This window comes from Camellia sinensis, chromosome 4 (assembly GCF_055761805.1).
Source record: "Camellia sinensis isolate YWXY chromosome 4, ASM5576180v1, whole genome shotgun sequence".
NCBI classification, from domain to species: Eukaryota; Viridiplantae; Streptophyta; class Magnoliopsida; order Ericales; family Theaceae; genus Camellia; species Camellia sinensis.
Window position 1 is genome coordinate 49,745,293 of NC_138964.1, and position 72,089 is coordinate 49,817,381.

Consider the following 72,089-nt stretch of genomic DNA (forward strand, 5'->3'; position numbering starts at 1 on the left):
ACAAAACTATATAAAAAAAAGGGCCAAAAAATAAACTTTTAACCAATTTTCCAAATCACCCCTTAGTTAGGACTGCAAACAAATCGAACTATTCATAAACAGTTCGAACTTGGCTTGTTTGAGCACGGTTTATTTATAATAAAAGAGTTCGAGCTTAATTTTTAAACTCGTTTATTAATCAAGTTAAGCTTGAATGGCCTTAAATTTGGCTCGATAAGGCTTGTGAACATAAAGAAAATAAATTTGTATTTATTAGTAATAATATATCAGGTAAATTTTTATTAATTTATTTTATTTTTATATTTGTATTTGGTGTTTGTGTAATTTTATATATTTAATTGATGAAATTTATTATTAATATTCTTGTCTATTTTGCTTCTTTTTTTTTAATCTTATTAAGTAAATTGATAAGTTTAATTTTTTTTTTTCAAACTTAAGCTCGAGCTCAAACTCAGCTCATTTATATATTCTAGCTAGGTTGAGCCGAGCTTAAATTTCTCAAATATTTGACGAGCCGAACTCGAACTCCATTATTTAAGAGCATGAACACTCAAAAGTTCAACTCAATTTGGCTCATTTACAACTCTAAATTTAGTAGACCAGTTCAGGCTAGTGGAATGAGGTTTGATTTTTTAAGTTAAGTTGAGTTTAGTGGACCAGTTCAAGCTAGTGTATTAGTTCAACTCATAAGAATTATAAATTAGTAGAATGCCCTACATAGTTAAAAATCTTATTTATTTATTTATTTAAATTTTTTTTTGTTGTCTTTGAAAAGTGGACGTCAATTCTTCTGGTGAATTTCTTTCATAGGGGTAAGGTAATTATCTATAGTATTTTCTTATTTATTATCTACAATGGCTGCTTTCTTGCCATTATTTAGTATTATATGTCGGATTTCGTTTATAATTTCTAATTGATCGTCTTTAAAATCTTCGTTAAGTTATTTTTATAAATAAATTAATGTATTATTTTATTCTATTATTATTTGTAGGGAAATGTTATTATTTAAATATCTAATATTACCTATTCAGTTTATCTAATACTCGTATAATTTTATTGGCAATGTTAAGAAATCAGAACTCTACTGCTAATTTAAACATATAGTAAAATAAAACACCTTTTAAAAATAAAATAGAAATTTAGATTTTCTAGAATAAAATCTTTATGGAGAAATTACAAAAAATTTAAAAAATATATATCCGAGTTTAAACCTTATAACAAAATAAACTCTGAGTTTTTAATTTTGTCATTTAAACCCTAAACGTTTTATTTATTTTCAATCTAAACTATTTTCCTATTTCCATTAAGTAAAATTGATTAAAAAAAAGTATTTTAGTTATTAAACTCAATGAATATTTTAGATATTTTATGAATACCTACATTGAGTTTAATGATTAAACTACTATTTTTCTATCAATTTTACTTAATAAAAATAGACAAATAGTTTAAATTGAAAAGAAATTAAAAGATTAAGGTTTAACTTAATAAAATTAAAATTTTATTTTGTTTGAAGGCTTAAACCTTGAGTTTTTTTAGGTAATTGTCCCAATCTTTATTAGATAGTGTCTTTTATTAATTTATAATACTTATACTAATATTCTATTTTTGTGATTATTTAAGAGACTAAATAAGTTTGAATTTATTACTTTAGGAATTTAGTAGATTAATTGATAATTCAGAAAGTAAATAGACTTTGATTTATATATTGATAATTTAATTAAATAGATAATTTGATGATAGTTTAAACGTAGAAAGAGAAATAAACTCTAAAAACAAAAATAGAAGTGAAGTATAATTTAAAACAATTTTATTCTTCTCTCTTTCTCTCTGTCACAATTTTATTCTGATTGCTTTAATTACCCCTTCCTTTCTTTAAAGTCTCCCGGTTCAATTTCAAATTTTCAAACCCATTTCATTATATTCAGCTCCTTTCACAAACCCAACTATTTTCCCACACTTTCCAGGAGAAACAAATAATTTTCTCCACAAGTGGACTCTTCCTGTTTCTCTTAGCCTCTCGAGTTCAAATTCCCATCTTGATCTGCCTAACTTGTTGGCAATTGAGCCATGGGAATTCAAAAAGACACAGTCAAATTCAATGTTGGAGGCAAGATCTTTGAAACCACAGCAACAACACTTGCCAATGCCGGCCGAAATTCCCTCTTCGGCGCAATGTTCGACGAGAATTGGAACCTCCAAACCCACAATTTCGATGAATACTTCATCGATCGAAACCCGGATTGCTTTGCAGTCCTCCTAGACCAACTCAGAACAGGGGAGCTCTGTATCCCCTCCAACATCCCTGAAAAGCTCATCCACAGAGAAGCCCTGTTTTACGGCCTCCTTGACCATGTCCGGACTGCGAAATGGGGCCAATTCGATGGAAACAGGCTCTGGTTTTCGCAGTCTGTGACAGGCCAAGCACCTGGCGACGGCACCGCCATCCGGGCCGGCCCGGATGGCGGGTGCTGTGCAGAACATGGTAGTATGGTACATGTCTATGATTGGATGCTAGAAGAGCACCCCCCAATCAATCTTGACTACCAGAGAGTTAATGATGTTGGCTGGATCGATTCGGATACTGTCGTGGTCACCACGTGTGAGCGGTTAGGCCGCGGCGGTGGCGGGATGGGTCAATTTAGTGCAGGAACAGGGGAGCTCAGGCATAGATTTCAAGTCACTCATGATGATCAAGTGAAAAGCTACACAGCTGGTGCTTTGAGTTTTAGCTCAGATTACAAGGTTTTTAGTAGTTGTAAAGGTAGGAGCAATGAGTATGGGATTGGTGTTTGGGACCAAATCACTGGAAAACAGATTGATTTTTACTATGAGCCAATTGGGTGGTCACTTGGTGAGGCTGATAGGCTGCAATTTTTACATGGCACTAACTGTTTGTTAGTTGCAACTCTGTTTCCTAGGAAGGACAATTGTTACATTAGTCTGTTGGATTTTAGGGATAAAAGTATGGTTTGGTCTTGGTCTGATGTCGGAGCTCCGGCAACCGACGAGAGACGGGTCCGGGATGCCATAGCAATGGAGGAGACCGGGTCGATATGCGTGGTGAACGAGTACGAGGATTTGGGGTTCATGGACTTGAGGAGTAGTGGTGGAAGTGTGAGGTGGTGCTCGAGGAGCCGGTTGATGAAGGGTGTAAAATAAACTGATTAAAAATTGATGTATTATTGATTGATATATTGATATTCTGTGTCTTGATTTGTATGTTACAAGCTATTATATAGGAGAGGTGTGAGGTAAGTGAGTGGTGGTAGTGGATGGTAGTGGAGGTAGTGGGTGGTAGTGGAGATGGTAAGTGTGTTAGGTTTAGTGGAGTGGATGTAGTGGGTTAGGTTAGTGGGTTAGGTTTAGTGTACATTAACAGCCCCCCTCAAACTCAAGGAGGATAGGAACAACTTGAGTTTGAAGAGAGTAACAAAACAGAAAAGTAAACTGATAAATAAAATAAAACAGGATAGGAGACACGGTATGGTCGTGTCAGACCGTTGTAGCAGACAGTTTACGGGGTCATGTCGGACCGTTGAAGCAGACACTGTGTGGTCGTGTCAGATGTAGAAGACAGTTTACGGGGTCATGTCGGACCGTTGTAACAGGACAGTTTACGGGGTCATGTTGGACCGTTGTAGAAGACAGTCTACGGGGTCATGTCGGACCGATGTAGCAGGACAGTTTACGGGGTCATGTCGGACCGTTGTAGCAGACACTGTGTGGTCGTGTCAGACCGTTGTAGAAGACAGTTTATGGGGTCATGTCGGACCGATGTAGCAGGACAGTTTACGGGGTCATGTCGGACCGTTGTAGCAGACACTGTGTGGTCGTGTCAGACCGTTGTAGAAGACAGTTTATGGGGTCATGTCGGACCGTTGTAGCAGACAGTTTACGGGGTCATGTTGGACCGTTGTTGAAGACAGTTTACGGGGTCATGTCGGACCGTTGTAGAAGCTGTGGTGGTGCACCGAGGAGAAGACAGTTTATGGGGTCATGTCGGACCGTTGTAGAAGCTGTGGTGGTGCACCGAGGAGGCGACTTAGGGAGTGCGCCATGAGCGACTTATACATGATACTGGTATAACCCCCCCTCAAACTCAAATAGGTGTGAAGATAGAAACCTATTTGAGGTTGAAACAAAGGGATTGATAAAGCTGACCGGTGTAGAAGACACTGTATGAGTGTGTATATAGGCTGCCCAAAAAATATACATGGATGTAGATATCGAGCCCTCAAAAGTCGTGCCCTCAAAAGGTGTGCCCGCACCCTCAAAAGGCGTGCCATCAAAAGGCGTGCCCGAATGCATCAAAAGGCGTGCCATGAAAAGGCGTGCCAGTTTGTCGGCGAGAAGAGGCGCGCGATGCGCGTGGCTGCCTCGGCTATTTAACCAAGACGGAGCTGAGGCCGAGGCAGAGGCTCAGACAAGAAACTGAGAGAAACCTCTGAAGAAGTCTGCGTTGTGCTGAGAGAGAGAGGCTGTAACACTGTTGTGCTGAGAGAGAGAGTCTGTAACACTCTGTTGCGAGAGAAAATGGCTTCGTCGTCCCGTGGTCTACTTACTCTCTTTCCCGACCTCAACGAGTCCACAACTCAACCAAACACCACTGGGTTTGCTCCGTTGAACTTTCCGATGCAGTCGGTGGAGCAAAAAATGGCTGTGCAGTCGGATGTGGAGGCCAATCAGTATACTCTGAAGGTATGTGTGGAAAGCATGACGGCGGTCACAAACTTGTCGAACCGGCTGCAGAGTAGGACAAATGAGGTGCAGCATTTAAACTCCCAGCTGGCTCTGCTCCAACGCATGTATAAGGATGCGCGAGCAGAGATAAGTGTGCTAAAGACAGAAAACAAGGAGCTGAAGCGGAAGGCCACCGTGATGTTCCGATTTGGAGGTCCACCATATGCTTCAGTGGAGGAGTATGGGGGAGTGAACGTGCTCGGTGGCGTGGAAAACACGGAGGCAGCACCGTCAAGGGCCGCGCAGGACGTAGGCAAGAAGAAGAGACCGGCGGCAGAGTAGAGAAGAAAAATCTCACTGTTCCGATTTGTGTTGTGTTGGTTTTGTTTTGTTTTGTTTTGTTTTTTTTTTTTTTTTTTTTTTTTTTTTGTTTTTTTTTTTTTTTTTTTTTGTGTAAAATTGTGATCGGGGTTGATCCCTGAGATGAATAAAATATGATTTGGTGTTGTGCAAAGTTGTAAAATGTTTTTTTTTTTTTTTTTTTTTTTAAGAGGGGAACACGCCCATGTGATAATAATAAAAATAATAAGAATGAGAAGGAGAATTTGCTCATTGTCCAGCAAAGTGATGGGAGATAGGAGGAGAGAGAGTGTGTTGAGTAATAGATTATAATAAGAAAAAAAAATATATATATATATAGATATATGTGGGGCAGTGGAGAAGATGGGTTTGAAAATGATGATGATAAATAAGATAAAATAAGGCTTTGATGGGCGGTGGGATAATGTAGTGGATGTGAATATTAAAATAATGTAGTGGGTGTGAATATTAAAATAAAAAGAAAGGAAAGAAAGGGTTAAAAGTGAGAGAAAGAAAGCCACTGAGTAGTTGAATATTCAAACAATGCACACTGCACCAGGTGGGGTGGAGGAGGAATAGTAGTCTTGGGTGAAACTCTTTCAGTAGGTGTGTTCCAACAACCAATAGAATAGAAACCAGTACAATGGCCTCTGAATCCGTGTGTTCCAACATCCAATAGAATCCACATAAGTTACTGTCATAGCATTCCTTGACTTAAATCCATCCGAAGATCCAGAGACCCTCCACCGAGGACTCTCACTATATGCAACTAGATCAGACACTTCAGTAAACGGAACTGAACTCAGAGTCAGATACTTCACAAACAAATTGACAACCTCTCCCAACCCGGAAGTGGGCGGAATCTCGCCAAGAACCGAACGAAAAGGAAATGACCTCGGATGATGGCGGGGGTGGAGGGTGTGATCGGAAAGAAGGTGAAGACAACGAAGAGGGTGGAGGCCGGGAAGGAGACCAAGCTCCGTTGGGAGGTAGCCGGCGAGGAGACATGTGTAGGCCTGACGGAGACTTCGGGTCTCAAACTGAAGAGCCTTAAAGCAGATCTGAACAATGACAAAGTAAATGAAGATGGTCAACAATTGGAGTCGGCGTCCACCTACCACCACCAGATAAACGCGGAGGAGACATGTGTTACTAGGTTTGTTGCCTTCTGTATTTTGGTTTTGGGAAGGGGTAATGGTGATGCTGTGTAGGAGATGTTGAAAAAACTCCAGCGGGCAGCGAAGGCATGGTTGCCGGCCGGCTGCCCGCCGGAAAGAAAGGAATATAGGCCTAAATCTTATTGCTCTGATACCATGTTAAAATAAACTGATGTATATTATTGATTGATAAAGGGGAAGATGCCCGAGGAACCGTGTTACCCCAAACTCGCATTGCATGATGGGCAGCTTTTTTCGTCGATGAATGATAGTATTTCAGTGTTTTGTGGTCCGGATTGGGTGTTAACATCGAGGCTTCGCCAAAGTTATGGTGGTTCAATTTGTGATTTTTCTGTGGGTGGTGATAGGCTTTTTGCTCTTCATAGTGAGGAGAATGTGTTTGACATATGGGAGACGCCACCAGCGCCGATCACTTAATTGTGTGTTTTTTTATTTTGATCTTAATTGATTTTCTAGCCTTTTTTTTTCTTTAAATTTGTAGAAGATGGAGTTGAAGGTGATGCGTATAGGTTAGAAGTTTAGAGTATGTGCTGTGTGTAAATCACAAAGTAATGAAACTGATTGCTCAACCATCATAATTTGAAATCTTTGTTTCCCTCCGCAAATGCATTTACAGGTTAAGGATCTACTTGCACAGTTGCATTTATTGTCATGTATTTTTCTTCTTTATTTTGCTTTTTTTTGTTTTGTGTAGTACAAGGCACTCTCATTCTCTTTTGGACCTTATTTTCTTTTGACCCCTAGCTTTTACAAAGTTGATTCCTCTTCTTATTCCTCAGAGAGTGAGAGAGAGAGAGAGAGAGAGAGAGAGAGAGAGAGCAGTTCAACTGCTTGGGTGGTGAACAGATTTTGAGGTAGCTCACTTGGAAAAAAGTTGGTAGGGTTTGCTTTGCTTTCATTCCAGTTTGATGTGTCAGTTTGTGAACTATATGCAAGATCACATATACATTGAATCTTTCTCTTGAGCGTTTTGGGGGCACCAAATCTGCATATGATCACAACCACATTAACAAATCATGACTACTTTCTTTTTAATGTCTTTACCATTCAAGCATTCATCCTTTGTTCAACGGTCCCTTTGCTTTTGTCAATTTTTTATGACACTAAACTAAGAGGACTATCACTTATACTGCGTTTGGTTAGAGTATTTTGGGAGAGATTTGGAAAGGAAAATGGAAAAGATAGGTGAAATGTGAATAAAACATGTCTATATTTTATTTAGTTTCACACACCTTTTCTCTTTCCCTTTCCAAATCCCTCTCCAAATCCTCCAACAAAATACAGCATTAGGGTTGGCCTAGTGGATAAAACGCTCCCTTATGAGCTATGATGCTCATATTGGAGTTTGACCACATCACTAAGAGTTGACCTAATAGATGAAGTACTCTCTTATCAAGTGTGATGTCCAAATTTGAGTTTTACCATTACCTAAATTACTTAGTGCACGAGACTTGTACTATAGTGAGATTTGAGAAATATAATATGTACACAATGTTACTTCTAATTTTGGAGAAACTGTGTTATTTCTGTGACTCAAACTCACGTTATGAGTGACGTTAACAACAAGTCTTACTGCTAAGCCAAGCTATCCTTTTGTTATATTTAAAAATATAAAATAAAAGATTAAAACTAATAAGGCTCCCTCTATCCTTATGCAACTTTGAAATATTCATCAAACTGTAGTAGATTAAATTATGTTCGAACTCCTACAAAAGGAACAAATCCCAATTTAATCAGAGCCGCATGAAGATATATAAAACTCATTTTGTGTTGACTCTCTCAAAGACCAGCAGTTTTTCAACTAAACAATAGAAAAACAAGCCAACTCTAGTGAATTTTAAAAAATTTCTATCATTAATGTTGATAATAAATTATGCTAAAATATGATTGGCTTAGTTCAAGTCAAAAGATTTGTTAGCATTGCACCTATATACAATTCAATAGCATGAATATTTTAATAAAAAAAAACAACTCTGGAAGGAGAAATCATTGTCTCACAGCAAATGGTTCCAAACAATGTATCTTACATTTTGTATATATATATAAATTCATAAGTTGAAAGTTCTGACACCAGATCAATCTCTGTGAAAAACAATATTAAAATCCAGCATTTACCGATAATGTCACGAGAAAGTTTTGTTAATCCAACAAATAATCCACGCTCAATGGGTAAAATTTAGAAGTTGTGCCCGAATCACAACACAAAGCTTCCTACAGTGCTTTTTTTTTTTTTTTTGAAGCATGCAGTTAATTTGAACCAGAAAGGAGAAGAACAACAAATAAGAAAGAATGAATGGACAACATGAGGCACATCAACGAATCAAGCATAATCAAGCATTGCAATTTTGCTCAAAGGCAAGTTCGTTGAAAGGCGAAGTAATTTGCTCCTTGTTGTAAGCGTGGCATATTGTCAATATGGTCTTCATTAGACGCCAATTCCAAGTAGGCTCGTTCAGATATTGTTGGTGACAAGAAAAACCAGATAGATGAAAAGAACAAGTTTGTCATCATCATTAGGGAACTTATGGACACCATTGTGATTATTTGTAATTATTTATTTTTGTGTGCGCGCGCATTTGTGTATGGAGAAGGGAGTGCTTCATGATTCATTCAAAGGATGGAATGTGCTTTTTAATGTTAACAGAAATAAAAAGGAGCAAGTTCAAACATGAAATAAAGAAATGGAAATGGAACATAATATTCAGGCATAGTGCTATATTTTGAGAAAGAATTTCAAGAGATTCATTTCTGTTGAAATATCAAACAAATAAAAAATTTGACGAATTTAAAATTGACACAAATGCGTTTAGAAGCATTCAAAATAGACAAGGAAGTAGATTTTTACCCACCCAAAAGTGAAAACCCAACCATGACATTATCCAGAACTAGATTCATCCTATGATCCCCATCTGATAGACAACCAACAGCAATCCTATGGTGATGAATGCAAAAACACATGTTAAAACCTACTACACCTACCACCAAACCTACCATCACCCACTTCACCTACTACATCTCCTATATAAGGAGCCCCTCACCATTTGTAATATATAACATTCATCAATCAATAATACATCAATTTTAACATGGTATCAGAGCAAGGTTAAGCACTTAGTATTTTTCGCTTCACCGGCGGGCGACAACCTCGCCTTGACCGCCCGCCGAACCTCAGCCTAGTCCGCTAGAATTTTCTACACATACCTTGACTCCGCTGCCACTAAACCCAATTCAACATTCACCTTCTCATCTCTCCTCAACAAGCTCTCCAAACTCGCAGCGGTAGCAGCGGCTTGTCCACAGAGACGACCAGTCCTCCTGGCAGCAATAAGACCAACCTTTTGCCCAGGTGGTGCATCACGGCGAAACAGTGTTGGCATGACCAATATGTTGATGGTTACCACCACCATGGGGATGCTCCACCGGATTCATAGCCACACCACGAACCTTGGGCCAGCTGTTCCTCTTGACACGATACTTGTGATATGCGTTACCAGCCTTGAGCATGGGCTTTTTTAGTACGTCCTCTTTATTTGGTGCCTTATCTTCATCCTTCTGCTCAGACTGATTTTGCATGGATGCAAGCAAATCTTTGACCGAAGGATCATTCGGATCAACTCCTGGAAGCGAAGCAAGGATTGACGACACAAATGACTGATCCGCCAACAGCCTACTCCATTGTCTGGACCTCCCAGCAAATCATTTTCTTGGTGGATAACACTCCCATAAGGGTATTCAAGAATGGTGAATCAATTGGTGTCCCTGTTCCTCACCCTCTATTTTTTTTATTCTCTTTGTTCCCACCATGTCTCACCCATACCCCTTTTTATTTTTTAAACCAATCTTCACCTCTGCACCCACTCATCCAAAACTCTATAATATATTCCACCGCCTGAACATCCTCCCCCCAAAAATATTCTCTGTTTTCTTTATCTATTTTATTTTTTTATTCTTATTATTATTATTAAACAAACCAAAACAAAAACAACCAAAAAAAAAAAAAACAAACACCTCACATTGATCTCCACTCCAGCACACCCACCATTTTGCCAACTTTCTATTCTTATTATTATTATTATTATACAAAACCAACACAACCCAACACCAACAGTCCACTTTTCACATCTTTATTTTTGCCACCTTTAATTTTTATTTTATTTTCTGTTTTTCCTTTCCATCATCGCTTGTTCCAACTTTCCACCCTCACATATTTTTTTTTTTATAATATATTATATCCCCCTACCATTTATTAGCTCACCGATTCACACGCCTTCTGATATTTCAACTATTTCTTTTATTTCCTTTCCCAAAAAAAAAAAAAAAAAAAGCAGACGAAGAACTGCACACCAAACTCATTTTATTCATGTCAGGGGCAATCACCATTTTCCACAAAACACAAAAAAAAAAAAAAAAAAAAAACAACCACACCCACAGCGGAATTTTTCTTATCTACTCTGCTGCCGGTCTCTTCTTCTTGCCTCCGTCCTGAGCGGCCCTTGATGGTGCTGCTTCTGTGCTTCCTAATCCACCGAGCACGTTCACTCCCCCATACTCCTCCACTGCAGCATATGGCGGACCTCCAAATCGGAACATAACGGTGGCCTTCCGCTTCAGCTCCTTGTTTTTCGCCTTTAGCACACTTATCTCTGCTCGCGCATCCTCATACATGCGCTGGAGCAGAGCCAGTTGGGTGTTTAACTGCTGCACCTCATTTGTCCTACTCTGCAGCCGGTGCGACAAGTTTGTGACCGCAGTCATGGTTTCCACACATGACTTCAATGTATACTGATTGGCCTCAATATCAGTTTGCACCGCCATTTTTTGCTTCACAGACCGCATCGGAAAGTTCAACGGAGCAAAACTAGAGGTGTTTGGTTGAGGTTCACTGGCCACCGCACCAGTTATCTCTCTTGTTGACTCGTTGAGGTCGGGAAAGAGAGTGAGCAGACCACGGGAAGACGAAGCCATTTTCTGGGCAACAGAGTGTTACAGAGTATCTCTCTCAAGACAACGAAGAGTTTCTCAAGAGGTTTTTCGCCAGTTTTTTGTCTTAGCCTCTGCCTCAGCCTCAGCCTCCGTCTTGGTTAAATAGCCAAGGCAGACACGCGCATCATGCGCCGCTCGGCGCTCGACGACAACATGGGCGCGCCTTTTGATGGCACGTCTTTTGATGGCACGCCTTTTTATGGATTGGGCACGCCTTTTGATGGCACGCCTTTTGAAAGATTGGGCACACCTTTTGAGGGTGCACCTTTTACAACGGTCCGACATGACCCCCTAAACTGTCCCGACATTTGATTCCGGTTAGCTTTTCCAACGGTCCGACATGACCCCATAAACTGTCCCGACATTTGATTCCGGTTAGCTTTTCCAACGGTCCGACATGACCACATAAAACTGTCCCGACATTGATTCCGGTTAGCATCTCCATCGGTTCGGTGTGACCTCGTCAACTGTTCAAACTTTATCTGCTACAACGGTCTGCCACAACCATACAGTGTCCTCTACAACGTTATGACACCACCATGCAGTGTCCTCTACAACGTTATGACACCACCATGCAGTGTCCTCTACAACGTTATGACACCACCATACAGTGTCTTCACCAATGGTCTGACACGACCATACAGTGTCTCCTATCCTCTTTTATTTTCTGTAATAGTCTATTTTCTTGTTTTGTTACTCTCTCCAAACTCAAGTTGGTTAGTTCTTATCCCCCTTGAGTTTGCGGGGGGCTGTTAAAACCTACTACACCTACCACCAAACCTACCATCACCCACTTCACCTACTACATCTCCTATATAAGGAGTCCCTCACCATTTGTAATATATAACATTCATCAATCAATAATACATCAATTTTAACAACACAAGCCAAGATTATCTTCATCATCTTAACTTCATTTGGTCTGATCTTTGTTTTTGTATTGAAGTGCCATGTCAGCTTATTAACATGCTTAGTAATGTTAATGTAAATATATCATGAAATTGGACTGCTTAAAAAAATCAGTAATAATACACTAGGAGACAAGTTGGAATTCTAGTAATATCATAATGCGTCATTCATTCGCTTTAACAATGAGCTATAGACATCCAAGGCCGAAATGGGACATAGCCACATATAATGGCCTTCTGTAAAACTGGAGATGAATCAAACTCCTCTGTCCAAACAAGTTGCCAAGCCGTATCTTCAAACAACATAGAATGATAAGGGATACAAATGTGAATTTACAGAATGTAGAAGTGAAGATGAATAAAGGATACATGCATAAATGTGCACATGGACTGTATGCATTATACACATTGATGTGCAAGTAAATGTATGGTTCCAAACACAATCATTTTAGGGAAAGAGAATAACAACCAACGCCTTTGCTTAGCTAATATAACTTCTTAATTAAATCCTGTTTTCATCCACATTTTCAAGAATGATTTGTGTGCACAATCATGGCCTATAACAACGAACTTAACAATGGAGAGAAGAAAAAAAAATAGAGATTTGGCTGGATGTACAGAAGGACATATTACTCATGGAAAGCAATGCGGTGACAATTGCAGTCCCCGTCCATGCCCAAGCTAGAGGTAGTAGAAACCATGGGGCTTTGGAGATCATGGAAAGCCGCAAGACATTAAGAAGTGGCAGATATTAAAAAAGACTTCCATGCTTTCACATCATCAATCTCAAACACTTTAAACAAATTTTAAGCAGAAAAAAGACTTTAGAAATCCACAAAAACTAAATATTGATTAGCTTTGCATTTGCAAACTAGCATGTACATGAGGCAGGGGTATCTTTTGTAATTTATTTTGGACATGTTCCAAAACTTCTCTCTCAAAATGATGGAAAGAACGAAGAACTGAATGAAGGAAAACAACAAATGAGCAATTAAAAGTTTGTTATAGAAACCAACTCTCAGTTTCAACATTAAAGATTTGATTTGGTTCGCTAATAATTAAAGTGAACGAGTCTTTTTAATTTATATGAATTAGAAAACAAAATATTTTGCTGAGGAATGAAATTGACTTAGGGGAAGGATCAAGATTGAATTTTAGCCAAATCAATTTGTGGGGAAGGAAATATAAGCTTTATATTCACTTCATTTTTGAAAATCAATGAAGATATTACAATTTGTCAACGTGGTGCTCCCAATAAATGAGGAATCCTAAAACACGTTAAGGTGGGTCATTCTTTGTCTTCCAACTACCTAATCAAGGAGATGTAGGACTTTCATGGATATTTATAGAAATTTTATAATTTTATTTATTTATTTTAATTTATAGTTTGATTAGAATTTTAGTATATTTAGTTTCTTACTCTAGGGATTCTAATTACAAAATAATTTTATGATTTAGTTTCCCACTGTGAATAAGTGTTTCTAGCCTATAAATATTAGGTCTTTGCATTGTAATCGTTAACTTTGAATTATTGATATTGACTATTAGGTTGTGGCAGTTTTTGTTTGGAAAAGTCTGGGAACCCACACATGTCCATCTAGAATTTTTTGATGAAGATTAAATTTGTATAGTGTAGTGTCTATATGTAAAATAAATTTGAACCACAAGATAATAATTATAGATAATTTTTGAGTAGTTAAGTTTGGGTTTGTAATATGGTTTTGTTAAGGATGCAGCCTTGTTCTTCTTTTTCCTCTGCTTCTCTCTCTTCTCTTTTCTTAAGGTGTTCTACATGACAAGGTAGGCCAACATTGTCCCATTCGTTAGGTTTTCCGTAACGTCATTGGTTAGGAGCACCACGTGGACAATACCACATGATTCTTTAGGTTTATTGAATAATTACACCTATTATTTTGGCACTATATTTAAGATTTGTTTAAAATGTAACAGTTTGCTCTCTTTAGTGTGATTCAATGAATTCTTCATCCGGATGTTGATAATTATCTTTCGTTTGTTTTGATCATGGTCAATATTTTAGTTCCAATGTGTTTCTGTAACTATTATCAGTTTTGCTTAACCTACTTATTTAGCAGTCCAACATCATTCGTTTGATTTTAATATCTTGCAAAATATTTAACTAGAAATCTTAGCCTCTATTTTTCCCTCGAAATCGACATCAACTGGAATAAAATTCTCCATTTACCCATCATGCCATTTTTATTTTTAAATTGTCCAACTCATTTGTAATTTTTCAACAAAAAAAAAAAAAAGACACCACCAATTGATTTTTCTTGAATAAAAGCTTACTAAACTGTCCTTTTTTAGCCATCATGCCATTTTTGTCCAAAACCTTGTCCACCAAATACCCTATCTCCCTTATCATTCTTTAACTGAAATTGAAAATACATCAACAGTTGTCTTAATCAATAAGCTTATAAGTTGCCAATTAATTTCAATACATCATAGGCCTCTGCAGTAAGTTGCAGCATGTCACCCCACATTCAATCCCATTGTGAACTATCTCAATAAAATTGCAGATCCACCTTTCCCATTGTAACACAAAAGGTCACTGTAGTGCAACCAATTTGAAACAACTGATAACATAACATAACTACTTTTTTTCTTCAAATTTAAAAACAATCTGATACATGCTAACTAATTGAATACAAAAGCAACTTGAGTAATTTGTTTGAGCAAAAATAGTTCAAATTTCTCCCACTTGCATATAGGTCTTATTCCACGTAAGGATGGCTATTTCCCCCCACCCCCACATCTCTCGCCCACCTTGCCCCAATGAAGAAGTAGGGCAGGGGACAAGTTTTGCTTTCCCACCTTGTTCTAACCTACCCTTGCCTTGTTTATATTTACTAAATAAATATATTTATATGTATAATATATATATATATAAATGGGAAAATTACAAATGAAAATCTGGGTTTGATTGAATGAAAATCTGGCTATTTCCACCCACTGATGTTACTTCTGTGTCACAATTTAGCCTCTCCATCCATCTCTGTTTGATTGAACTAATGAAAATCTAAGCAAAATTTTCATATTCAAACCCACATGTTCAAGCCCTTGTATCTCTCTCGTCATAACTCCATTTCACTTCATTTTTGCGTCATTAGATTCACCTCCTGGCCTAGTTTTGATTCCACTTGTTCCACCTCTTTTTGCATGTCGTCGAAGCTCCAAAAGTTGGCCAAAAATAAATTTTTCTCTTCTTTTTTTTAATATTCAAACCCGCATGTTCAAGCCCTTGTATCTCCCTCATCATAACTCTATTTTGTCTCATTTTTGCGTTGTCGGATTCACCTCATGGCCTAGTTTTCATTCCACTTGTTCCACCTCCTTTTGCATGTCGTTAGAGCTCCAAAAGTTGGCCACAAATATGATTTTTCTATTTTTTTTTTTTAGATTCAAACTCACATGTTCAAGTCCTTATATCTCCCTCGTCAAAACTTTGTTTTGCCTCATTGTCGCTTCGTTAGATTCGCCTTATGGCCTAGTTTTTATTCCACCCCTCATACGCCTTGTTCCATCTCTTTTTACGTGTCATTGAAGCTCCGAAATTTAGCCAAAAATAAGATTTTTCTTTCTTTTTTTCGAATTCAAACTTACATGTTCATGCCCTTATATCTTCCTCGTCGTAACTCCGTTTCGCCTCATTTTCAAGTCATTGGATTCACCTCATGACCTAGTTTCCGTTTCACCCCTCACACCTCTTATTCTACCTCTTTTTATGTGTCGCCTTAGCTTCGAAAATTGGCCAAAAATAAGATTTTTCTCTTCTTTTTTTTTTTGTCGCCAAATTTCGGAGCTCCGATGGCAAACAAAAAGAGATAGAACAAGGCGTATGAAGGGTGGAATGAAAACTAGGCCATGAGATGAATCCAACGATGCAAAAAAGAGATAAAACGGAGCTACAACGAGGGAGATACAAGAATTTGAACATGTAGGTTTGAATGGGAAAAAAAATGGAGAGAAAATCTTATTTTTGGCCAAATATTTGAGCTCCAACGACACGCAAAAAGAGGTGGAATAAGGCGTATGAAGGGTCCAACGACACGAAAATGAGGTGAAACAGAGTTTTGATGAGGAAGATACAAAGGCTTGAACATGTTGGTTTGAATCTAAAATTTTGTTTAGATTTCCGTTAGTTCAATCAGATGGAGATGGACGGAGGAGGGGCTAAATTGTGACACAGAAACAACATCAGCGTTTTAATTGTTACAATTGAAATCCTCGGATTTAAATTGAAAAACACGTAAAATCCTGAGATTTTTTTTTATAATTTTCCCTATATATATTACTTAATTTTTTATAATATGATAAAATCAAAACTTAAAATATTTTACCTAGTATTCAATTTTACTCATTTATTTTTCATCTTACATATTAAGTTTTATTATTTATAAACCACTATCCATAACATATTATATTATCTATCATTTTTATTAATATTTTAATTTTTAAATTATAAAATTAAGAGTTAATACTTAAAAGTCCTATTTACAAATGTTATAGTAGTTCAAGTCCTATTTAAGATTTTTTGAACCAATAAGTCCTATTTAATAAAATTGAGAATATTATTAGTTTTTCTAAAATTTTAAAACTAAGTAAGAACATTATCAATTTTGTGCAATAATGTTTCAGATAATTGTTTCACTAATTGATAAAAAAACAGAGTATGATATTAAACGTTTTTGCCCTTCTACTTATTGGTTTGATTCAACTATCTAATAAAACTGACAACATTAATATTTTTTTTTTATATTTAAAACAGAGAACATTATCATTTTTTTTAAAGTTTTTTCTTTTTAAGTTTTGCACATCAATGTTCCATCATCGTGCTCCTTTATAGACACAAAATTTCAAATTTTACACAAAAATAAAATCTGTTTTTTCAAAAAAAAAACTTTAAAAAAAATCAGTTTTTTTTTTGCACACAATATTTTTTTTATTTTTAGTTTTTTCTGTTTGAAAGTTGATGTTTTAAAGTTTTGAAAATCAAAATAAATATTAAATCTTCATATTCCTTTATAGATAATCATAAATGATGAACAATCATTATTTAAAGGGCAATTCCGACTATTAAAAATTTAATGGGATTTGAAGGTCCAAAAAATCTTAATTAGAACTTAATAGAGTATAAGTTTATAAATTAGAAATTGTGTAAATATTCCTAAAATTAACTTGCCTCCGCCCTGCCCCCGTCATCAGCCAGATTTCCATTTCAACATGTTGAGCCTGATCCATGTTTGTTGGGCTTCTTTTTTTGAGAATTTCTTTATATTAATTATGCACTGTCTTTAATATTTTTTTTTTTTTTTTTGAACGGAAAGAGTTACACCAAGGAAGATTACAGAGAAACAAGAGAAGCATCATGTCTAACAATTTCCTCAAGAGCCAGTGGAGGATGGGAAGCCCATCCTACTGGCAGCTCATTACAGGCACGAGCTTGTGCAACCCAATGGGCAACCCTATTGTTTGATCTGTGTGTCCATGACAGCTGAAAATTGCCCTGTCTTGCAAGATGACGAATATCAAGAAAGATGGCCAAAGTTTCCCAAGGAGGGACCTATTCTGAGACAGCCAGTTTTATTACCTCTTGGTTGTCACTCTCGATGATGGCAGAGTCAAGATGGGACGCAGTTGCCATTTGAGTTGCTAGCCTCACAGCTTGAGCCTCCGCAGCAAAGGCAGATGAAGAGTAGAAAACTGAGGCAAGGCCATCCAGCAGGTGCCATCAGCATTACAGAAGAGGACAGCCGCTAAAGCTTTTTCCTTGTTGGCTCTGAAACTGGCATCGCAGTTGAACTTCACCTCCCCGACCCGTGGAGGATGCCAACGGAGGTCTCGATGACATGCTGGCCTTTGGGAAACAGTGTTGGAAATGATGTCGATTGAACCTTGCTCTTGGCCGGCAAACCAAGCCCTGGCAACTTTGGAGAGAGTCATTGATGGATGAACTGGGATATGATTGAATATGAAATCATTTCTCGCTTTCCAGATGTACCAGCCAATGAGAAACACTTGATTCAGAACCTTGCACTCTGCTCGACCCTCGTGCTCAGCTGCAAACCAATCTACTGTCCAAGCCACAACATTAGTCACCATTCCTTTATCGATTCGCAGATTAAGCCTGCTTCCAAACCAGACTCACTTGGTCCAAGCACAGTCAAATAACATAAGTTCTATCGATTCAGCTTCCGATAAACAGATTGGACAGACACTGGATGGGGAGCAGTGTCGATGATGTAAATTGACTTTGGTAGCCAATGTATTTTTTCACACTCGCCACCAAAAGTGTTTGATTTTAGGAGGGACATCGACTTTCCATATTTGCTTCCAGAAAGCTTTAGGGACTTGATATGAGCTAGAAGGGTGAGAAGGTGATTCCTCAGGGATGAGAGATTTTGCAACCCAATAACCCGACTTCACTGAGTACACTCCAGATTTGGATGGATACCACACCAAGACATCAGCTCTATCTTCGCAAGAAAGAGGAATGGATTGGATTGCACGACATTCAGCCTTCGAGACAAGCAGGCGAAAAAGATCCATCCTCCATCGTTTGTGACTTGGATCAATGACATCTGATACATGAACAATTGGACTGTATAGAGGGGACGGGGTTGAAAGTTGATAGTTTCTGGTTTCGGGTATCCATTTGTCCTCCCAAAAAAGAGCAGATTTACCATTTTGGATTTGCCATCGAATCCCCTTTTTAAGCAACTCTCTTCCATGGATTAAACTGTGCCAAGCCCATGACCCTCTAGCTCCCCGAGAGGCAGTCAAGAAGTTTGAGTGAGGAAAATACAGCCCTTTAAGTAACCGGGCCCAAAACGAGTGAGGATTTGTGATGCACCGCCAACCTTGCTTGGCCAGCATGGCTTGATTGAAAGCGGAAAAATCTCTAAATCCCATGCCCCCGTGTAGCTTTGAAGAACACATGGTTTCCCATTTTGTCCAAGGAATGCCCTTGTTCGTTGGATCGCCTTTCCACCAAAAGTTGCGAATGGCCATGTTAAGTTTGTTACAGAAAGATTTTGGGAAAGAGAAACAGGCCATTGCATATGAAGGAATAGCTTGAACCACGGCCTTAATCAGAACCTCTCTGCCAGCATGAGATAGCAGTTTATTCTTCCACCCTTGCATTTTATCAACCATTCTATCCACCAAAAAACCATATGCCTCGGACTTTGATCGACCCCACGAATACGGAAGCCCCAGATATTTCACATGTGGTCTGGCTGGGGGAATGCCCAAGACTCCACAGATCTGCCCTTTGAGCTCACTGGGAGCATTTGCCGAAAAGAAAACCTCAGACTTCTCCAAATTTATGATTTGCCTCAACGCCTGGCTGTAGACCTGGAGAATTTGCATCATCTTTAAGCACTCCGAGCTACTAGCCTCAAGAAAAAGAAGGACATCATCTGCGAAAAACAAGTGGGACAAAATGGGGCAAGTGGGTCTCATCCCTAAACCAGAGATCTCTTGGTGCCGAATGCTGTGATCAATTAAGCGAGACAAAACCTCGGCCACCAAAAGGAAGAGATATGGGAACAACGGGTCCCCCTGCCGAAGTCCACAGGAAGGATTGAAGGAAGCTCTATTTTCACCATTAACAAAAATGGAGAAAGAAACCGAAGAGACACATTGCATCACCCATCGCACCCAAGAATCATGAAACCCCAGCTTAATCAAAACAGCCTGCAGAAAGTCCCACTAAATGCAGTCATAGGCCTTGTTGAAATCCAATTTCAGCGCTAAGGTAACTCGGTTCCCCCTCTTGGATTGTTTCAAAAAGTGAAAACCCTCATGTGCCACCAAAATACAGTCTTGAATGAGCCTTCCCGGGACGAAAGCTGCCTGATTAGGAGAGATGATGTGGTGGAGGAAAGACTTGAGCCTGGATGCCAAGATTTTTGTGATAATCTTCATCTTAAAATTACAGAGGCTGATGGGACGGTATTGCGTGAGTTTTTCTGGAGCCCGTACTTTTGGAATCAACACCAGGTTCGTATGATTCCACTCTGCAGGGAGGGAGTTTCCATTAAAAAAACTCTGAATTCCCGAGCACACCTCCGGGCCTACAATCTCCCAATGGGTTTGGTAGAAAATGCCTTGAAAACCATCCGGTCCTGGAGCCTTAAGCGAGCCCAAAGCGAAGACAGCTGATTTAATCTCGGCCTCAGTGACTGGTCTAATGAGTTTTGTATTCATCTCTTCGGAAACTGCCCTCGTAACCGAAAGGAGAGCTTCATTAAAATTACGGTTCCCGGCTGCTTGAAAAAGGTTCTGGAAATAGTACAAGAGATGATCATTGATCGCAGCCTCGGATTGTAATAGAGTTCCCTCCTTAGTTTTGAGGCTGACCAGCTGGTTTCTCTGCCTACATTGAATCATAGTAGCATGGAAGAAAGCGGAGTTCTTATCTCCATACTTGAGCCAATTGAACCGTGACCGCTGGTGTTGGTACATTTCTTCTCGGTTCAGAGCTTCTTCCAACCCTTGCTGCAACTCTGTAATCTTTTCGCTTCTGACATCAGAATGGGGACAGGCTTGGATAGCTTGAATTTCCTCCTTAAGGGCCTTAATTTTGATTCGATTATTCCCAAACCGGGATCTGCTCTAAGAAACTAATTTGTGGCTACATTTCTGAAGCTTCTGGGATAACCGGACCATAGAGGGCCCTCCAACATCCCCAGCCCAAGACGACTGAATAACCGTAGCGCATTTACCAGCGGTTGTCCACATAGGCTCGAATTTAAAAAGGCGGGGCACTTTTTTTGGAGGAATCTGACAGTGTAGTAGCAGAGGGCAATGGTCAGAACCTATAAGAGCATCATGAAAAACCTACGCAAAAGGGAACAAATGCCTCCAGTCCACCGTGGCCATAGCTTTGTCAAGACGTTCTCAGACATTGGCGTCTCCACCTTGATTGTTGGTCCATATATAGGGGGCCCCTTTGAAATCAAGATCCATCAACTCACAGTGAGCCAGAAACGTCTGAAAGAAATTCATCCTGGTTCTATTGCCTCCTCTAGATCCTTGTTTCTTCCAAGCCCACCCTATCTCATTGAAATCCCCCATACACAACCAGGGATAACCATTAGAAGCAGCCCTATTCTGGATTGAATTCTAGAACAATTTACGATTGGCCCAGCGAGGAGGTGCATAAACAAAAGTGATTAGCCAATCCATGGCTCCAGAGTTCGTAACCACACATCTGATACTGGTCTGGGACTTTTCTCGGACTTGTAGGTCAACTTCTTCAGTCCACCACAGCGCTAAATCGCCCGACAAACCAACCGGGTTCACATAGCTAGAGTGAGTAAATTGGAGTTGCCTCCGTAAGCGATCAAGACTGGAGATTTTATTCTTAGTTTCCATAAGGAACACTATGGCAGGGCGATGGGTTTGGCATAACCCTCGGAGGATCTGGATTGTTAGGGGTCGCCCCATCCCCTGACAATTCCAGCTGACTATCAACATTGATATTGTGGCGCTTTAGGGCTTGCCACCACAGCTCGTTCAGTCTGCTCATTACCCAGCTCAGGAAAGGTGCTGGGAACTTGAGATAAATAATCATCAACAATAATATTGGGCAGATTAGAAGTACCTGTACACCCCTGGGCAGTGGTATTGGCCCCTACAGCATCTTGGACTAAAACCTCCACCAGATTTGTGCTCAAAGGGTGAGCAACCCGCTTGCCGCTGGATCGGCCCCTCCGGCCTGGTTTTTTGCGAGCGTCCACAGTATTCTCTCTAGTAGCTCTTCTTGTAGCCTGGATGTGGGTGTTGGACGGAGCTTCCAGCAAATGTACTGACAGGCCCACTTTCTATACCTTGGTACGGTGGAGATCCCATTCAAGCTCCCCTATCACTTTCCTCTTGAGAGACAGCTGCTGTAGAGCTGTAGATGAACCCCCCTCTGAAGGATGGGCTGGATTTAGTGGCCCAATGTCTCCAAGAGGGGCTGGTAAGAATTTTGAGTTCATTCCCTGTAAGGCCCCAGAATGGCATGGGCTATCTGGAGGCTCAGTAATATAGTAGTTGGTGTCTGTAGGTAAGCCCACTTTCGTAGGTTGCCTGATGTCCACAACTTGAATTAGAGGGTGGGCTGTGTGGTCCATTACTATCAATGGGTTATGGACTGGGCCAACTGGAGATGGTGAGAAGGAGTGCAGCTGTCTACTATCAGATACAGAAGTAGTGGGTGTGGGTCCGCCACTTGGCAGTGCTGGGCTAGGGGTATTCTGATGTTGCTCCTGCTCAGGGGTAGTGCGCATGGGTGTACCCAGTGTACTGGAAGACGATCGTGGCAGAAACAGCTCTGGCTGAGACGTTGGTCCTTGGTCTGGGTTGTCACTCGCCAGTTTGCTTAAGGGAGGTGGTGGAACTGCTGTTCTCCGGCTTGTAAGAGTAGGAGACAGACTAGCCTCTAAGTCATCCACTCTTCGGTGATAGTGTTTAATGGGTAGACTTGTGGGTCCTGCATTACTGGTTCTAAGGCCCGGACCATAACCAGAAGAGGCGCCCTGCTCTTTGGAGACGAACTTGCAGGTGTGGTTCTCATGACCCAATCTGCCACAGTCGTAATAGAAATCCGAAAGTTTTTCGTATTTGAAAGTGAGCCAAGAATCGGACTGCCCTTGTCCCCGGTGCAACCACAGGCCCCTAGGTAGTGGTTGTTGTGTATCAATCTCCACACGAATCCTTAAAAAACTCTGATATAATAACAGCCCTTCCGTGTGGGCTTCAACATGGACCAATCTGCCTATTCGATTCCCCAGGATCTCTCTATTCTGTTTAAATGAGTCAATAAATAAATAAATAAATAATAATTCTACACAAAAACACCTTTTAACCTGTTGTACGCATCATATGCAACTTCATCTTCTACAAATTTTAAAAAACAAACTGAAAACGAATTAGATCAAAATGAAAGACACCCAGTTTCGAACTAGAACACCACTAAGGTATGTTTGAGAACCTACTTAAATTAGTCAAAATAAGTTACTAACAAAAGTTCAAAAAAAAAACAAAAAAAACATAAAGGTTCCTTTCCATTCTCTTTTGGTAAAAAATCAAAAATCATTCCTAAACATTTCAATTTTTTTCACCTCATATTATAGCGAGAAAACTAAAAGCATCACTTCCCAAACAAAGCCTAAGCAAACAACTAGTAGATTGGCTTCTGTGGCGTCTCCCATATATCAAACACATTCTGCTCATAGTGAAGAGCAAAAAGCCTATCACCACCAACCGAAAAATCACAGATTGAACCTCCATTGCTTCTGCCAAGCCTGGATGTCAGCACCCATTCTGGACCACAATACACCCAAATACTATGATTCATAGACAAGAAGAGCTGCCCATTATGAAATGCCAATTTTGGGTAACATGGTTCCTTCATCTTGAACTCACTGTCGAGTTGTTTAAGCACCACCTCACACTCATGTCAATACTCCTCAAATCCAAGAACCCAAAATCCCCACATTCATTCACTAGGCATATAGAATTAGTCTCCTCTATAGCTATGGCATCTCTAAACTGCCACTGGGTTGTCGGATAATCATCTTCATCGCCTTCATTTTTCGGCCAATGAGACCAGAGCTCGATCATGTTTTTAACTCTAAAATCCAACAAATTAATGAAAGAGGAGCACTGCTTCCTAGGTGACAGAGTAGCAACCATCAAACAATTAGTACCATGTAACCATTACAGCCTATTTGCTTCACCAAGTGACCACTCATATTGGTCATAGTAAAACTTAATCTGCTTGCCAGTTAATTGATCCCAAACACCAATCCCATACTCATTGTTGTTCTTACCTTTACAATTACAAAAAATCTTGTAGTCTGAGTTAAAAGCACGAGCAGTGTAGCTTTTCACCTGATGATCCTCATTAGTGACCTGAAACCTGTGCCTGAGCTCCTCTGTTGCTGCACTGAACAGACCCATTCCACCACCGCCAGCACTAACAACGATGGTCTCTGAATCGACCCAACTATCGTAAACTCTCTAGTAATCGAGATTGATTGGTGGGTGTTCTTCGAGCATCCAATCATAGACGTGTACCATACTATCATGCACTACATAGCAGCCACCGTCAAGGCTGTCGCGGATCGCGGTGCCATTGCCGGGTGCTTGGCCCGTCACGGAGTGTGAAAATTAGAGTCTGTTGCCATCGAATTGGCCGCATTTGGTAGAGCAGACGTTGTCGAGGAGGTCGTAGAACAGGGCTTCTCTGTGAAGGAGTTTTTCAGGGATGTTAGAGGGGATATAGAGCTCCCCTGTTCTGAGGAGGCCGAGTAGTACTACGAAACAATCTGGGTTCCGATCGATGACGTAATTACCATCATCATCAGCAAAATTATAGGTTTGGAGGTTCCAATTCTTGTCGAACATTTTCTCGAAGAAGGAATTATGGCCAGTGTTGGCGAGGGTGGAGGTGGTGGTTTCGAATATTTTGCCACCAATGTTGAATTTTACTAGTATGTTATTGTGAATTGCCATTGTTGAAACAAGAAAAAAAATTGGGCAGACCCAGATGGGAATTTGAAAATAGGCTCGGCATTAAATTTATATTTTAGTTTGTCCTTTCCAATTCTTGTATCAAGCTTCAACAGTTAGCTTCCCCATATGGGATTCTAAATTTTACTGTCTTTTTGAATTCCTGCTTCAAACACTTTCCTTATACAGTTTCCCACCAAAAGCCTTCACAATTATTGGGGGATCATTACCCCATACTATACATTGACAAGTTATGCCACAAATTGAACTTCTTCTTGATTTCGGTAAAATAAAATAAAAATAGAAGGGTAAATTAGAAAATACAATTAGCGATGTGGAGGAAAAACATAGTGTTTTTCTAAAATGACTCAGAAATCAAGTTGTTCGAAATCGAATTTTAAACATACCAGGAGGAAGGTCTCGACGAGATGAGTCCAGATCCAGAAAAATGAGTCCAAACGAAGACTGGGGTGGGAGCTTACATGCCTTCCGAAATTAACGAGTGAGGACCACTCTCGGACACGTACCACACGCTCGTCTAGGGATTGAAGATGAGCAACTTTCACCAAAGCCAAAGTGTTTAAATATTATTTGAGGGATAATAAATACAAGGTGTGCCTTTGGTAAAGTGGATAAGGCGTTGTAGTTTGTATTTGGTCAGGGGTTCAAAAACCCCCTAGCTGCGCCCTGAAAATTAATATTTTTGAGTGGAGGATGATGCAGTGGATGACATCAGCACCAGAATAGAGGGGTGGTCCGACCCAACCCAGATCCGACCTAGGTGGGGTCTAGTCCAGATGGTGTCAGCAAGCCAAGTGGGTGGGTCAACCTGACTCAGGAGGGGTCCAGGCGATGAAGTCAGTGTGACGCAGTGGTGGCGTCAATGCTAACGCAGGTAGACAGTGGCTGACAAGTGAACGGATATTCCTTTAGTACAAACAGAATATTCCTTAAATTTTTGGAAATTACTGAGAGTCCCAAATATTCAGAAAATGGTGGTGTGACCCAACTTTCAGGAAGTTTTTCAGTGAGGCCCGGAAGTCCAGCAAAGGTTGGTCTTAGCTAAATGAACTGTTCAGACTCAACTGCAAGGTTAGAATTGTGAGATTTTAAAGAGTTTTTTTGAATATTGTCAAAACATGGGAGTTTGTCATCTTTAATAGCCAGAGGAAAGTTATCGAATGCTATGGAACGCTACAAATTCATTAAAGAGATTAGAATAGGTAGATTCTAATCGCGGATTGGATAACCAGATGCAGATCGAGAGATAGATCATTGGAGGCCAGAGGAGATCAAGCTTAATCAAATAGCGGATCAAGGAAGATCATGATTGGTCATGGTCGATTAGAGGATTGTAGATGATTATCTCAAGAGCTGATCAAAAGATCTGGTTCAATCAAAGAAGAAGTCCACTTCATTGATGGACAGATGATTTGGTAACCAGTACAGGCTCAACGGAATGCTGTGACAGTTGGAGCTACTGTCAAACAGAATACGAGTAGTACTAGTAGTATGTAGACATGTAAAACAATAGTTATAGAGGAGTATACTAAATGCAGGAGCATAAATACAGACATGCAGCAGTGTAATAGTACGCTAAAGTGTCGTACAAAGCTGCGAGAAGAGTGTGCAGAAATGAGTTGTTGAAAGTTCACTGGTAAAAACTCCAAGCAAAGAAGAAGGATGAAGTTAACTAGGCAAAGCGCGATGCTTGGAACACGAAAGGTGTTTTATTTTGCTCCAGTGTTGGTTGTACAAAGTGATACATGGCAATAGGCATCCCAAGCGGAGGGTACAGGGCATCCAATTACGAAGTGCCGGATATCTTGGTTACGCAAGTTCAAGCATAGCAGGTGAAGACATCCAATATAAGAAAGCGTGGAAGAGATTTGTTGGAGATATGAGCAAAGGCTCTCTCTAAAAGAGAATTAGTGAGTGGTGTGAGTTGAGTTGAGAATGTAAGACTCCCTTCTCCTCTTGTATGTTTGTATTTTCTCCGGTGTATTATCTCTACCTGAAGGGGATGCAAGCGTCTCAGTAAGGAGATGCAAACTATGCTAGATTTTGGAAGTGACAGGATTGGCAATAGTTTTTGCTGCGGCTCACCTCACATGGGTTGAGGGGGTGATTTGTTGGGTATCAGCCAATGTGAGGGGTGATCTTCTTTCTCTTTTACTCATGTAAAACCAAGTTAGAGTTTGGATGACGGAGCTATGAATAACGGCACCAAATTCAGTGAAGTACAACGAACGCAGCAGCTGTTAGAGGCGCCAGATTTGGTACAACAAATCTGGAGTGATCTGCAATATAGTGTTAACCAGCCTTCTTTCTTCCTTGGTGTATAAATAGAGAAGTTAAGGAGTGAGCTCAGTGTGAGCATGGAAACCGTTGAGAGAGCTTAGCGTGAGTGAGTTGAGTCTTCCTCTAAGTAAGAGAGGGAGACGTGTGACTATCATGAGAGAGTGAGGCAGAGAGGGGCTCCCTTTATGTAAGAGGAGAGCCTTGTGGGAGTAGAGTGAAGATGTGGATTCCCTCATCCTCCATTGTAATCTCCATTTATAATGAATCTCCGGTTACTCTCCCGTGGACGTAGGCATTGGACCGAATCACGTTAAATATTGTGTCTTTTTTGGGTATGTTTTTCTGCTTTATATGATTTCTGAAACTTGGGTGGGATCCCGAATCCCCAACATAGACGTTGTCGAGGAGGCCATAGAACAGGGCTTCTCTGTGAAAGAGATTTTCAGGGATGTTCGAGGAGATATAGAGCTCTCTTGTTTTGAGGAGGTCGAGGAGTACTACGAAACAATCTGGGTTCCAATCAATGAAGTAATCACCATCATCATCAGCAACATAGTTATGGGTTTGGAGATTCCAATTGTTGTTGAACATGGCTACGAAGAAGGAATTACAGCCACCGTTGGCAAGGGTGGTGGTTGTGGTCTCCAATATTTTGCCACCAATGTTGAATTTTACTCTTTTTGTGAATTGCCATTATTGAAACTAGAAAAAATTGGGTAGACCCAAATGGGAATTTGAAAATAGGTTAGGCATTGAATTGATATATTTTAGTTTGTCCTTTCGAATTCTTGTATCAAGCTTGAACACTTCATTTGATTAGGTTAGTTAGCTCCTCTCCAATCCACTATTGGAGTGGAGGATAGTGTTGGGTTATTTTGGGCTCTAATTTAGGCCCATCTCAATAATCCAAACCATTAATGTGTAGAGTCCATCAAGTACATCATCCGTACAAAAAATCACATTGATCGGATATTGATAGTCACTTGATCAGATCACATTTCTATTATAATTTATTTTGAAAATTATGCCATTGACGGAAATATGATATAATAAAATGTTTATTGATATCTAATCAACGTGATTTTTTACAGAGATAATATACTCGACAAGTTTTACAAATTAAATAATTTGAATTATCAAGATGGGTCGGAATCAAAACCCACAACAACCGAATAGCATCCTCTCATCTGATAACGGACTGGAGTGAAGCTAATTCCTTCTAAAATTTACTGTCTTTTTGAACTCCTCTTTCAAACACTTCATCTGTGTTTCCTTATACGGTTTCTCACCAAAAAGCGTTCACAATTATAGGGGGATCATCACCCCCACCACATAGTATACCAATGAGAAGTTATGGCACAAATTGAACTTCTTCTTGATGTTGGTAAAATAAAATAAAAATAAAAAGGTAAATTAGAAAATACAATTAGCCTAACTTTTAATAGAGGTTTTTGTTATCACGTGTCACTTGGTAAGGATTCATTAAATACATTTAATTATCTCCACTATCATAGAAAAGATAAAATATAATATATATATTTTGTTAAAGGCTAAACTATCCTTTTATTTAATTCTTTCTATTTTAACATTATATACTTTTATAATAGAGTTTTTTTTTTTTTAAGCTTTTGTTTTTATCATAAAAACAAAATAAGTGCCTTTATTTTTAAATCTCATTTCGTGGATTTTTTTAAAAAAATAATTTTAAGTCATCTATTTTTAATCATAATTAAATTATATGGTGTAATAAAAATAAAGGATATATAATTTTTTCATTTTTTAAAAAAAATTCCTGTCTTTTATTTTTATAAAAAAAAATTATATGCTCTTTATTTTTTTCCCCCAATTTTTAGATTCATTTTCTTTACACCGTATAGTTTAATTATGATTAAAAATAGATGGCATTTAAATTTTTTTTTAAAAATCCATGAAATGTTATTTAAAAATAAAGGCATTTATTTTGTTTTTATGATTAAAAAAAAAGTTCAAAAAAAAAACTCCATTATAAAAGTGTATAATGTTAAAATAGAAGGAATTAAATAAAAGAGCAGTTTAGTCTCTAACAAAATATATTTATCGTGGTTTATCTTTTGGGGATTTTTTTTAAGGTCTCTGGTATTAAGATTTTATAGTATAAAAGACACTCAATATTTTCATAATGTCTCAGGTCCCTCAACATCGATTCAGAGAAAATTCGATCCAGAGAATTTATCTGGATACATCACAGAGAAAATCTCATCAGAGAATTTCTCTGGGTTCAACCCAGAGAAATTTTCATCTCCACCCCAGAGAAATTTACTTAAGCCCAGAGAAAATCCCTTCCATGTACTCAACTGCCTACACTTTTGGTATGATAATTTACTTTTCCCTTCATTTTTTGTGTGAATTTTTTATGTGTTTGTGTTGTTTTTGAGTGTTTAAATTTAAGACTGTGTTGGGATCTTTGATTTGATTTGATTTGGGTAGTAATGTGTGGAGTGAGAAGGAAATGATGGTGAAATGTGAATGAATGAAGTATAAATTAATTATTATTATTTTTTTTTTTGACATTTTCATTCTATTTTCTCTTTGGGTCATAATTATCTATCCAAATTAAGATCCAAAACTAGAAGTTTGTGTTAAACTATGTGGGTATTTTTTTATTTTTTTTTTGTGGGAGAGAATTTGAGCCATTGTTTGAGCTAAATCTGCAACATTTGCTGTGGTTGATAAAATAGGAAACCATTTTTGTTCTTTCTTTATTTAGCCGATTCTATTGGAGGTTTCCTTGTGCAACTGTTCCTTCCAGTAGGGTTCAAATTTAGGGTCTTTAATTCTTTTACATCAGTATTTATTTATTTAAAATTAAATTAATAGTATATAACAGACTTTATTCCCAAATTATGTTAGACCATGGTTAGTAACTAGCACCCATAAAATAAATATTGCTAACCACATTTTTTATATAATGCGAAAAGGTAGTTCAGATAGTGGTATGTGTTAAAGTAAAAAACGTGATTAACAATCACATTTTTTAAAAAGTATGATTGCTAATCATGTTTTACTGTAGTTTGAGAATATAGTTTGTCCATACACTATTTTTTTAATTTTGAATAAAAGAACTGTAAAAGGGTTGAAGGCCTTCAAATTCAGGTCTGTCTGGGTATCAATTTTACAGAATCTATTGCCACAGTTAAGTTGTGAAGTTTCTTGTTAAACGTAAAGCTTTGCATATGGTTCAGTATGTTAGATTTGAGAAACCTAAGTTTGAATGCAACTTACGAAGAATTATTGTTACAATTTCATATCAGCATTGGTGTCATGGCTTGGATACTCGTGTTGATCTTTCTTTTCTTTTTTTCGCTGTTAGACAGAGTATTTAGGAGTGACTGCTCCACAAAAAAAGGTGTATGAGAAAGAAGCCAAGGACGTTGCTCTTTCAGTTGTCAGTGGTATTAACTGTGAGTATTATTTCTCTTTGCTTCTCCATTTTTCCTGATATTGAATTTCACTTGAATTCCATTGACAATTTTCTTTATGTCAAATAATAGGCATAAATTTCAGCTACTGTTTTGGATACGGACAAACAAGCAGTGGGAAGACATTCACGATGACGGGAATTACTGAGTATGCCATAGCAGATATTTATGATTATATAGAGAAGGTAATTAAGAAACTACTGATATTCACTGTTTCTCACTACTTGATGTTCTTGCATTCTATTATAGTACTATGTTCCTTGGGCTTTCACCTAAGAAGCACCAACACTTCTAAGAAGATGGCGTGTCTATGTCGGGCACTGACACTCATTTGACACTTCTCAATGCGTGTTGGACCTGACATGCCTTGGATACTTGAAGGACACGCATATCCACCTCTTAGACACACATGAAACACATTATAAGTTTAAAAGAAAAACAATATAGTTTTATGCCTATTAGCGAAACTTTAGGAATTAATGTTATGCTTCATTTTCTTAATTATTATTTTTGATAAAACATTCATATATATAATAAATCACATATACAAACATATAAAACTATATATTTTGCATGTGTCACACAAGTGTTGTCTTGCTTTTTTGAAAATTTTCAGCGTCGGCGTGTATCTGTGTCATGTTGCATGTTTGTACCTATGCTTCTTAGGCTTCAACTGTTCGTTGTTTACATGTTTGTTTTGTTTGCAGCACAATGAAAGAGAATTTCTTTTGAAGTTCTCTGCTATGGAGATTTACAATGAATCTGTCAGGGACCTCCTCAGCACAGATAGTTCTCCACTTAGACTTCTAGATGATCCCAAGGTCAATTACTTTCTTGGTCGACTAAATAATTAGTATTTGATATTTTTCCATTATGCTTAATTCTTAGCTATTTCACAGAGAGGGACAGTTACTGAGAAACTCACAGAGGAACCTCTCAGGGACTGGAATAATGCAATGGAACTCCTCTCCATCTGCGAAGGTAAGATATTCTCTAGTCATCTGACTTTTACTAGATGATCGTGACTGCATATTCTAAATGTCTTGGTGCATTCATGAAGCTCAAAGACAAATAGGGGAAACTGTCCTGAATGAAACAAGCTCCAAATCTCATCAAATAATCAGATTGGTAGGAATGTTGTTTTCTTGAATGATTGTTCTAAACATAACTTATTGTTCTTTCCATTGAATTGACGAATGGGTTTTTGCAGACAATTGAAAGTTCTGCTTGGCAATTTTTAGTCAAGGACTACTTAAGCACCCTTACAGCTGCAGTGGTATGGATCGTCAAGTTTTTGTTAGATTAATTTGAATGGTTATTAAGATGTTAATATATGCCATGTTGCGGTATATTAATATTTTTTTTGATACATTCTGTGTAGAATTTTGTTGATCTTGCAGGAAGTGAGCGTGCATCTCAGTCATTATCAGTTGGCACCGGGCTAAAGGAGGGTTGCCACATAAATCATAGTTTACTGACCCTGGGAACTGTTATCTGCAAGCTAAGGTTAGCTTGTTTTTCAATTTTTTTAATCATTTTGATAATGAAACTAACTTGAAGTCATTGCTTGAAAAGTTACTGGTGCTATAGCCTATATATATGAGAACTAAATTCTACACAGATTTAGAAAGCTGTGAAGAGCTTTAGAGCTCCAGCGGTGAAGTTTTAAGGTGTGGCATTGTTGAACTAGCACAGCTCAGAAAAAACACTCACTTTGACCATAATGCTAAAATAGCATAATGCTATTTCGTGTCCAAAACTTAGCACAAGAAATAACACAACGGTATTTTATTCTACACTTTGACCATATGGCTTTTTTGATAAAAATTACATCCATGCTATTCTATTATAAATTTGTGGGCAATTTGGGCTTTGCCAAGTTCAATTTATTGAGCTCGGGCCAGGCTTGGGAAGACAAAATCAGGTTGGAGGTTGGGTTTGGGCTGGTTTGGGCAACTCTCAACACAATTTGGGTTTGGCCTAAACAACCTCTCAACCTGACTAAACCAGCCCAAGTTGCACCCCTAAACAAAAGCAATATTATCAAAATCTGTAGAAGGCCTGCAAATAATAAAAACCAATAAAGTATCTGCAATCCAGTTCTGAGTTTTTTATTTATTTCGTCCTTTTCAAATTTCCCCACCAAATGCAAAAAAGTTAGTGATACCTTGATGAGCTCAATGGGCTAATGATCAGATTCGGAGCATTTGGACGAGCAGAAACTAATTTGATGAATAATATCAATATGATGGGAAAAATTAAGACCAAGTAAGTTCACTGAGTGCATCACAATCTGTGAAGCGAGATTGTTAGTAGAATACCAATGCTCCATAAACTCCAATGTCCTGTCTAATCCACATTTACATCTAGAGGTTGACACTCCAACATTTGGCAACTGTAAAAATTGATGTATTATTGATTTATTGTATTGATTGTATTGATAGATGTTGTTTTTCTTACAATTACAAGGATTCCTATTATATAGGAGTGTGTTTGGGAGTAGGTGGAGAGTAGGTGAAGTGGAGGTGGTAGTGGGTTAGGTTTAGTGGAGTAGGTGAGGTGGTAGTGGTGGTAGTGGGTTAGGTTTAGTGGAGTAGGTGAGGTGGTAGTGGTGGTAGGTTTATGGTAAATTCTAACAGCCCCCCGCAAACTCAAGGAGGAGAGAAACTAACCAACTTGAGTTTGGAGAGAGTAACAAAACAAGAAAATACATAAAAATAAAAAAGGATAGGAGACACTGTATGGTCGTGTCAGACCGGTGGTGAAGACACTGTATGGGGTGTCATAACGTTGTAGAGGACACTGTATGGTGGTGTCAGACCGATGTAGAAGACAGTTTATGGGGTCATGTCGGACCGTTGTAGAAGACAGTTTATGGGGTCATGTCGGACCGTTGTAGAAGACAGTTTATGGGGTCATGTCGGACCCTTTGTAGAAGACAGTTTATGGGGTCATGTCGGACCGTTGTAGAAGACAGTTTATGGGGTCATGTCGGACCGTTGTAGAAGACAATGTTGTGACAGTTTACGGAGTCTTGCTGGACCCTTGTAGAAACTAACCGGAATCAATGTCGGGACAGTTTACAGAGTCTTGTCGGACCCTTGTAGAAACTAACCGGAATCTATGTCGGGACAGTTTACAGAGTCTTGTCGGACCCATAAAGGAGCTAACCGGAATCAATGTCGGGACAGTTTACAGAGTCTTGTCGGACCCATAAAGGAGCTAACCGGAATCAATGTCGGGACAGTTTACAGAGTCTTGTCGGACCCTTAAAAAATACACGGTATGATGGTGTATATAGGCTGCCCAAATATATATATATATATGGATATATATAGTGAGCCCTCAAAAGTCGTGCCCTCAAAAGGTGTGCCCAATCTGTCAAAAGGCGTGCCATCAAAAGGCGTGCCCAATCCATAAAAAGGCGAGCCAGTTTGTCGGGCGTCAAGAGGCGCGCGATGCGCATGGCTGCCTCGGCTATAAGACAGAGGCTGAGGCTGAGGCAGAGAAAAGCTGCGAAAAACCTCTGAAAAAAAAAAACTTCGTTGTGCTGAGAGAGAGAGTCTGAAAAACTCTTCGTTGTGCTGAGAGAAATATTCGTTTTTCTGAGAGATTGCCTCTAAGAGCTGCAAATCTTGAAACACTCCCCTTCCGAACATTAGCAGTCTGAAATTGCTATTTCGCTGAAACACTCAGCAACCCAAAAAACATGGCCTCTTCTTCCCGTCCAGCTAACCAGAACATGGCCTCCTCTTCCCGTGGGCTGCTTACGCTCTTTCCAGAACTGAACGAGTCCACAAGAGAAATAACTGGTGCGGTAGCCAGTGAACCTCAACCAAACACCTCTGTGTTTGCTCCGTTGAACTTTCCGATGCGGTCGGTGGAGCAAAAAATGGCGGTGCAAACTGATATTGAGGCCAATCAGTATACTTTAAAGTCATGTGTGGAGACCATGACGGCGGTCACAAACTTGTCGCACCGGCTGCAGAGTAGGACAAATGAGGTGCAGCAGTTAAACTCCCAGCTGGCTCTGCTCCAACGCATGTATAAGGATGCGCGAGCAGAGATAAGTGTGCTAAAGACAGAAAACAAGGAGCTGAAGCGGAAGGCCACCGTGATGTTCCGATTTGGAGGGCCGCCATATGCTGTAGTGGAGGAGCAGGGAGGAGGCAACTTGCTTAGCGGATTGGAAAACACGGAGGCAGCACCGTCAAGGGCCGCCCAGTACGGAGGCAAGAAGAAAAGGCCGGCGGCATAGGCGAAGAAGTGATGGCCGACTGCAGAAAAGAAAACAAAGCTGTTGGTGGTGTTTTTTTTTTTTTTTTTTTTTTGTGTAATATTGTGATCGGGGTTGGATCCCTGACAGGAATAAAATGAGGTTGGTGTGCAGTTCTTCTTCTTCTGCTTCTTTTTTTTTTTTTTTTTTTTTTTGAAAATAAAAGAAAATAAATTGGAAGAGAAGTATGTGAATAAAATGGAAGAGAAAGGTGTGAATGTGAAAGGAAGAAAAATAAAATAAAATAAAATATGTGAATGTGAAAGGAAGAAAAATAAAATAAAATAAAATAAAAAGGAAATGTGAGATTCAAATTTGTTTGGTCGGATCCTACCAAAAAAAAAATATTTTTGGATGGGTTATTTGAGAAAGAGATATTATTGTAGAGTGGATATTTGAAAGAGATTAAAAGGGAGTTGGAGAAAATAAATAAAAATAATGAAGTTAAAATCATGAGTACAGCTTATTTTCTTTTCTCAACATCTGAGGTATTGAACTTCACCAGTGGATTGGATTTACCAAGCTCCTGAGCAAGCAACTTCGTCAAGTCAATGCCACCAATTTCAAATCTTCTCGAAGCAATGTGCTGAACTGCACCTTCAATTACTGGTGCGATATCTATCTTCCCATGACCAATATCAACGGTGCAGCCAGAGATACGCCCTACAGCATAAAGTGATAATACTGCTTGCTCTGACGCATAAAAGCCCGAGATGTTAAAAGTTTCAAACATCAATTGCACCAGCTGCTCTCTAACAGCCTTGGGAGTTATTTCAGTTGGTTGGAGAACGAGGGAACCAATGCTGTGCCGCCCACCTGGCTCGTGAACTTGTGGAGAACTGGCAATGGAACTGGGGTGTTCATACCTCATATTGTCAAATCCAGAAGACGGCATAAGAACAGAGGGAGGAACAATGACAAAGGAAGAATATTTTCTGGTATGTGTTGAAAAATTCCAGCGGGCAGCGAAGGCATGGTTGCCGGCCGGCTGCCCGCCGGAAAGAAAGGAATATAGGCCTAAATCTTATAGCTCTGATACCATGTAAAAATTGATGTATTATTGATTTATTGTATTGATTGTATTGATAGATGTTGTTTTTCTTACAATTACAAGGATTCCTATTATATAGGAGTGTGTTTGGGAGTAGGTGGAGAGTAGGTGAAGTGGAGGTGGTAGTGGGTTAGGTTTAGTGGAGTAGGTGAGGTGGTAGTGGTGGTAGTGGGTTAGGTTTAGTGGAGTAGGTGAGGTGGTAGTGGTGGTAGGTTTATGGTAAATTCTAACAGCAACCACTAAGGTAACTGCAATGATGTAATGAAATAATTTCTACATGAATATATTTTAATAGGAATTTCCTTCTACAATTAGTTACAAATGTACTATGTGGTGGAACCTTGAGAATAAACACCCTCATGAGCAGAGTCAATTAAGAATGCCCATCATTTGGACCAACTCAAAATAATCAGATCCTCAGAAGATAGGAGATGTTCCACTAAATTTAAGTTCCATCATTCATGATCGTTTACTATGGTTCAGCACATGGTAAATTATGTACTTTTGTTGTCAATACTAGCACCATCTCCGAGCCAACTACCCTGAAGAAGTATACACAACATATATTAGGAAGGTATGTGGTATATCTTCTATGAAAGGTTTAGCTTCTAAAAAGCCGCCTCCAAATATGATAATGAAAATGTATGGAGAGCGCAAGAATGAGGATGAATTCCATGACAATATTTAGCTATTAAGAAATTTGCCCACAGTCACATATTACATTGACGTTGTCTCCACAACTTGATGCTCAAAGCTAGCACATGGAAGGATTGTGAAAGTCCAAACCTCCCTCTGTAACAATAAGGCGTAAAGAGACGATAATTCAATCCAATGATACTTAGGAAAAATCATTATCTAGTTGTCAAGGATTGCATTCATCTATGTTGCGAAAACTGTGAGTTGCCTTATTGCTTGGCTTGAACAACAAAGAGAACTGAAGCATAGCTAAACACTCCTTTCACTGAACCATGGACTTTTTGCTCTTTTTTTTTCCTGTTGATGGTCTTAATAGGAGCAAGAGCCAAATGAATTGTTTTAAAGCAAAAAACCAAGGACTACTTGAATTATCTTCATCAGATTAACTCAAACTTGATTCTGACCGACATCATTTAGCCCATGATTTTCAAATTCGTTGACTGGTAATCACTTATATCAACCAGGTGCTGGTAATGGTTAGTTGTTTATTTTATTAAGACAATGCAGTTGTCAGGATCATACGACTAATCACTTGGTCGTGCTGCTTTACTCTACATTCTCTCAGATTACTATCGTCACTTTTGGCTTGTACACTCCTTTGGGTAATCATGATGATCTTATTACGTCAAAGATTTGTTGTTGTGGTCTTTTTAAATCAACCAAAATGATTAAATTCTCAAGAATTTTGTGCCTTTAATCCTTTTACCTGCCTTTCCTTTTTCTTGTCTGTGTTTTTTTTGGTTTGATTGTATGATGTTTCATCCTGAACATTACCATTTGTTGATTGCAAGTTTTGTTATCATTTGTGTTGTCCTATCATTGGGTGCAGCAAGGGAAGAAATGAGCATGTTCCTTTCAGAGATTCTAAGCTAACTCGCATATTGCAATCCTCGTTGGGAGGCAATGCTAGAACTGCCATCATCCGTACCATGAGCCCCGCGAGAAGTCATGTTGAGCAATCAAGAAATACGCTATTGTTTGCAAGTTGTGTGAAAGAAGTAACAACTAACACTCAAGTTAATGTAGTCATATCAGATAAAGCATTAGTAAAGCATCTGCAGAGACAATTAGCTAGGTTGGGGAGTGAACTGAGAAGTCAAGGACCCACCTTTGTTGCATCACATTATTTGGCATTCAGATTGAAAAGGTAATGATTGGGCTTTCATTATCAAATTGCAATACCTCTTCAATATCGAACAGTTAATAAATTTCTATGTAATTGTTGCATGAGGAATATAAATTTCAAGACTCTTTAAAACCACAATGTGGTACTTTTGAATCTTAAATTAAAAATTATAGGGAAAATTTCACTTCACCCCCTTGTGGTTTGGCCTATGTGCACATAACCCCTTGTCATTTGGAAATAAGCACATAACCCCCTCTAGTTTGTGGACTAAGAAACCTTTGTACATAAGTAACTTGATTATGCAAACCACAAACATTTTTTTCATTTTTTTGGGAGACAAAATTTACTTTAACCCTGTTTGTTTTACTCCATGTGCAATTTATCCCACTGACATTTGGAAATGAGTGCATAACCCTTCTATGTCTTGGCATGTGTTTCGCACTTGTTAACTTGGACATAATGTTGATGGTGCACTTCAGTCCACAAACTACAAGGGGATTATGTGATTATTTCCAAATGATAGGGAGTAATCCGCACATAGATTAAACCACATTGGAGGGCAGAGTGAAATTTTCCCTAAATTATGTCACATGATCACATCCACTAGAGTGAGTTAGTTTGGCAAACATAAGTGTAATCTTTGCTGTTAAACCCTTATTTCTGCGTGCATCCTTCGCCATCATTTATAATTAATTCCATTTTTTCTTTTAGGTTGCATGACTTTCATTCCTTTTCACTGTCTGTTTTTCATATTAAGCCTTTTGTATATTTGTTGTTCTGCACGGAACATGCAAAAAGAATTTTCTTGGTCTATTTACTCATTTCTAATCTTTATTCCTTGTCTTGCTTCTAATCGTTTGACAATCTCATTTCAATTTTGCTTGGATTTTAGGACTTTTGTGATCTAAAAGCAGAATAATTTTGTAACTCTTAGATTATTACAAGAGAGGACCAGTTGAAATGTCAACAAAATCCCACCTCAAGAACAATACCAATTTGAAAATATGAGATCTGTTGATGAACCATTTGGTTTAATAACATTGCAAGGATGCGGTTTAGATACTTCATTTGACTTTTACTTCACCGTAAGGGATATCTTTAACAACTTAACCTAACAGAAAATGGTAATTAATTTGGTGGACCATAGTTGACCGGGTCAAGATTCTATACAAGGAATTCTGGACTTCTTGTAGTAATCCAATTGCCTATGTTTAAAGTTAAACAAAACTATGTCATTTTAGGATCTATGGTTTTAATGTCATTTTACTTCAGTTTTAACTCAATTGTTAAATTATGTACTTTGCTAATGTGTCTTGATTTGATAAAAAAAACACAAGATCATTGCAGAAGGAAGAAGTACGCTTAAAAAGTCTGAAGAACCATGGCATCACATATGGAAATCCTTCTAATGTCTGCTTATTTGACTTTTTGATAGCTGTAGGCTTAAAAAGTTCAATTTCAAATGACATTCTTGGGGAAAGTTAAGAGTGCACCTTGAGCTACTAACATTTGAAGTATGATTCACGAACATGCTGCAAAATTTTCCATCCATGCAAGAAGCAGCATTTGTCTTATGGGCTCATGCGTTGAATGCTGTTATCTTTTTATTTATTTACTTTTTCGACTTGTGCAGTTGGAGAAGGAGATGATAGATCTGACTGTTCAACGAGACTTAGCTCAATGTCAGGTTCAGGATTTGCTACAATTGGTTGGGGATGAGGGACATTCAATGACACGGGTAACTGTAGTTAAATTGTTGTACCGAAGCATCCATATCATCTAGGTGTGCCTTGTTTAGTTGAGTTTATTTATTTTTTCCTTTTGTACTTCTTCAGGTAGGTTTTAATAACTACCCACTCTTGCTAGTTCGGAAGTCACCGGAATTTGAAAATCCAGTACCAGAGACATCCTCTTTGGCAAGTCCTCACTCCTTGGACATTGGTGTTAGATCAGTCAAGAGATCTCTTTATTCTTATGGACATAGTGGGAGAAGCTCTGATGATCACTGCATACAAATTCTTCCTGAATTTGAAGAGAACTTTGTGCTGAATGATACTTCTCCACAGCTGTTGGTCGGTGTTTCTATGTTTATCCGAAGCAATTCTGGACAGAGTTGGGACATGGGACTTCGGAGGATTTATGCAAGGAAGTTTGATGCATAGAGGCAGAAGAATCGAATAGATCATCATCTCCTGAACAAAGCACTGAAATCTCTGAATCGATGGTGGCTGGGAACAGAGACACAATAGATCAGGAGTTTGTGTCACCGCCACTAAAGGAAGATAGTATGTTAAGTTATATCCCCCATTTCACTGCTCATTCTCATGAAAAACCATCTCCATGGCCATTAACAGAGTACATGTCTGGCTCTCAAAGCTTGAAGTTAACTAAAAGTAGAAGCTGCAAAGCAAGCCTGATGACTAGCCCATCATATTCACCATGGTTTGAGAAGGTGGAAAATAATGATAATGAGCACACACCACCAACTGGGTTCTAGAAAGAATTCACTGGAAGACCTGAGGATATCCGAAGAAGGGTTTATGAATTGAACTAAGAAAAGGTTCTCAATCTTCTATCAGGAGTGTTGCTGCTATTGATCTTGAAGCGCACAGAGGCAGAACTTCAACTGATGATAATATTACTAGTGTTAATACATGCATTGTATGAATGAAGGAAAAGGCTGAGTTTCAGCAAGAGAAGCAAGTTGCTGATAATCCAGTGAGTTTTATTTCTATTTCCGGCTTTTATTTTAAATATTTCTGTGAAAAACTATAGCTCAACAGAGTTTATGCTGATGCCAAAGCAGGAATTTGTTAACAAGTGCTAGAGAAACTTTTATGTGTTCTTTTCATTTATCAGTTATATATGACATCATCATTAATTAAGCATAGTGAGAACAGTTGACACTTATTATGCTATGGGGATTCATAATAAATGCACTTTATGATTTATGACAGTCATTTAGCTAAGCCCGAGTGGCTGAGATTCATGGCTTTGTTCTTCTTCTTGTATCAACAACTTGAGTAAGAGACAAAATGAAAATGCCAACATGGCAAAGTGTAGGGCATGGACACAGCGGTACATGGAAAGGTAATTTTGAATATTTTCACATAAAAAGTGTACTCTTTTTATTGGTTTGTGCATACTAGGCTCATCAAAAAATTCATAGCCCACAGTCCAGCCCGAGCTAGTCCTTGGCCTAGTCCTGAATTATGAGCTGGGCTTGGACAAAAGGGTAAGGCCCATGGATTGGCCCATAAGTCCAGCCCGATGGACTACCTAAAACCTAGACCATGGGCCTGACCCAAAGGCCCATGCACAAGGTAACATTTTGACAATTGCCATGCGTGGCATACCCTGGTTAAAATTGACAATTGCCATTTAGGACCCAACTTTGTAACAATCACACTCATTTACACTTCCAAACACACACCCATGACTCTCTCTATGGGTGTGTTTGAAAGTGTAAATGGGTGTGTTCCTATCTTTTCCCCCTTTAGGACCTGCATATATATGGGTGTGTATATATATACTAGCAGCGGATGCAAATGCAACGTGTTTACAATTTTATATTTAAATTTTTGGATAGTTCGAAGAGTCTTTCGAATTGGCCCTCAGAATTCAAGAGTATCCAAAAGGAAATTATTGAACTTTGGGATGTTTCCAGTGTATCATTGGTCCACAGAACTTACTTCTTCATGCTATTTAAAGGCGACCGAACCGACTCCATTTATGAGGAAGTGGAGCTCAGGAGGCTATCCTTCCTCAACGATATGTTTTCTCGAGGTAGCAGGAGGGTCAGACTCTCTTGCCTGCTTCGAGATAAAAATTATATTCATCTAGTAGTGTACGAGCACGAAAATAATCTTCTCGTATAATCCTGTTGATCAAGTTAGCACTTCGCTAAACGTTGAAACTTTGCTACCTAAAAATACAAACGTGAGTTAGCCGGCGAGTGTGTGCCGGATACCTCTCCGATGCTTAAGTCAGCAAATTGACAATAGACAAAAAGCTCTGTGTTTTTGAGAGCAGAAATTATGATACCTGTACATAGGTCTTGCTATGAGTTTTTATAGATTCTGCTTGGCATAATCCTAGTAGGATTCCAATTCTCCTTATAAGAGTCCTCCTAGGAATCACTCTCCCAGTAAAGAGTGTCTATCCTCATAACACTCTACTCATTACCAGCCAAGTGAGATGGTTTGCACAATCCTAGTAGGATTTTAACTCTCCTTAGCAGAGTCCTCCTAGGAGTCTCATGCTCGAGAATAATGCTTATCCTTAAAACACCCTCATCACTGCAAGCCAATATACATTCCTAACCGAGCTGCCTTCTCTCGGTCCCCTGTCATTCGGGCCATATGACCGGAAGCCGATTTATCGAATTGCACCCTGCCGAGCTACACATAGCTCGGCCCTCTCCATTGACAACATCTCGGTCCGATAAAGGACTACCTTCAGATAGCTACGTCCAGCCCCTAGCAACCAATCTCTGACCGACTTAGTGTCTTCTTAGCCCAAGACCGAGCTACATCAGCTCTTATGTTGGCCCATTGCGCTGCCTAACTTCCAAAGAAGACTTTTCCTAGCTTGGCCCAATTTGTTCAGAAATTGTCCTCTCAATTGCCCCTTAATTCCATTTGTGTAGCATGTTTGAGATTATTTTCCTCCAGCCGAGCTAAGAACGCCCAACTCTGTTGAGCTAGAAAAGTTGTTCGGTTTCAATAAGTCTTGTCAGTTGCTCAGCACGTCCATCCACTAATCTAGCATGTGGCGTGCCCCCATTAGCCCCGTTCTCCAGTTACAGCCGTCATGCCAAAAATTTGAATAGTCTCGCCTTTTTGTCTTCAACGTATATATCCTTTTGTAATCATCTTCCAATTAATGAAAATTTTCGATCTTTTGGCGCGGTTACTATGTTTATTTGTCAATGTTTTGCATCATTTCGACTGCATGTCTAGCCAAACTAATTAGTTTGGCCGAGATACACATTTTGGCTGAAGAATCCAAAAAACTTGTTGGTTAAACTTGCCAACTTGCTTTGGCCGAGGTAACTGTCATCCCGGCCAAAGAGTGCAAATTTTTTGTGTTGGTCAAACTTGCCAACCGCTTTTAGCCTAGATCCTGATCTCGGCTGAAGGGTGAAAAAAGTTTTGTTGGTCAAACCTGCCAACCGCCTTTGCCCCCCAGTTGGGCAAGAAGTCTAAAAATTTTTTGTTGGCCAAACCTGCCAACCGCCTTTAGCCTAGATCCTGATCTCTACTGAAGAGTGCAAAAAAGTTTTGTTGGTCAAACCTGCCAACCGCGTTTAACCCCCAGTTAGGCAAGGAGTCTAAAAATTTTTTGTTGGTCAAACCTGCCAATCGCCTTTAGCCTAAATTCTAATCTCCGCTGAAGGAGGGTGCAAAAAAGTTTTGTTGGTCAAACCTGCCAACCGCCTTTGCCCCCCCAATTGGGCAAGGAGTCTAAAATCTTTTTGTTGGTCAAACCTGCCAACCGCCTTTAGCCTAAATTCTGATCTCGGCTGAAGGGTGCAAAAAAGTTTTGTTGGTCAAACCTGCCAACTGCCTTTGCCCCCCAGTTGGGTAAGGAGTCTAAAATTTTTTTAGAAAGAGTTAGTCAAACCTGTCAACCCCCTTTGCTCCCTGTTGGGCACTGATTTGTTAGAAATAATTGGTCAAACCTGCCAACTCACTTTGCCCCCAGTTGGGCAAAGATTTTTGCGCGGTTGGTCCTTCTTGTTGACCGTGTTAACTTTTGCCGAGGGCGTTTTGTCCAACATCGCTGTTTGTATCAGATTCTGCCTTGGTGCGCATCCCATCTTCCTCTACCAAGATGTGTTGGTACACTCTCTCCATTAGGGCTTCCATAGTAATAGGCGGCATCATTGTCATTGAATCCTTTAATTTATTGTCATTGAATCTCTTAATTTATTGTCAATCGGCAAATCTTGTTTGTACTGTGCGAGAGCTAAGTTTGTGGGGCAATCTCCAATCTAATTAAAAGTCTCCCAATACTAATTATTGTAGGACCTCAATGTTTCCTTCTCACCCATGTCTATGGAGAGAAGCTGGTCAATCTTCACTGGCATCTTGGTGTTTGTTCTGAATCTGGTCACAAATGTCTTCGCTAGTTGCGCCCATCTACCTTCTGGCAACCTTTCAAATCATGTTAAACCCAGGTCGCCAAGGCTAGAAGGAAACAGGATACACATTAGAGCCTCATTTCGTCGATACACGGCCATAACTTGGCGAAAGTGGCTCAAGTGTATGTAGGGGTCTGACTTCCCCTCATAAGTAGTGAATTTGGGTTGGTGGAAGCCTGAGGGTGAATTGCCGGAACGAACGGCGAGCTTTGCAACCTTGCTAACGCTTTGTCGGTCGGTTCGTAGGCAAAGTGTGGTATCGACATTCCAACCTCAATACTCCCATGTGTCCTAGAAGCCAATTGTTATAGCGTAGAGACTCTGCGGGGGTTGCGAGCCTAAGTGTCTTCTTTCCTTCAAGCCCTTTCCTCTAGCACTGTACGCAGGTCCGCCGACCTGGGCAACTCCTTGTGCCTAGATGTCGTTTGGTGCGAGTGCAAAGGTCGATAACTGCTTCCCTCCGTACATGACCTTTCAGTCCTCGTTCTCTCTGACCTGGAGTAACGAGTCTTAAAGGTTCTTGACCGTGTGTTGCCTTTCTTGAGGCTTCTGCTTTCCGTATGAGACGGTGTGACTTGCCTGTCACGATCTTCTGAGTGGCGAGAGTGCGCTCTGTCTTTGCCCACCTCTTCTTCTGTCACCCCTTTGCCCTTTATTTGGCGCTTCATAGTCTCCATGTTAGTTGTCATTCTTCTTATCACTTCGTCTTGCTCCCTTATGCGATCTTCCAGAACTTGGGGATCCATCATCTGCCTCTATCTATCAGGGCTTTGAGAGCCGCGTGGACTTGAGCCCCGTCTTTCTCGCGCGTCTCTCTGTGGGTTCTGTTGCTGGGGATCCAATTCTGCCATGGGCGGAACATAAGGCAAGCCCTCGTACCTCCCTCCTCCTTCTAGGGTGTGCCCATCAATAGCAGAATGTGGTAAGTCTTCGTTATGCGCCATTGACATTGATTGAAGGAACACTTAAATCAAAAGGTTTGTTCTCTGTTGTATTCCCACAGACGGTGCCAATTATACGAGCACGAAAATAATCTTCTCGTATAATCCTGTTGATCAAGTTTGCACTCCTCCAAATGTCGTCACTTTGCTACCTAAAAACACAAACGTTAGCTAGCCGACGGGTGTGTGCCAGATATCTCTCCGATGCCTAAGTCAGCAAATAGACAACAGACAAAAAGCTCTATGTTTTTTAGAGCAAAAATTATAATACCTGTACATAGGTCCTTCTATGAACTTTTATAGATTTTGCTTGGCACAATCCTAGTAGGATTCCAACTCTCCTTATAAGAGTCCTCCTAGGAATCACACTCCCAATGAAGAGTGTCTATCCTGATAACACTCTACTCACTACCAACCAAGTGAGATGGTTTGCACAATCCTAGTAGGACTCTGCATAGAGTCCTACTAGGAGTCTCATGCCCAAGGATAATGCTTATCCTTAAAACACCCTCATCACTACAAGCCAACTGAGATGGCCACTCCCATATGCTCGGATATACATTCCTGACCGAGCTGCCTTATCTCGGTCCCCTGTCGTTCGGGCCGTGTGATCGAAAGTCGATTTACCGAATTGCACCCTGCCAAGCTACACATAGCTCGGCCCTCTCCATTGACAACATCTCGGTTCGATAAAAGACTACCTTCAGATAGCTAGGTCCAGACCCTAGCAACCCATCTCTGGCCGACCTAGCGTCTTCTTAACCCAAGACCGAGTTACATCAGTTCTTATCTCGGTCCATTGCGTGGCCTAACTTCCAAAGAAGACTTTTCTAGTTTGGCCCAATTTGTTCACAAATTACCCTCTCAAGTAGGTTGCGGGACCCAAAAAAAAAAAACAATGATCTGCTACTAATGTGGGATTCATTTTCTTGCAACTCTCCGTTTGTCATTGTTTGGCCAAACAAAAGAAAAGGAAATGGAAGGTTAATTATTCAATAGACCTAGACCACCATGTGACATTATTTACGTGGTGCTCCAAACCAATCATATAGCAAAAAAAATTATGGGCAAGGCATGCTAACTTACCTTTGTTAAGTAGTTAGGAGACAAAGGATGACCTACTTAAATGTGTGTTGGCAATGTCATATAATACTTTGGGAGTATCTAATAAGTTTCCAAAGAAAAGAGCCCCAATCTTGTATTTGTTGTCATCATCAAATTGCTTCTTCACCATGTGGGCATTGCCGAATGTCCCCCATTTTTCCTGTGAACATACATTGTTTCATTTCAATATTGTGATGTGATTTTCTGCAAGGGATAGGAGACTGATACATGGAGGTGTGAGTGGGTTTGTGTCCGATGCAAGTGAAAGTTGTGGCATGAGATGTAGCTCTCACTTGTAGCCATTTACAGTTGTCTTTACTTCTCTTCTATTTGTCTTTAGTTATACAATTATGTTCAACTAGTTAATGCAACATGGAGACCTCCCATTTAGTTTAATAGGGCAAACATGTAGGGCCCATGTTGGAGTTAAATAATTTCAAATATTTTTTTGATATCCCTTTCGCTGGTGGTTGGTTTGGCAAAGGGATTGGGACATGATATTTTTAAGAATTTGTTTGAAAAGTGTTTTTTTAATGAAATAGTTATTATTTTTATTATCACACTTGAGTCTTTTTATATAGATGTATTATTTTTTAAATAATTTTACATCACCGACTCATAATGAAGTGGGTTCCACTACTTTCATTGTAAATCCGTAGTATAAAATAATGTGAAAAAATGGGGCATTTATAATTTAATTTTGTAATATTCATTAAATTTATACTGATTATCAAACATAATATTAATAATAAAGGTTTTTGTTGCTCTTACAACACAACACAAAGAGTTTCAAATTTTTTTTCACCAATTATAAAATCTTTTTTAACACTTTTGACTTATTTATAAAACATTTTTCACCAATCCATAATCAGAATAATTGTTAGCATTTGCCTAACAACTAGAATAGTTAAATCTAAAAGCAAGTGGATTAGTAGTAGTTAACTAGTTCTATTCAACAGCCATCCCTCTTTGAAAATTATTTAATTACTACTCAGCACAACAACCTGATTTTGAAAGCCCTCTTTGTGTGTTTTCAAAATTTTGGACCATCTTTAAAGACTTTTCTTATTAGTTTGAAAAACCAAACATAGCCCCCACTAATCTGACTCCAAGTCAGCTTTGTGGAGTTCTACATATTCACTCCACACTAACCTTATATATGAAAAATGTTATGAATCTTAAATAATTTATTAATTTTTTTATCAAATTTCTTACACACAAATGGGTTTCACACCCATGTAAGAGATTTGATAAAAAAAACTTGATAGATTATTTAGAGTCCCTAGCATTATACCATTCATTCATGTTCTAGTTTTAATAGAAGTCATGAGCCATTTAATAAGTGAGTTGGTGAGCAATTATTCACCATTACATATGATAGTAACATAGTCATGCCATAAATAAATTCAAGTTGTTTATTTGTGTGAGATTTACATGAAATTCATATAAATAAACGATTAAGATTTATTTATGATAGGATAAAATACATTTTTCATTCTTATAATTTGATTTAAATTTCACTTTGGCCCTATTATTTTAATTTGGATAATTTAGTTCTTATACTTTAAGTCCAATTTTAGATGGGCCTTTAATCTAAATTTTTGTTAATTTTTTGTACATGTACACCTTAGAAGATAGTGCTCTAAAATCATTAATTTTAACCTCCAATTAAACAAAAAAAAAAAAAAAAAAATCAAAGTGAAACCAAAGTTTAAATGTAGGGACTAAAATAAAATTTGAATCAAATTATAGAAATTAAAAATGTGCTTTAGAGGCACACACGATAGATTTACCACAAAGTGGCATAACACACCACAAACATTTGTAACTTTCACCACAAAACTTTCTTATTGTGAGGCATTTTTTAAGGGTGCATATAGCGACCCCGGTCTTTTCCCATTTGATTATTGTATCCGGACTTAGGTTCCGTATATTCTGCCATTGTATAATTGTTGTTGTCGTCCTTTATTTTCTCATTTGGAGTTATAGGATGTGTTGGGCAGGTTTGTTTCAGGTTGGTTGGGTTCGGAAACCAAGTGTTGCTGTCCAGTTTTTGGGTTGGTCGCTTGAGCCAGGGATTGGTCGCTCGAGCGAGGGTTGTTTTGTGTCTTGTGGCTCGAGCCAGATTATATTCGCTCGAGCGAGCGATTGCGTCTAGTATAGGCCTGAGGGCAGTGTTTCTTCGCTCGAGCGAGATTTCCTTCGCTCGAGCTAGAATCCTGTCGCTCGAGCGTGCTCCTGGGTTGCAGACCTGAAGCATTGCATTCTTGGCTCGAGCGAGATTTTCTTCACTCGAGCGAGGGTTTCATGTGTCTGGTCGCTCGAGTGAGCCTGTCGGGTTTATATACGCAGCAGCTGTTTTTAAAACGTTTTTTCACATTCTTTTGATCCTAAAACCCTAGTTCCGAGTTCTCTCTCCCTCTACCCACCTTCTCTCTTAGGTTTCATCACCTTTTAGGGTGTTTCTACCCTAGTTGCTTTATTAAAAAGATAGAGTGAGTCGAGAGCTTCGTTTTAATCTGAGAGTTTGTAGTTTTGGAGCACTTGGGTTTTTGGGTCATCATCTCCGTCTTCTCCATTCGGGTTATCTTCTTCGAGGTAGGGATTTCCTACTCCATTTTATAAGTTTTGTTCTAAGTTTTGGTATATTGATATGTTGGGGTTACTTTGATAATTTTGGGAAAAACCCTAGTTGTATTAATTAATTAATTTGTATAATTAATTTAAGGGAATTGGGGAATTTGGTTAAATTCATGAAATTGAGGAATTCATTGATTAAATGGTGTAGTTGGATAATTTAAATCACTCGCCTATTGAATTGTTGATATATTTATTTCCAAGTCTAGAAATAACTGTTTTGGGCTATCGGTGGAGGATAGTCGTGATTGTTGTAGACACTGCATGTGGATTAGGGATAGCTGAAACTAATCATTGATTAAGTCATTAATTTTGACTGTTGAATTAATACAGACATTATGTGTATTGATTGTGTGTTGTATATGTTTTGTGTTTACATACATTGTTTTGTGTGGGAGGAGATAGGGGATGTACTCCACGGTTTAGGGGAAGATAGGGGATGGACCTCTAAACCGGATTTTGTTTGGGAGGAGATAGGGGATGGACTCCATTAGCATCACTTTTATGTGTGCTTATTTATATTGAAGTGTTTTTATTGATACAGCACTAAAATGTGTATCAAACAGGAAGTATGAAGTGTTTTGATTTGAGCCTGAGTCTCATTTGTTTGTTGACATTGGAAGAATGTGAATATGATATATATAGTTCACTGTTGTAAGTTTGGCCATGTTCTGAGCCATATTGATAATGTTGGAAAGTAAAACGTGTCTTAGACATTAGTGTCATGAGACTGTATAATGATGTAATTGATTATCTTGGTTAACCATCTATTGAATGCTATTGCTTTATTCAATGCTTATATTTGGTTTAGTATATTTCAACTGGGCTGTGGCTCACCCTATATGGGAACATCATTTTCAGGTTCAGGTGATAAGCTACCTCCAAGGACTTAGCTTGGAAGGATATGGATTTTGAAGACTATTTTCAGTTATTTGTTTTTATTTGTTAGTACATGTAAACACTCAAGCCTAGGGCTATATTTGTATTTGAGTTAGAACTCATACTTTTGTGTCCAAGTGTTGGCTTGGAAAGATGTAAGCCTGTAAGGCATTTAATTTGATGTTACATGCAATGTTTTTGTTTAGTAAGACTCTGATGAATGTTATAATGAATTTTTTTTTTTTTAACATTGCATGTTGATGTTATATATATTTAATGGGTTTATTTTTGAGGGCGTTACAATGCACGCCATAGATTTCTGCAACATATGTAAAGGTTACAGGTGTTTTTTTTGTTTTTTTATTTATTCATATATGATATTACAATAAAACTCAATGAATTACAATCACAAAAATATATATCAAACACAACATAATCAATACAAAGAAACTCGCAAAGTGGGACAGAGAGCAAGACCCACCTGTAAGTGGGGAGATTCAAATCACTGACCTCCTAATGAGTTCAACATCACAACCAAACCTAACAATATTAGATATATATATATATATATATAATGCGACAATATCAAACTAGCAAAGATACTAGAAACCCCAAAAATATATGGTGGAATCTAAAATGTGAGAAATTAGATATTAAATGTTTGAAGAAGCAATATGATATTTCGAAGTGACACTAATAATATGTGGAGTACAATTGACGAAATGCATTAAAATAGATCAAACCAATTATGCATTCCAGAGATTGGATTCACAGCATTACATTGCAGTATTCCCAGTTAAATTAGACAACCCCACACAGAAATAGCTTCTCATAACCAAGTAAAGGACATACATCTAATGCTTTGATTGCTAAAAGACTTGGGCCTGACTATAAAAAATATATTTATAGATATTGAAACTTTGAATCTCAAATCTTCTGTCATTTGGAAACCAAGAAAAGACAATATCCAGCAGTGGAGATCATTTCAATTCTCAATATAAGAAACAACAAAACACTATTTTTTTTTATTTCATTTTTGTTTCTTCTCCTTTTATCAGCCATCAACCCCCACAATAAATGAGGTGTGAGGATACATTGGAAAAACTAAGAATAGATATTGGAGCTCTCTTATGCATATATCATTAAACACTAATATAAATACTGATGTCAATAAAACTAACAACTTAAGCATAAGAATGGAACTTATAGTCCAGATTATTTGTCTGTGCTGCTACAAGTAAAATTTGGACGGAAACAACCAGCAGACAGACATGAATTCTTGAACCCATTATTCAAGCAAGAACCACGTAGATTCTTGAATTCACTGAATGACAATGAAACACTTCGAAACCACCTAATTCTTTCCTTCAGTTCCAGTTGTTTAGTATAACTCTTCAAGATAAGAAAGTTTCTTCATGACTGTAGTCAACATATGCATAGCTGCAATTAGAAACAATATGAAAGCTCATGGACATAAAAATTATTTGTTCAAGTAATTATAATACCGCAACTGCACACCATGATCAAATTTCCTTCACAACAGAACAAAAAGAAAAAGAAATCCATTGTTGCACCAGAGTCAATATGAACTAATTGTAAAAATGAGGGGCATGTAAGAGGAAACCTGCTAGTCTTGTAGATTCCTCAAGAAGAAGAAATATTCAAGGAATTTTCAAAACTAAAGGCCCATGGACAAGTTTGATTTTTGAGTTAGATTAGTCATTAGGGACAAAAGTACTAGCACCTTTTCTGGGGAACAAGCTGTCATACAAGTTGCCAATTGTGCATCATGATAATCACAAGATGCTAGAGACTTTTTTTGACTAGGGGTTTGTAAATGTAACATGAGAAGAAGGTAAATGAAAGCCTAAGTGTACACATCAATACATTACTTCTACACTTAAATCTCTATTTTTTCTTATCTCAATGCACTCCCAGCCGCACAATTTTGTATGAATCCCAAGACACCAAGTTGGTATTTTGTGTAACGGGTATACATAGTTATGGGAGCCAGAAAAAAAAATATATCAACTTATTGCAGCTAACCCAAACAAGGCCTAACAATGGGCCTTGCCCAAACAAGCAAGCCCACCAAACAAATATCTACCAAGCAAATATTACACCTCTATAAAAGGAAAGGAGGAGATAGAAAGCAGGGGGCTCTCTCTAATCTCTAGAACACAGCACACACAACACCCTTCATTTATTCATCTTCCTTCTTTGATTCAAGTTGCTAACTTTATCATCTGAGTGTCTTCGGTCGGCAACCCTAGTTGGGTGGTGTTGACTATGTTCATCTTTGCAGATCTACAATGATCAAGCTCATCTCTACGTTGGATCTCTTCAACAATCCATGTAAGAGGATTTTCTAGGTCTCACAATTGGTGTCGTCTGTGGGAATTGTCTGCAAGATTTCAACAAAGAGAATAACAAACATGTTATTGTAAGTAAAAATTTAACAACACTTTTGATCTATTTACTCTTTGAAAATTATTAATGTGTTCTTGAATGGGATATACATATGTGTGTGCTTACAAACTCTCTAGAAAACTTTTGTTCATGGTAAATCTTGACGAAAAAAGCTTTAAAACAAAACAGATCTCAGAGTCAGTCTCAAAGTAGGGGACATGGGCCTACTTGCTATCAGTGCGGTTAGTCAGGGCACATGAAGAAAGCTTGTCCGCAGTTTGGAGGCGCATCTGGCATATCAGGGTTGAGGCAAACTCAGAGCCACCAGCAGGTTCACTTAGTTCAGACTTCGTGAGTTAATCAGGGAGCAACTTTAGCTCAGTCAGTGCAGCAGGCCTATGCTCCGAGAGATGAGCAGGTTGATTAGAGGCCACAGGGACGCGTGTATGTTGTTACCGTGCCAGAGCAGTTGTCGGGTTCCTCAGTTGTGAGAGGTATTTTTATTGTGTGTAACTCTTTGGCTAACGTATTGATAGACACGGGCGCGTCTCATTCATTTATATCTGCTGCATTCGCATCTGCATTGGGGTTAGAGGTGGCACAGTTTGTGTCTCCACTCAGAGTTGAGTCACCAGTCGGGGGTACAGTTGACTTAGATTAGGTCGTGGTTATGAGATAGAGGTTGCCGGGCGTCGACTCCCGTTTGCTTTTGTGTTGCTAGACATGTCAAGTTTTGATGTTATTTTAGGCATGGATTGGTTGTCTTCGTATCGAGCAGTAATTGATTGTTTTCATCAGAGGGTCACGGTGTGCACCTCGGGTGGTGATTGTTTTTAGTTTCTGGGGGACAGGGTTGATCGGGTCTTATCGCTAGTATTTGACCCTTGTAGTAGAAATGAGCTTAGAGGTCTTCTTGTTACTCTCTTAGATATTGAGAGTGACGGGACTTGTGTTGAGTTGCCAAGGGTAGTTGGTGAATACCCGGACGTATTTCCTGAGGACCTTACTAGTTTTCCACCCTACCGGGAGATCGAGTTCACCATTGACTTAGTGCCTGGAATGGCACCAATTTCCATGGCGCCATATAGATTTGCACCCGCGGAGTTGCATGAGTTGAAGATTCAACTCCAAGAACTTTTAGACAAGGGTTTTATTCGCCCTAGCACTTCGCCTTCGGGAGCGCCAACTTTCTTTACGAAGAAGAATGATGGATCGTTATGGTTATGTATATATTATCGCAAGTTGAACTGGGTTACCGTCAAGAACAAGTACCCCTTACCCCAAATTGATGACTTGTTTGACCAACTTAGAGGGTCGTCTTGCTTTTCGAAGATAGAGTTGAGGTCGGGTTACCATCAGTTAAGAGTCCGGGAGGAGGACATCCAAAAAACGGCCTTTCGTACGCGTTATGGCCACTAGGAGTTCCTTTGGGCTTGATTGTGTTTTGATGCAAGGAGGAAAGGTTGTAACTTACGATTCACGGCAATTAAAAACTCATGAGAAGAATTACCTTACCCACGACTTGGAGTTAGCAGCAATAGTGTTTGCCTTGAAAATTTGGAGGCATTATTTGTATGGTGACAAGTTTGAGGTTTTCTCCGATCATAAAAGTCTAAAATATTTGTTTTCCCAAAAAGACTTGAATTTACCTCAACGGAGGTGGATGGAATTTTTGGAGGATTATGATTTCGAGTTACACTACTACCCGGGAAAGGCCAATGTAGTGGCCGACGCCTTAAGTCGAAAATCCGTGAGTAGTTTGGCGAGTGTGGCCATTCGAGAATGGGTTATGTTAGGAGATATCGGCAAGTTTGAATTGCACTTGGGTGAGTCCGAAGAGGGTGCAACGTTGTTTACTTTGAGTGCTCAACCTATCTTGATTAGCAAAGTTATAGAGGCATAACAAAGGGACTGCGAAGTAGAGTCAATCCATAGTAGAATCTCTAACTGGAAGGAAGAGAAGGGTTTAAATGTTCACTTGAATCAGAGTGTACGTTACTTAGACAGTTTATTTGTACCTGAATCTTATAGAGAGGAAGGGCTTCGGGAGTTCCATCACTCACGCCTTGCGGTACATCCGGGAGGCACAAAAATGTATCGTGATCTTGGCCGTCAGTTTTGGTAGAGGGGTATGAAGCGAGATGTCGCATCCTTCGTGTCGAAGTGCCTTACTTGTCAATAAGTGAAGGCCGAACACCAAAGACCAACGGGTTTGTTACAACCCTTGCCAATAGCCGAGTGGAAGTGTGAGCACATTACCATGGATTTTGTAGTCGGGCTTCCTAGAGCACAGCGGGGCAATAATGCCATTTGGGTGATTATTGATAGGTTGACTAAGTCTACACATTTCATTCCGATGCGTACTGGCGACTCAATTGAACACTTAGCAGAGTTGTACGTTAGAGAGATAGTTCGACTTCATGGGGTTCTTGTAACCATTGTATCGGATAGGGATTCTCGCTTTACAGCCCAGTTGTGGCAAAGCCTTTAAGAGGCATTGGGAACCAAGTTGACTTTTAGCACAGCTTGTCACCCTCAAACCGATAGGCAGTCGGAATGTACCATTCAGATTTTGGAGGGTATGCTTAGAGCTTGTGTCCTAAATTTCAAAGGTTCTTGGGTGAAACATTTGTCGTTGATCGAATTCGCCTACAACAATAGTTACCATGCTAGTATCGAGATGACACCGTTTGAGGCCTTGTATGGCCGACCTTGTAGATTGCCAGTTTGTTGGGCCAAGGTGGGGAATGCACTGTTTTTGGGTCCAAAAATTGTTAGGGAGACAGCCGAGAAAGTTGCTCTCATTCGGAAAAGGTTAGCTACAGCCCAAAGCCAACAGAAAAGTTGTGCCGATAAAAGGAGACGACCTTTGTCTTTTGAAGTGGGTGACCACATTTTCCTTAAGATCTCACCTAGGCGGGGCTTAATGAGGTTCGGTAAGAGTGGAAAGTTATCTCTGAGGTTTATTGGGCCTTTCGAGATATTGGAGAGAGTTGGGGAAGTGGCGTATCGGTTAGCCTTACCACTACAACTTTCGGGGTTCACGATGTGTTAGATTGGGTTGATTTGGAGGTAGATGAGGATGCCTCTTATGAAGAGTGACCGGTTCAAATATTAGATACCCGGGAGCGGGTGTTACGAGGTAAAACTATACCGTTAGTGAAGGTGTTGTGGACGCACCATATAGCGCTCCAGGTTCTTTCCCGTCATCTATTGTATTTCAGACTCGGGATCCGTGGTTCTATGTTGTTGTCTATATCTTATTTCCATCATTTATCCTTTGTATTTGAGTTTTGGGATGTTTTGAGTGAGTTTGGAATAACTGGGTTGTAAGTTGGAACAAATGGTTGCTGCCTAGGTTTTGGCTTCCTCGCTCAAGTGAGGCTTTTTGCGCTCAAGCGAGCCTTGGGTATTTCCTTCTTCGCTCGAGCGATGGTTCTTGTGCTCGAGTGAGCTTTGTGTGGTGTGTCTCTTCGCTTGAGCGAGCATTCTTACGCTCGAGCGTGCATCTGCGTCTTTGAAGGACTTGAAGGTTGGTATTCTTTGCTTGAGCAAGCACTCTTGCGCTCGAGCGAGCCCTATGTTATGTGTTCCTTCACTCAAGCGAGAACTCTTGCGCTCGAGCGTGCTTCTGCGTTACAGACCTGAAGGTTTGCATTGTTCGCTCGAGCGACGCTTCTTACGCTCGAGCGAGGTCCTTTTGTGTCTGGTCGCTCGAGCAACAAGTCCTTCGCTCGAGCGAGCCTCGTGTAAATCAGTTCGCAGTAGAGGTGTAATACTCCATTTTTTATCCTCTTCTTATTCCAAAACCCTAGATCGGCTATCTCTCTCTCTAAAATACCCATTCTCTCTACAAATACACTTGATCTAGAGTGTCTCTACCCTAACTCCTTTGTAAAAAGGGTAGAGCATCGCGCGGGCTATATTTTGATCCGAAAAAGTTTGGATTTGGAGCAACTTGGGTTTTCCTCTTCTTCTCCTTTGAAATTCTACACTTGAGGTAGGAATATTCTACACTTTGTTATGAATTTTAACCTAGTTATTTGTTGTTATGAGAATATGGTGAGATTTGGGATGCTTGGAGAAAACCTAGGGTTTGGTTCAAATTTATGATAGAGGGGTTTTTATGTGTTGTGATATATTTGACGATGGGGTTGGAATATGAGGTGATTTTGTGTTAAAATTGATGAATTTGATCTTTGGGTTAGTATTTAGAATAAGGAGGAAATTTTTCCTAAGATGAGTTTAGTAATTATTTGGTATAAATAATGGAATTGGTGTGAGAAATATGAACTTGGGAAGTTGTGTGAAAGAATGGTGTAGTTAGATTTGTTAAATCACTCACCTATGGAAATTTGATAAATTATCTGTTTAAAGGATTGTATATCTGTTTAGAAATATCTGTTTTGAGCTATCGGTGGATGATAGTCATGATTGTTGTAGAAACTGCATGTGGATTAGGTGAATTGAAACCTGTCGTTTAAATTTACCTCATTGAATATGATAGTAGGATTGAGATGTTGAATATGTGCCATAGATAGTCATTGTACATGACGGTGCTTTTAATACATTGCATATGTATCATTGTTTGGGAGAAGATAGGGGATGGACTCCATGCATAATTAAGCCGGAGTGTCTAGGGTGAAAGTCCCGAAATCATGTGCATATATGGGTGCCGGTTCCCTCGGATGAAAATTTCGTAAAATGGCAAGGCTTCATATCATATGCATATATGGCTGCCGGTTCCCTCAGATGAAAATTCCGTAAAATGGCAACATTGAAGTGTTTAGGTAATAGTTGTATTCAATTGTGAATCATTAAGCTGTAGCCTTATTTTGGATTGTCTAGATAACAATGACTTGTCTCATGAGTTGACTCGAAATTTACTGGATTAATATGAACTGAATAGATTGAAATGGAATTGAGTTATGGGTATTAATAATGAAGGAATATAGTCAGAATGTGAGTTGGTTATCAATATGGAACATTTACTTGGCGCTTATATCTTAGTTAAACTTCATATATTGTGTTAGGATGTTTCTACTTGGCTTTGGCTCACCCTACTTGGGAAACCATTTTCAGGTACAACTGACATGCTCCCTCCAAGAACGTAGCATGGGAGGACTTAAGAGCTAGAGGCTATATTTTGTGATTTTCATGTTTAACTGTTTACTCAGGCCTGGGGCTTTATATGTGTAGAGTTTATGACACTCTCTTTTATTGTAACCAAGTATGTCTTGGAAATATATAAGCCCTTAGGGCATTCGTTATGTTAAACTCTTTTGTATTATTACTTCATGTAATGAAAGGATTACTTATACTCTGATTTATGTAACTGTTATTTATGCTGTTGTGGATCATATCTATGGTATTATATTTTGGGGCCGTTACACACCATGGGGTGGAGGAGGCAAGTTGGGAATGGGAAGCGGAGGTCCGCTCCAAGTATCCGGGTTTATTTAAAAATGCTTAGTTGTTTTGATTTATAATGTTCACTAGTGTTGAAAGGAAAAAGTGTTAAACTTGTTAATCACATGTTGTTGAATGTATTGTTAATCTAAGTATGAGATTGTGAGAGAAGAAATTTTTGACAAAGATGTTTCATTTCGAATGCCTAGTATAAGCAATTGTTGTCCTGATGAAATGATAATGATGAGAATGGCAAATATTGGTTGAACATTGATGTTGCGACTTGATAATGTTGTCAGAATGGTCATAATTGTTAAAGCCTTTTAGTTTGGTCGGTTTGTTTAAATTTCGGGGACGAAATTTCTTATGGTGGGGAGGTTGTGATGACCGGTTTCGTTATACGTTCCTTCACTTTTGTTTTCATTGGGATTGTGGTGTCTGGATGCCTTTTTTCAAATTCCTGTCCTTGTTTATTCCGGGTTTGTTTTTCTCTTGCTTCGGAGGGTGCACGATCGAGTTCTGAGTGTCCGAGAGTGAACCAGGAAAATTCTGGGCTGCTGGGCCAGGGCCGCACGTGCGGGGCCTTAGGCCGCACGTGCGGGGGATGAGGCCGCACGTGCGAGGAAGGGTAAGTTGGGAAGGTTGGACATTGCCTAATAAGTAGGTGCCGAGTGAGGGGCGGAGGAGATGGCTGCACGTGCGGGGATGAAGGCCGCACGTATGGAAAGTAGGCTCTGCACGTGCGGGGCGCAGGTAGTCCGAATCTCTGTTTTTTTTTTTCTTCTCTCTATTTGGCTGTGCATGTATCACATTTGGGGAATTTCTCTTTCTCACTCTAAACATCATTTTATTGCTCCCTCTCTCTAAAAACTCTCACCAAACTTAAAGAACCTTTGATTTCTTGCAATCCATTGAGTTTTGATCCATCTTCTTTCACAAATCTTGGTGAGCAAAGCAAGAACTACATTGTGTACGGTGGAGATCAACTTTCTACAACTTTTGATTTGCAGGGTTTCTTCTCTCATCTTCTCCAAAACTTGAGGTAGGGACTTCTTTGAGTTATATATGCATGTTTTGCAAGATTGATGTTAATTTTAAAGTTTTCTTGAAGTTATTTTGAAAGTTTGATTTTGGCTCAAGAATGTAGAGATTTTCAAATGAGGGTTTAAAATCTCAAATGTCTATAAGTTGATCTTTGAGGGTTTCACCTCCATTATGTGAGAAAGGATGTTTTGTGTGTGTGTGCTCTTTCAAAAAGGTGAAGAGATGCCTAATCTTGGCTAAAGATCGAAATTTTGTTGAGATGAGATGAGAGCCTATGATATAGGTAAAAATTGTTGAAATGTCATAAGGGAAGAACGAAATAGAATATATATATATATATATATATATCTTTGCCATTGTAGAAATGATGAAGTTCATGAAATGTGAAAAGTATTTGGTGTTGTTGAATTAAAATGAAATGGTGGGTATCATGCTTGATATTGTTGAAAGTGGAGTGGAAAGTTTGATTACAATAAATAAATGTTGAGGAAGATCGATGATGGAGAAATATTACATAATGATGTTGATTATTGCATTGCATATTCATTCGATTGATTATTACAAGATTGGTATTTAGTCCTTGGCATATTGTATTGGCATTTCTAGCATTAAAATGGTTGCATTGGCTTCTCTAAAACCTTGCATGTCATAAACATCGGATTGGGAATTGAAACTTTTATTAAAAATGAATAATGTGAAACGAAATTATGGAAATGTTTATGGGGTAAATACGTTGGTAAGTCCGGTTACGAGGTGTAGATGAATTGATAAGTTGGTCTGAGTGTCCGGGTGAAAGACCGAAAACATACGTGGAGGAGATACCACTTCCCTTCCGGTTAGTAACCAGTAAAGTGGGGCTTTTGGTAGTGCTTGTTGAGCCTACTTGCAGACACCAACCTAGGGATTATCTGAGTCGTATTTACCGCCCCTATTGAATAAAATTGGAAGTTTCGGAATTGTTGAGATTCCAAGTTATTGTTGAAACATGGTGATTTTAAAAAAAAAGCATGTGAATGAAATTCTCTTTAAATGGTATTGCATGGCATTTGCATTAAATATTAATATTTGCATTTAGCATTGGAAATTTGCATAACTGTATATACTTTGTAAGGATTCTCTACTGGACTTTCTGCTCACCCCTATGGGATTTTGGTGCAGGAAAGGATGTGGTGATCCTGCCGAGTTGAGGACGTGGACATATTCTGTGAAGAGTAAATAACTCTGTTTTGTTATGATTTATTGCTAGCCAAGGGCTATTCATGTATGGGTCCGAGAGGCCACTTTTGTGTAACCGGGTTTAAGCCTTGGAAATTGTAAGCCCATGAGGGCATTTTATTATTTTTGGGATGTGATGTTCTACATGCTATAGATTCATGTATTTCTATATTATTGAATGTATAATTCACATGTGGAACTTTTGTACCCATTTCGCTAAGTAATGATGTAAAGGTTGGAGACCTATCTTTATTTCTTAATGGACGTTGATTAATGTACTTAATTTGTGTTGGGTTATTTCGGGACGTTACGTAAATTTTGTTTCAAATGAGAACAATTAAAGACATTGTTGCTTAATTTGAAAGATAAAGTTGTCATACAACTTCTTTTTTATTGGTTAACTTATATGTTGTTTAAAATATAATATCATTATTTTAATAATAATGTTGGAACTTTTTTGGTTATAAAGTTTTGTTTAGTTTGGTTTTCAAAATCTATTTTCAGAAATTTTTTCTAAGAAACTAAAAATTAAATTGTTGAAAAAAAAATTAAAAAACCTCATTTTTATAATTTTATCTTTTGGGAGAGTAGAAATAATTTTTTAAAATAATTTTTCTTGATATTTATTTTCATTAAATTAGTTTTATTTTTTCAAAAATCAAATATAACGACAACTTTGATGTTATTATTAAACCAATTCATTAAATAAAAAAATCTAAAATTAAAAGCATTTCATATATTAAACATATCAATTATACATTAGAAATCTAATAACAATTCATTACATGATAACCATCCAAAAATATTTTTTAACAACAAATACAACTATTTATTACATGATAACTATCCAAAAATATCAACAAAAACAACCACGCATTACATGATTATCATCCAAATACATACTAAAAATTAATTTGGTAAAAAAATAAAAAAATAAAAATAAAAAAGATTTATTATTTTTATATAATTTTATATTTGGTGAGTAAAAATAATTTTTTAAAATTTAAAAATAATTTTTGACATTTATTTTTATCAAACTAGTTTTTTTTTTATTGACGACTTTGCCTTGAAATGGTGTAAAAATTTCTTCAATTGTCCTTATTTAGAACGTGATTCAAAATTCAAGATCAAATATATCACAATTAAAAGGTCAAGAATCAAAGTGATACAAGTCTCAAACTACAGGGACCGTTGGTGTAATTCATCCTAATTTTTTTTCAAAATTATGTCAAAAATTTTTAATTTTTTGGGCCATCTTGTATGGACGAATTTAAAAAATAATTTTTTTTAAAAAATTTTCAAAATAATAAAGAAGTCAAAAATAAGCCAAAAAGTCTTCTCATTTTTTTGACTTTTTAAAGTTTATGGTTTGTCTTATCAAGTTAAATTTAGAAACTTAAAATTTTTAAAAAATTTTAAAAATATTCAATAAAAATGAAAATAAACTAAAAACATAGTCACCAAATAAACAAACCTCAAACACCCACCATTGCATTTAAGTAATTAATTATGATCAACATTTATGGAGTCAAAGTGCTCCTTGACGCGTGAAACACGCTGTAGGGGCTCTATAGACATGAATGAAGACTAGTTTAGTTTTGTAGGCTTGGCATTGCAAATATGAGAGAAGTTATTTGGTGGTGTCACGGCAATGTGGTGCTTTTTAAATTTTTTGTAGAGAAGGTGAAATTCATGATTTTGTATTGAATAATTGAGAAATAACAAGGGATATGATGTATGATGATTAATGGAAAGCATAGATAAGCGGCACCCATGAAGTACCCACTAATTTTTTCAAGTATGGGATCTAATCAACTATGCCGTCTGATAATCAACTCTTAAATGTTCCTTTAGAAGAAAATTTTTTTTTTTTTTTTGATGTAGCTTCAATTATCATATCAATTTTTAAAATTTTTGACTAATTAAAGCATACAAGATGAACAACTTACATCACTAAAATTAGATTTGTAATAGACCCCAAAGGTGCAAACAATATCTTCTAATCCAAAAATTGGACCAGAGAGGATTTTTCCTTGCTCCAACTTTTTTTAAAGTTCATTTTATCTATGGTCTCTTACTTACTAGTTACTTGTCCTATAAGAGAAATGTTATATATTATAGATTATCTATTATTATTTTGTATTGTCAATTACTTATTAATAGTTACTTTATTTGAAGATAATTATTAAGAAATTAATATAAACAAATGATAAAAATTATAACATGTTGCGATGTTTATTACAAAACATTATAATTATGTTATGTATAATATGTTGTGGTGTATTGTTCTTTTAAGCCATTGATTATTATCAACTTTTATGAAGTCAAGTCTTCCTTGATGAGTGAAAAACACGTTAGGGGGTCCAGCTCTGTAGACATCAATGAAAGACTGACTAGTCAAAGTCTTTACTTGTTTGTAGGCTTTGCATTGCACCGACATTTGCCTATAAAGCATTTGGCCTCTCCCCTGTTAATACTCAGCAAGCATTACAACCTTTGTTTTTGAATCTACGAGCAAAGATGGTCTCTAACAATCAACTCTTTCACCTCTTTTTGTTTCTTTGTTTTTTCCAGATTACTTGTTTGCATGCCCAACTCTGCACTCAACAACAGACCTCTGCATTGCTCCAATTTAAGCAACAATTTTCCTTCTATAAATATGCTGACTACGGTAGGTGTGATTCTGCCGGAATCCTTTCTTACCCGAAGATGGAGTCGTGGAAGGAGGGTTCTGATTGTTGCTCATGGGATGGGGTCGAGTGTGACAACAACACAAGTCAAGTAATTGGCCTCGACCTCAGTTGCAGCTGGCTCCTAGGCACCATCCACCCCAATAGCACCATCTTCTACTACTTTCCTCACCTCCAAAGCCTCAACCTTGCTTTCAATCACTTTGGTATGTCTCGAATCTCATCTGAATTTAGTCGATTCACCAGACTGACACACCTCAACCTCTCTGGCTCTGTTTTTTCTGGCAAAGTCCCTATAGAAGTCTCCTTTCTGAGCAAATTGGTCTCGCTTGATCTCTCTTACAATTATGGTTTGAGGTTGGAAGAACCGGGTTTTGAATTACTTGTTCAAAACTTAACCAAGTTAAGAGAACTTAATCTTGGAGCTGTAAACATATCTTCAGTGGTTTCGAATTCCTTGCTCAATCTCACTTCTTTAACACTTCTCGATCTTAGTGGGTGTGGATTGCTTGGAAAATTTCCTGACGGAATATTCCACTTACCACATCTGAATGAGCTGAGTATATGGAATAATCTTGCTCTCACTGGTTATTTTCCCGAGTTTGTAAACTCGAGCAGTCCTCTCCAGTACTTGGGGCTTTCACTCACTAATTTCTCTGGAGAACTACCGGACTCAATTGGGAATTTGAAGTCCTTGAAAACGTTGGATGCCGCTGGTTGTAAATTTTATGGATCCATCCCTACGTCGCTCGGAAACCTTACGGAAATGACTGATTTAGTCATGGGATATAACAATTTCACTGGCATGCTTCCATCACTGGGTGCAAACCTTACAAAACTTGTTGAGTTAGATTTGTCGAATAATCAGCTAAGAGGACCTCTTCCATCACAAATAATTGGACTTCCAAATCTAGCACGGTTAAGTTTAGGTGATAACTTAATCAACGGTACAATTCCATCTTGGGTCTTCAGCTTACCAGCATTGGGGTACTTCAACCTCAGTAATAACAAATTGACTGGCCATGTAAAAGAGTTCAAATCCACTCATTTAACTGTTGTTGATTTGAGCAATAACAACCTACATGGTAGGTTTCCAAGTTCAACCTTCAAACTCGTGAACCTTTCTAGTCTCATTCTTTCATCAAATAACTTCAGTGGTGATCTAGACATGCTCTGTCAAGCAATTTCCCTTCAAAATCTTGTCCTATCTAGTAATAGCTTTAATGGTTCTATTCCACAATGTTTAGGAAATTTCAGCAGATATTTCTATGTACTCGATCTGCGGAAGAACAATTTTTCTGGCACCATTCCTGATACATTTGCGAAGGAAAATTCCTTCGAAACTATCAACCTTGATAGCAATGGATTTGAGGGGCCAGTACCAAAATCTTTAGTGAATTGCGAAAGGCTACAAGTGCTAGACCTTGGACATAACAAGTTCTCCAATAAATTTCCATATTGGTTGGGAAATTTAACTTCGCTACAAGTTTTAATTTTGAGATCTAACAAATTCCATGGACCTATACTGAATTCCAAGTTCAAATTTCCCTTCCCCAACTTGCGAGTTATGGATTTATCAAACAATTATTTTACTGGTCCATTGCCAGGAAAATATTTCAAGAATCTCAATGCTATGATGAATGTCGACGAAGCTAGTTTTAAATTGCAATACTTAGGGACGCCTAGTTATTCAACTTCAGGATATTACTATAATGATTGTTTGACTATAGTAATCAAAGGATCAACCATAGAAATGGTAAAAGTCCTAACCATTTTCACTGCAATTGATTTATCGAAAAACAATTTCAAAGGTGAAATTCCGCAGGTCATTGGAAAGCTAAATTCAATCCGAGGGCTCAACTTGTCTCACAATAGCCTTACAGGTCATATACCAGCTTCTCTTGCTAATTTGACAATGCTCGAATGGTTAGACCTCTCTTCCAACAAACTCACTGGGGAGATCCCTCAACAACTAAGGAATTTGAAATTCCTTGAAGTCTTAAACGTTTCGCAGAATCAACTAATAGGACTGATACCACAAGGCAACCAATTTGATACATTTTCAAATGATTCCTACATTGACAACTTGGCATTATGTGGACCTCCATTGTTAAATGCATGCAATCCAAGGACACCACAACCACCACCCTTGATGTTTCAGCAAGAAGACAATACTTCAAGTGGATTCAATTGGGAAGTCATATTACCGGGTTATATATGTGGGTTGGTGTGGGGACTTGTTATGGGATATTTTATGTTCTCTAGAGGAAAACCTCAATGGCTTGTGAGGATCATTGAAGGTGAACGAAGCAAAAGCGGAAAGAGATTTAAAAAGTATTCTCACAGTAACAGAGCAAGGTGAAATTAGCCAATGCAATTGATGTCCTTTGGTAAGTATTTACAATCAATTTCCGCATTCTTTTGCTTGATCATGAAAAACTATAGCTTGATTATGGTTGCTATCTAGTTTTTTTTCAGTTTCATAGCGCTTTATTTGTATCATACTAAATAAAGCTAGTTTATTTCCTTTGATGTTTATACAAAGCACTTGATTTAAATCAAATTGCGAAAAAAATAAAATAAAATAAAGTCATGGAAGTAATAAATGAGTAGTGAAAATAAAGGTTTGCTATTGACTCTAATGGCTGCAATTGACAGAGGTATAAGACTTGGGCACTTTTTCAGTAGTCTTCTTTTGTTTTTTTTCTCTTGAAATTTACTTTTATACCCTAAAATGTAGTCACTTTTTCTACTTCATTCTTAAATTATTAATTGCATATATTTAGTCTTTATTGTTTATGATTTTAGTTCATATGGTCTGATTATTGGAGACAATCTTTCCGAATCATTAATGAGAAAAATCTAATCTAATGGTTAAACAAATAATTTTATAATTTAGACAACTTAAATTGTATAACTAAATATCTATTTTCTTACTAACACAATATTAGACAACTTACCCTATACAACCAAACACCCATATTTCTCTATACTTCAAATAATGAATAAAAGAATGAGCGCTTGGCTAGGTAAATTTACACTGACCTCTCCTAATTACCGTGGGTGTTATACTTAGCTTATTTGCATCAATATTCGTTAGTTATATGGATGAAAAAAATTATATTTACCTTATTTGGTTTAATTTATTTTTTAGAAATTTGAGTTTTTTTTTTTTTTGTTTTCCTTTTTAGTGATTTTTTTAATATTTTACGAAATTTTTTTATTTCTTAGATACACCTAATCTATATACACTTAAAAAAAGTAATATTTGTGAAAATAAAAACTTTAAAAATTTACCAAATAACAAAAAAAAAATTAGTATATTTTCATATTTTGTTGCATTTAACGAAATTTTTTAAATTTTTCATATTTTGTTATACCCTAAACTATAGTCACATTTTTTACTTCATTCCTAAATTAATAGATGCATCTATTTGGTCCCTATCGTTTCTTATTTCAGTTCATATAGTCTAATTGAAGACAATCTCTGCAAATCAATAATAGTGAAAATTTAATCTAAGAATTTAGAATATTTAAATCGTACAACTAAACCCCCATTTTCTTATTCACACTATATTAGACAGCTCACACGCTACAACCAAACACCTATATTCCCCTCTACCCCTCTTCTCAAATAATGAATAAAACAAATATGTGTTTGGTTATATAGTTTAGAGTAATTGTATAGACCTCTCTTAAAATTTGAAGAAAACAAGTCCTCTTTCATGTTTTTACTTTCTATTATTAATATGGGAAGGAGTTCTATCTAATTATTGTTGAAATACAAATGTGATAATTGGTTCGTCAAATACATTATAAATCTCATTTCGACAATTTGAATCGTATAATTTGTATGATTTTTTTGTCTAGATCATGCACTATAAAATTTAGATTGATGCCATATTTTTATCCATATAATTTTTTTCATATTGGTTTTTAAAAAAATGAATGGATAATTTCAAAATTATACCTATTATTCATTTTCTTTAAACAAATGTAATGAAAACATATAATTATGATTATCAAATAAATCTTTTTTTTTAATTATATATCAAAATAAGATATGTGGTAGCTCTCTAAACCCCAACAAACACCCCTCTAGTAAAACAGTGGATGGAAGAAATTCCTTCCCCATTAAAATTGAGAAACACTAGATGTGTTTTCATTGTTTTCATTTTTTTTTTTCATCATTTTCATACATCAATTGAAGCTATCTAATAAGCATATATGGTTTTCAAAATATATTTGGGTGACATGCATATCAAATCCAGCATGTTCACGGAATTCAGTAACTGTAGCTATCTTTGATTTGTGCATTGTAGTTGCGATGCATTTCAATCTGATATTGGTGGTGCAACTTTCGGAGTCATGGCGAATTATGGTCAAGCTAATGTATTACGTAATGCTGGGAAGTTGAAGATACGGTTTCAAATGTTAGAATGTATACGTATATGTATATATATATATATATGTTAGTGGGTGTGTATCTATCGATGAGTGTGCTGTCAAATCTGTAAAATATAAATTTTAATTTTGATTTAAAAATAAATGTTATGTGCTGCTCAAGTAGTAAAGATATTTCTCATATTGAAGATTTTGGGTTCGAGTCTTTTGCTTGGTCTGTATTTATTGACGTTTGATATAATGAAAAACAAAAGTCAACGAAAAATATTCTTCATGATCAACAAAAAACAAGCTTATTTGGGGATGAAATGTTTCCCTTTTAAAAGGTAGCAAATATTTTTCATACTAAAGTCTTATTAATATCACTACACTACCACCGCCAGTCTCACCTTCACCCCTACACTGCCATCACCAGGACCATCACCACCAGCAAATATAGAAAAATATGTCTATAGATCTAATATACCTTAGTGCTATATATGTTTATATATGCCTGATTTGTTGAATAGTTGTTTGTGTATTTGAATAATCAGTAAGCAATAGATAAAATTGATAAACTTGTAATTTATGCATTATTTTAGAAAGCTCTCAAGGGAATACACCCCTATATGATAAAATCACTCATTTTTAGTGCTTAATAGTAGTTGCTTGGAGCCTTAAAACTCTTGAGATTCATTGATATTTATATATTGTTTTCTGACTTTGCAATTGAACTGAGGTGATAATAGTGTTTCATGATTCTTTCTACCATTGTTTTGATGTAGATAAATTTACCTCTCTCTCTCTCTCTCTCCCTGGTCGACAAGGAAGAATGGAACAGTCAATTTTATTTCAGATAAAACTGATTTGCAGATTGATAGAGATGAAACAGAAAGCTTGTTAGAGATGTTTTATGATTTTTTTTTTTTTGGTCAATGGAGGTCTCTGACTCGCAATTAGCCAGATCTAAATCTGAAAGTGAAAGATTTCTTTGGTGATGATCTGATGTTTGAATAGATAGAAAATTTCAACAGATAAGAATTTTAATAGATAAAAAAATTCAACAGATAGTCAACGAAAAGTCAAAAAGATAAAAAAAAGTCAAAGGGTAAAATTTGAAACAAAATGTTCTCCACCAAACGATTACACAAAGTGTGAACCTCTCATCAACAAAAAAATCTCTCTCGGATCCAATGCTTTATACCCTCCTTATATTAGATTTGTCACCAATTAACTCCCTTTTTTATATTTTTTTGACAGTCCACCTAAATGGATAATGTTTATTAGTAGAAAAATTATATGGTATATCATATGCAATTCTAATTATGACATTTGTGTTATTTGATTGTGACCTATTGTTGGTAATTTTTTTTTTTTTTTTTTATATATGACTCATTGTAATTTGAAAGGCAACTTCAGCGATGTATTATATATTTTAGGGTTTATTACATTTTTCACTCTTGTAATTTGATTTAAATTTTATTTTAATCCATATAGTTTTAATTTAAATAATTTAGTTCTTACATTTTAAATTTAGTTTTAATTTGGTCATTTCGTCTAAATTGAAGATTAAAATTAACAATTTTGGAACACTTGTCAATTTTTTAAGGTTTCAATTTGGTTCTTCCGTTTAAATTGAATGTTAAAAGTAATAATTTTGGAACATTTATTAGATTTCTAAATTGTACATGTGGACAAAATTATCAAAAATTTAGACGGAATAACCAAATTAAAACTAGACTTAAAGTGTAGAGATCAAATTATTCAAATTGAAACTAGGGCAAACTTCACTTTACTCCCTTTTGATTTTTGGACTATATGTGGCTTGCCTCCTAACATTTGGCAATGACAACATAATTCTCTTGTGATTTGTGGACTAAAGTGCACCGTTAAGACCGTTAGCAATTTAATAAAAAAAACTAAAATACCTTTGTATTTTCGACATTTGTTTGGAAGATAAAGTGTACTCTAACCCCTTGTGCTTATTTTATGTGCAATTTATCCCCTTGAAATTTGTTTATTTTATATGCAATTTACTCCCTTGAAATTGGAAAATGCGTAAGCAATTTGCCCCCTTTGAAATTTGAAAATGAATATATAACCCCTTTATGTTATATGTTTCACACTTGCTGTTAAGTTGGATAAAATGTTTAACAGTGTTTAACGATGCACATCAATCCACAAACCACGTGAGAGTTATGTGGTCATTTCCAAACGTTAGAGGTAAACCGCACATAACCCAAACTACAAGGGGTAAAGTGAAGCTTACAAACTATAGGAATTAAAGTGAAATTTGAATCAAACTATTAGGGTGAAAAGTGTAATTAACCATATATTTTATTATTGTTGAAATTTAGTATGGTAAACATAAAAATTAGGATAAAATTAATTTTATTCTCTTGTGGTTAATAGGGGTAGACAAACATAGGGCCGGGCCGATTTCGGGCCAGAACGGCACTATATAATAAGAGATTTTATATTTGTTCAAGTCTGACCTAATTCTAACATCGGGCCTTGGGGTTTAAGCCCCAAGGTCACAAGTTCAATTCCCCCCTTGGGCCAATCTCCTGGGCGAAGCACTGTCGATTAGGAGGTTGGACCTCAAGGATACCTAATCGGCTACTTGGTGTGGGTTTAATGCTCCCCCGCTGTGCGAGTCCTGACTTAATCGAAGCTTGCCATGGGAGGTCGGGACAAGCTTCCAGGTTATAGTCTCTTACTCGGAACGGACAACAGGACACCCTGGTGATCTCCTCATGGGGCGCTGCCTTGGACCTGCGGGAGGGTGGGAGGATTTCCCTGTAACAAAAAAAAAAAAAAAAAAAAAAATCAGGCTTTATAATCTGTCCAAATCCGGTCCAAAAACTAATTATAAATCCTAAACTCACCCATTGGGCTACATGTTAAAAAAAAAAGTTAAATCATTTCATAAGCAAATTCAATCACGCATTATATTTCTTAAATAAATATATTGACATCATTATAAGTTGAAGGATTTTGTGTACAAATTGAAGGATTTATTAAATAAATTCAATCACACATCATCATAAATGTGAGTTTCAATAAAATCAACAAAATTAAAGTCTAGATCCTAACAAAAAAAATATATATTTTAACGTATTATAAATAATTAATTAATTAATCCCAAGCCTAACCCATTGATATTTCGGGTTGAAAATGTCAATACAGCCTGGCCTCATGGGTTAAAACAACCTTTTTAAGGCCTAGAAAAATAGGGTTGAGCTGAGCAGGTTGGACAGACCAATGAGCCGATATCCACCCCTAATGGTTAAAGGCTTGAACAGTTTACCCTTTTATTATTCAAACATAAGTAGAGACTTTCCCTATAAACTAGAGCGAAATTACAATATTAACTTCATTAAAGTTAACAAGAAAAAGTCGTTTATATCCTTCTTCATCTTCTTTTACATTATTATTGCATAAATACATACATATATATATATATATATATATATATATATATATAATTTTAAACCTTACAAGTATCTATTAACTCCAATTTACTACCTTTTAAACTTAATATGAAACACTTACTAATTTTCTAAACTTAATTTGAAACAACAATGCTAGATATCATGAAAAACTTTTCATGAAAATAATCATGAAAGTTTTATGACCCTTGGATTATACTTAGAATAAAGCACCACACATTAATCAAGGTAATCCAAGGATCATAAATTTTTCATGATCATTTTCATGACAAAATTTTCATGATCCCTAACTTTTCCCAATTTGAAATTATATTCATTTAACTCTTAAACTTAATTCAAATTTAATGGTGTTTAATTCCACTAATTTTGGTGGTCAATTAGAATCTAGGTTGGAGATATGTGAGTCCATATCTACAAGACAATCACATATGTGCTGATCCTCTGCTAGCTAATAGATTACAAAAAAGAAATAAATAAACATGCAAATGAACTGAAAACTTAAAAATTTTCAAATTTGTTTGACGTTCCATCTCCTCGATGCAGGGTTGGTTTAGGGGAGAGTGGTTTAGGAGGGAAGATGTGGTGGCAATGGTGGAGAGAGACTAGAGAAGGGATGTACTTGCTATTAAGTTTTAAATCTTCATTTTTGGATTTTTCATTTGTGCTTGATTTTATCTTGCATTTCACTGATAGATAAATCCTAGGTCAAGCATGGAAGCTTCTCAACTCTTGGTTTTCATGGAGTTTAAACGGTTGTTCTCCTTCAGTTTTCTACTTTGTTGTTTCTAAATTTAATTGAGAAAAAAAAAATGCATGTGAGAAAAATAAATTTAATTATCTTGCACATAATTCAACTGTAGAAATTATTGAATAATGTACAACTATAACTATTTTTAAATATGATAAATTTCACATTATTCTTTTATCTTTTTGTCTATGTACAAATTACTCATCTCATTTGAAAATAACCACATAACCCTTTATGATATGTAAACTAAAATGAACCGTTAAATGCACTTGACAGTAAATGTGAAACATATGCCAAATATAAAGAAATTATATACTCATTTTCAAAATTTAAGGAGCATATGGAATAAAGGATAAGTGGTTAAAGTGTATTTTGCTTCCGAAGCAAATAACAAAAATATTCATAGTTCAGATACTTACTTAGATTTCTTATTGTTGGCTTTTTGGCTTTTCGAAGGGTATTTTTGTAAATGTGAGCGTGCCAGCAAAGATCAATCAGTCCTTACAGAAATTGTGATTGCCAACCAATTATCAGACGATTGTGTTTTAGTTCTTTCAGCCTCAATGAAGAGGACTTTTACTGGTGGCTTGACTTAGGAGAAATTAAGAGAAATAACAATTAATATGAAGAACAATGGAAGTATTTCATAAAAATGAAAAACTTACAATAGTCCAAACTCAGCCTCGAAGAGGTTTACAGCAACAGTCCACTTGAATCTACTTGAGACTACTCCTATGAATTGAAGTGCAGTGCAGATATGTAAAGTGCAGGTATTGAAAGTACAGGAATGTAAAACTGGAAAGTAAAATATGAAATAAAGACTGGTATGTATGATCTGAGTTCTCCTTTTCTTCCTGGGGGTCTCTCTGCTATTTATACTTGTCAAAGATGACCTTCGAACTGCTCTTCGAACCGTCGAACTGCTCCTCCATGATCGCTGATCATGTTGCCTTAGAAGTAGCTCCATTATGCCACTATTTGCAGTTAGGCTTCCCTCCTGTATTTGAATTTGAATATGAATAACCTTTGAAGCCACGTCACCTTGCATTTCTTTACTGATCCAATGTTGCTCAGACCATGTGAGAACCAGTTATCATCACCACGTGTACGATCAGGATTGGAGACTTAAATTATTTTCCAATAATACCCTTATTCTGCCACGTGTCTGATTGTAACTGGCTTTTACAAAATATATAGCTAACATTACCCCCTGCACTAATATACCCAATACTTGGTGATATTAGTGGACCAAAAAGCTTTTCCCGCGCTTTTGGATCGTGTATGGAATTCATCTCCAGGAAACATAACCGTCACCTATTTGATGATTATTTGCATTAATTCCCTTTTGATTCTGTTGGATATCCCAACACCTTAGTATTCGAACAGACCATTGCTAAACCAACTCCCCTTTCTACTGATCAAGCATACGAAGAGTCATTGGGTAATGCTGATCCCCCTCGAAAGAACCTCCACGCATGCATTAGCCACCTT

At 37.7% G+C, this 72,089-nt stretch overlaps 3 protein-coding genes and 1 pseudogene across 3 annotated transcripts; 3 read left to right on the forward strand and 1 right to left on the reverse strand.

The window, feature by feature from the left end:
* The first annotated feature begins 1,828 nt into the window (after positions 1 to 1,828).
* LOC145824620 (BTB/POZ domain-containing protein At2g24240-like) lies at positions 1,829 to 6,803 on the forward strand. The gene is made up of 2 exons (XM_082924835.1): positions 1,829 to 3,150; positions 6,393 to 6,803. Exons 1-2 carry the CDS (start codon positions 2,068 to 2,070, stop codon positions 6,633 to 6,635), a joined length of 1,326 nt encoding a protein of 441 aa, XP_082780961.1. The 5' UTR covers positions 1,829 to 2,067; the 3' UTR covers positions 6,636 to 6,803.
* Positions 6,804 to 22,899: 16,096 nt separating this feature from the next.
* Positions 22,900 to 24,637, reverse strand: LOC145823326 (BTB/POZ domain-containing protein At2g24240 pseudogene; annotated as a pseudogene).
* Positions 24,638 to 27,286: 2,649 nt separating this feature from the next.
* Positions 27,287 to 40,428, forward strand: LOC114319836 (kinesin-like protein KIN-7G). Its single transcript, XM_082923264.1, is given in 15 exon segments — positions 27,287 to 27,598; positions 29,202 to 29,283; positions 30,285 to 30,313; positions 30,315 to 30,375; positions 30,466 to 30,578; positions 31,101 to 31,214; positions 31,293 to 31,374; positions 31,454 to 31,521; positions 31,604 to 31,669; positions 31,775 to 31,899; positions 37,246 to 37,523; positions 37,526 to 37,563; positions 39,176 to 39,280; positions 39,378 to 39,698; positions 39,701 to 40,428. Coding segments are annotated over 15 exon segments (2,133 nt in total). The 3' UTR covers positions 40,040 to 40,428.
* Positions 40,429 to 61,789: 21,361 nt separating this feature from the next.
* Positions 61,790 to 66,600, forward strand: LOC145824621 (receptor-like protein Cf-9). Its single transcript, XM_082924836.1, has 2 exons — positions 61,790 to 64,405; positions 66,338 to 66,600. Exon 1 carries the CDS (start codon positions 61,846 to 61,848, stop codon positions 64,375 to 64,377), a length of 2,532 nt encoding a protein of 843 aa, XP_082780962.1. The 5' UTR covers positions 61,790 to 61,845; the 3' UTR covers positions 64,378 to 64,405; positions 66,338 to 66,600.
* Positions 66,601 to 72,089: the final 5,489 nt, after the last annotated feature.

Excerpts from the sequence above, each read along its gene's own strand:
- LOC145824621 (XM_082924836.1), top strand. The coding sequence starts at position 61,846 with ATGGTCTCTAACAATCAACTCTTTCACCTCTTTTTGTTTCTTTGTTTT.
- LOC145824620 (XM_082924835.1), top strand. The coding sequence starts at position 2,068 with ATGGGAATTCAAAAAGACACAGTCAAATTCAATGTTGGAGGCAAGATC. Across the intron at positions 3,151-6,392 it reads GGAGCCGGTTGATGAAGGGT|GGGAAGATGCCCGAGGAACC; the intron begins GTAAAATAAACT and ends TGATTGATAAAG.